Genomic DNA, 72089 nt, shown 5'->3' with positions numbered 1-72089 from the left:
CTGTGGCATGACGTTGCACAGGAGATCCCCTCACAATTTGATAGATCTTGAGATTTTTATTTATTTATTTTTTTTGCAATGAAGCATGGAATAAAATTGCCAAATCAAAATGTGCTAAGTTGGTAGACTCTTACCCAAAAGTGCTATAAGTATTAGTTAAGGGGTGTGCACACTTGTGCAACCCGCTTATTCTTGTTTTCATTCTTTTTTTCTTTTTTCCCCTAAATTGTTTTTATTTGTTTTCATTTGAATTTTTTGTTTGATATATCACATTAAACATGGGAAAAGATCTGACGTGATTTATCTTACTTTCATTTTTTTACACCACAAAAACCTGCTAAGGGGTGTGTAGACTTTTTTATATCCACTTTACGGCTCCCATTATGGCTGAATATCAACCAACACTTTGTTTTCCTGTAACAGAAGGGTCAGTAATTAACCAAGGAATCCTCCATAGTATTATCACTGTGGCGCTAATGGAGAAAGTAAACCTAAAACTGAAGAATATTTGATTTTTCATAAACTTTTTAATTAGCATGGTTAAACAAGCATGTAAACTGTGCAAAAAGTAAACAATGCTATGATATAACAATAGCTAGCTCACTAGGATGCTATTGGATAGCCTATATTCTGTGGTAGCTAGTTAGCTATCCCATTAGCTTTTCTAAACTAAAAAAGTTGCTATATTAGCTTTCTTTCTAATTATGCAATATAGGTGGTTTAAATGATCTTGCTATTTACATGTGAATACTAAAATAGTCTACTTTTATATCTGTGCAGAAACTACAACCATACAACAAAGTGAAATTCAGAGACGTTGTGGATCCTCTGTTCTCACTCTTCCCTGATAAGGAACACTACAATGATGCTGGTCCTGACCGCTGCAGAACCTGTGCTGTGGTGGGCAACTCGGACAACCTGATCGGATCCCATTATGGTCTTTTAATAGATGCTCATGACTTCATTTTCAGGTACTAAAGACGATTACCTACCTAACTAAGCAGCCATCAAAACTCCCATCCACTGACCTAACTACCTATACACACAACCTACCTACTTACACACCCAACCCACTCACCCACTGATCTCCTTACTTACTTACCTACCCATCTACCCAACTCACTCACCCATTTTCCTATCTACCTACCCAGCTACCCACCCATGTACCTACCTACCTACCTACCTACCAAAGCACCCACTGACCTACCCACTCTCATTACTCACCCACTTAAACCCCCCATCTACCTACCTGCCCAACTACCTACCTAACCATTCACCTACCCTCCATATTAGCTACCCACTTACCTACCTTTCCACCCACCTACCTACCAACCCAACCTACCTATCTACCCACCTACCCCCCCAACAACCTACATACTTACCTAAATTTATGTCATTATCTCCACTTTGGTAAATGGACAGACCACTGTTTTTTTTTTGTAAAACCTTGACAAAGTGTGATATTGTGCCACAGGATGAATCAGGGTCCCACTGTAGGCTATGAGAGGGACGTTGGTTTGAAGACAACGCACCGAGCCTTATACCCTGAGAGTGCTATGGACCTGGACAGCTTCACCCATCTAGTGCTGCTGCCATTTAAAGTTTTGGACATGGAGTGGGTCATCAGTATCTTCACCAATAAAAACATTACACGGTGAGGGCACACAACTACTCGGAAGAGAAACTGATCTGTACATCATATGACACTAGCAGTATAGGAGGTTCTTGTTTAGATGTGGTATCTTATTTGTTTTGCTCTTTAGCACATATAAAAATGTGAAACACACAATACAAGCAAACAAAGACAAGGTGAGTAAACATCTTTAATAATAACCCCATTAATGCTCTTCACGTGAAAATCACAGTTGATTCCTTGAATATTTAGAGCTACACAACCCAGAATCGCTGTAATGTATACAGAATATGCTATATACTGTAATGTATAAATAAAGTCATGCTACTCGGATGAATTAAATATTGGGGCAAGCTGATAATTATGTGGGATGGGGGTTAATTGATGATACAATATGCATCTAGAACGATTAATGAAAGCAGCTAATGGTTTATTATGAATAGTGCTGTTTCAATGCATAGTGCCATACTATATTCATATTGTATAAACATCCACAAAAAGATACATTTTCTCCTTACAACATCCTTCCTGGTTCTTGATAAAGGTAATGATCATGAGCCCTGAGTTTATGAGATATGTCTACGAGAGCTGGTTAAGGAAACAAGGGAAATATCCTTCCACTGGCTTCCTCATCCTCATGTTGGCCCTGCACATCTGTGACCAGGTAAAACCACCATTTTGCCATAGTTCTTCTCAATGTTTGTCTTCTCATTAATATTAATAACATTAGTAGTAAGGATAGGGTAGGACTTTAACCCCCAGTGAGCAAACCAAGGATAGAAAAAATTTAGAGGGGAAAAAAATGTTCAGAAGTAATTACCTTACACCTGTCATCAATGAAGTGATTCAGATTAACCCAAAATAAAGACGTAAGATTTTCTTGATATCTTCTTGGTTTTATCCAATTGCCAAAGCCACGGTCAAAAAGTATTGACTAGGAAGGGGGTACAAAAGAATTTCAAAACACTAGATGTGCAAGTCAAGAAAATGGGCACCACAGTGACGTTAGCAAGAACAGAATGTTGCTCCAAAAATTGATGAAGAGGACAAGAAGAACTTCTCAGGAAGTCTTCCAAGAGACCTACAGCAAGATTAAAGGAGCTGCTAGATGTAAGCCTGTTCTCGCAAAAATAAAAAATAATAATAATAATAATAATAAATAAAATAAAAATCCAAGCCCAGATAAATCACCAAAAACCATGTGGCATTATGAATCATGGTCTGATGAGACTAAGATAAAACTTTATGATTATAATTCTAAAAGAGCATTGTATTCAGCTCAAAAACAAGACAGATTTTCACCCAAAGAACACCATACCTACAGTGAAGCATGGTGATGGCAGCATCATGCTTTGGCGCTGCTTCTCTTCAGCTGGGACTGGGGCTATAGGCAAGATAGAGTAATCATGGATAGCTCCAAATACCAAACTGTCTTGGCACAAAACCTGCAGGACTGCTGAAGATGAAGAATACCTTCCAGCATGAAATGCTAATCCAAGTCAAAAAAAAAAAATGGAATGGCTTCAGAAGAAGAAGATCAACATTTTGGAATGGTCCAGTCAGAGTCCAGATTTAAATCCTGTTGAAAACCTGGGGAGAGACTTGAAGAGGACTGGAGATCCCCTTGCAATTTGATCGATCTTGAACATTTTTGCAAGAGAGAGTGGAATAAAATTTGCAGAATCAAGATGTACTACAGTGGTAGACTCTTGCCCAAAAACACTGAGTGCTGAATTACAAGCAAAATCTGCTTTAACAAAGTATTATTTAAGGGTGTGCCAGAGGAAACCACAGAACCCAGAGGAATCCCTAATGGACATTGAGAGAACACGCACAGCAAGTCCACACAGACAGTAACCCAAGCTCAGCATGCGTCAGGTTGTGGACTGTATTCTGCCTTTTGGCCACCAGATGGCGACTCTGAGTACTTTCTATTAGGCTTATCACCTGTTTCTTGTTTAGCCTGTGTATTTAAGTTGCCCTTCCTGTGTTAGTCTTTGCTCAGTCTTTGCCTTGGTCCTTGCTGTATGTAAGCCGTTTTCTTGGATTACTATGCCTTTTGTGAATTATTGAAATTTTTGTGAGTTCTGAGGATTGTGACTAAGAATTTTTGCCTTGGAATTTTTTGGTTCTTATTGCTTTGATTCTCTGCTTTTGGGTCCTCATCCTTTGTGTAGCTCAATCAGTAGAGCATTGGACTTAGAATCTGGGGTTCAATACCTGCTCTGATCGTGACAGGATAAAACCTGGGACTGGAACTGTGAGGTAGCAATACTATACTGCTGTATCACTATGTCACCCTCTTATGCAGCCAGTTGTTTTAAATAAATAAACTTTCTCTATCACAGGTGAATGTTTTTGGATTTGGGGCAAGGAGTGATGGAAGATGGTACCACTACTATGACAAACAATATCGTCAAAATATGGTCTCAAAAGTACACAAAGGGAGCGTTGAATACAACTTCATGCTGGAACTTGAAAAGAGAAATAAAATTAAAATATATAAAGGATGGTAAAATGACCCATTCGTATCAGATGGTTAAAGATTTCAGGAGACAGATCCCTCTATGGTTCTAATCCTCTCTGCGTAGATGTTGCACTGACTCAGGCCAACTCTTTAGATTTAATAGCAATACAACTGTAATGCTTTGCAGGTTTTCCCTATATATTATAAATCCCCATTCAATCATGATCAGTATATATGATATTGATGGAAATTAGGTGCCAGCGTTTAGAGATACTGTATCTTTCCGATGGTGAGTTTTGAAGACGCTTTTGTCAACATCAAGGTCTGAGATTATAATGTGCATCAGTTCCACTCATTGATCAGCTGATGGTATTGCTGAGTAATGAACCTTTGCATGTTGTTCAGAAGAAGACTCCAAGTCATCAGCTTATTATAAATCCCATAACGTGCCTGGTGCAGCTATACCTAAAATACAGAAAAGAGGGAACGTTTCATCTGATGCGCCTAAGTTACATTTTTTCATTTGATTTTTTTTTTTTCATTCAAAATAAATCAACTTTTGACAGGTAATATACTGTATATAGGTGTGCATTTTGTATTAAATGATCTTTGTACTGTAGATATACAATTACTAACTGTTGTTATGCACAATTTGTGTAATGTTTTATGTATTTAAACAGTGTATTAAATCCTTTTTCTTGGGGGGAAATGATTACATGATGCAGCAGGACCTGGGTATTTTTAATACTTAATTACTCTACTTAATTGGAGGTCTAGAAAAGGTTTTCTCGCTAAGACATAGCAGTAACTGGATGACTGTATACATCTCAATGGCATGTGGTGAGCAACAGGTTCATTGTTTAAAGATCTAGTGGTTTTAAGGACAGAGCATACGGGTCATTCTACTAACTGTTCCTCACTAATGCTCCTCAGTAAACACTGTTTAACATTTTAGAGCTACGAGCCTAATTTGCTCTGAAAAGCAGTATAGTCGTCTTTCGTTATTGTATTTATTGTAATCACATGCTTTGTTGATTTGTGAAATAAATTTGGAATTAAAAATGGAATTTTCTCTTGAACAGTATGTATGTGTATACATGGGCCACCATGAATTTCAAATAACAACATACACACCAATCGGTATAACACACATTTAGGATCATGAAAGCAGGATCCACACCTGATTCTACCTGTTTAATTATGTGATCTTGGCTTTCAGTAGACTAAATTCAACTTGACATTGCTGGAGTATAGACGCCCAAGCTGGGTTAAAAATTATATTTCAAACACTACACTCTGCCACTAGAATTATATGAAAGGTAATATTTATTACTGCCAAGAATAACAAGAAAGCAGTTATATTTCCTTCAGGCACATCGGTTTTCAAAAAGAAAAGCGTCTATTATGTAGCAATAATTTTCTGTTCATAAAACAGAACAAAACATTCTACTGATTGAAAATACTGAATCTGTACCTCTTTTATCATTTATTTCACCTTGATGACATTAGTGTCTGGTTAAAAAGGTAAAAGAAAATCATGTTTAGAAAAAGGAGTATTATAATTCAGAACAAGTACATGCACAAAAACCTGGCAGTTATTGCTACTGCCTGAGCGCAAAACTGCGTTCACGCAATAGTTTTATAGTGGGAGACGAGTGTCCTGGCACTTCATAAATGACAGTTTGTAAGAATTGCCATATCGATGCACACTGTTTTGGGTAATCAATGTCAAACACATGGAAAGTTTTGAAGCAAAAATCTACTCCCAGCAGTGTTTTCTGTCCCAGTGCTTCTACACTGAATATGGCAAAGCCTTGAAAGCACTGACTGTTGTCTCCAAGCACCAGGACAAATTAAAATGGTCTCCTGGGCTCAGTGCAAGTCCTGAAACATACTCGTTCCAACCTGAAAAGACGACTGAGTTTCAGTGCGTAATTAAAACCACACGAATGAAACTTTAAGTAAATGTCTTTAGGAGCAGTAAAAGCAGTACGCATCTGACTCAGTGTGGCGTGTAAATGTTTAAACTCTTTGATTTTTTTTTTTGAAAAGGCAAGATTAACTAAATACCCCCACCATGTACCTTTCATATGTAACACCAATGTACGGTTTTAGTACTATGCAAAAGTCTTAGGCACATGCAAAGAAATGCTGTAGAGCAAAGATGCCTTCAAAAATAATGAAACTAAATGTTTCTACATTTAAAAAATACTATAAAGAGCAGTAAACAGTAATAAATGAAACAAAGTCAATATTTGGTGTGACAATCCTTCACTTTTAAAATAAAGCAGTACCTGAGGTGCAGTGTGTGCAGTTTTATAAGGAAATGAGCTGGAAGTGTTACTGAGCATCTTGCAGAAGCAGCCACAGTTCTTCTGGAGACTTTGACTGTCGACTCGCTTCTTATTTCTGCAGCGAAACCCAGCAGCCTTCATTCTGTTTTTATCTGAAAAGTGTCTCTTATGGAATCTGCTGCTTTCTTTACTGACATACAAACATTTTTCTGTAACGTTTCATTTTGTGCTGGAAAACTAATGTTTGGAATTTGAAGTGTTTTTGAACTGAATCAATAATGTAGAAGTCAGAAAATAAACATCTATAACAAAGTTTGTACTAAAAAAAATAGGGTGCCAAGACTTTTGCACAGTACTGTGTGTGTGTATATATATATATATATATAATGTATAAATAAGCAAAAAACAACTGTATTTTATAAAAGGATATGGATATTATATGAAAATTATATGGATAGATGTTTTTAAACATGTAGTTTGTTCAACAAATCACCTTTTGTCTAGCATGGAACCAAGAGACCAGAAGATAGAGTATTGTGACATGATGCCAAGGAACAAACTTTCTGATTTGGTCTACAGTAAAAGCGGCATAACAAGGACCAATAATAATCTTTGTTGGAGAGACTATGCCAGGCAATATGCAGAGGGGATGTAACACAATGAATACAACATGACAACATACAATCAATCGACACAATCTCATCAATTCAATTCAATTTTATTTGTATAGTGCTTTTAACAATGGACATTGCAGCTGTACTTATAAAGCAGAAATATATAAATTCCAGATATAAATTTTAAATGTATAAATTAATCCCTAATGAGTGAGCCAGAGGTGATGGTGGTGAGGAAAAACTCCCTGTGATCATATGAGAAAGAAACCTTGCCAGGAACCAGACTCAAAAGGGAACCCATCCTCATCTGGGTGACACCGGATAGTGCCATTATAAATAATTTCCCTCTATAACTGTGTACTATATAGTCAAAAAGTACAATTTTGTAGCCAGGAACTCATGAGCTTACGAGTGCATAACTGTTCGTAGCAATTGCAGTGGAGAAAATGCAGCTCAAGGGAAAGTCACATGAACTCCAGTGTACAGCCAGGGCATTTTATTTACAGTTACATGACATTTAATTGCAATGTGTTGTTCTCATACAAACTTTTAAATAATAATAGTAATAATAATAATAATTGTAGTTATGCTAAAAAAATGCCCATTTATATTTACTAAGAGTGTCAGAGAGAGAGAGAGAGAGAGAGAGAGAATATATTCAGAGGAGCAGTTCATTTGTGTAACTGTACATACCTTAAAATTTGGGAAATAAAGATTTGATATTCCACTCTGATTCACTCTGACGTTTAACAAAATCCTCCATCACTGCACACTCAAAGTAAAATTAAATATATTATACCAAAAATCTTTAATAAAACAAGACAACATATTGAGTATAATATGAGAAAGTGAACACAGGTGAAAAGTAAATGATCCTAGCTCTTTAGTCTTTCGGCTGTTATGTGCTTTACCTTCACAGCCTGATGCACTCTAAGTAGCGAAAGTGTTTCACATCCACCGTATGAGTTTCTTAGCAAGCAGACTTGAAATGAACCATAAAAGCTACTATTTTTGAACAGTTGACAAGTAACATTAGCACACTGTGGTCAGTTATAAATTCAGTTTCTACTTGCTCAGTTGTTAATGGGGGATCATATGTCATACAGTAAATGAAGACAGATGCTACAGAAATTGAGGAGTAAACCTAATCTTTATTATTAGTAATAATAATAATAATAATAATAATAATAAAGTCAAGTGGTTTTTATTGTCATTCCTCCATATAGCTAGTATACATCAGAATGAAATTTTGTTTCTCCAGGACCATGGTGCAACACAAAACAGTACACAAGACTACATAAAGTGCAAATACACAACAGTGTGAGAAAATGACATTATATACACAGAACACAGACAAGCTGTACCTTTATTGAAACACAAGATAATAAATAAACAGGACACAAAATACACAGAACGTGGGCTGTCAACTGAAAACTATTCAGTGGTATTTAGTCATGCTGGGTTAGGTGTTTGACTAGCCCCGGTGAGCACTGGGGAGCAGCAGAGTGTTGAGTAATCTGACTGCCTCAGGGAAGAAACTGTTGTGGAGTCTGCTGGTGGTGGCACGGATGCTCCTGGACCTTCTGCCGGATGGCGGGAGGGTGAAGAGTCCATGAGAGGGGTGAGAGGGGTCGTTGGAAACACTAGTGGCTTTGTGGATGCAGCAGTTATTGTAAGAGACATTGATGGTGGGTAGCGAGACCAGATGATTTCTTCAGCACAGGGATGATGGTGGTCGTCTTGGCGGACACAGGGACAACTGCTTGGTTCAGGGAGATGTTGAAGATGTCTGTGAGGATATCTGGAAGGTGATCAGCACATTCCCTGAGCACCCGGCCCGGTATGTTTTCAGGACCTGCAGTTTTCCGTGGGTTAACTCTGGACAGAGTTTTCCTGATGTCTACTGCAGATAGACGAAGTACTTGGTTAGTGGGAGTTGGGGTGGTCTTCCCCACTGGCATGTTGTTCTGTGCTTGAAACCATGCGTAGAAATCATTCAGTGTATCTGGGAGTGAGGTGTCACCATCACAGACAAGTGGTGTAGCTTTGTAGTCTGTGATGTCCTGAATGGCTTGCTACATGCGTATTTAGGAAGTGGCTGTGGATTCTTAATGCGTAGTTGCGCTTCGCCTCTTTGATAGCCCGGGACAGATTGGCCCGTGCTGTGTGGAGGGCTGTCTTGTTGTCAGACCTGAAGGCAGTGTCTCGGGTTTTCAGCAGATGGTCTTGTAGGAAGTCACATCATCTATGCACTTGCTGATGTAGCCAGTCACTGATGCTGTGTATTTCTCCAAGTCTGTGGTGTGGTGGTATGTAGCAGCCTCTCTGAACACATTCTAGTCCAAGTTCTCGGTTTGGCACATTTTAGGAGTGGTCTTTATGCTGGGATTAGCATAACATGAGATGTGGTCTGAGCAGCCAAGGCGGGGGTGGGATGCAGTAAGCACACTGAATGGTTGTGTAAAAAAGGTCTAAAGTGTTTGTACCACGGGTTGCGAAATCAACGTGCTTGTGGAGTTTTGACAGCACTGATTCGCGTGGTTAAAGTCTCCGGCAACAATGAAAAATCCGTCAGGGTGTGCTGATGTAAGTTACTGATAGCCCTGTGGAGTTCACTTAGTCCTTCCCTTGCATTAGCGCCAGGTGGAATGTACAGCGTGACAATGAGTGGGAAACCCTAAGGGCACACACAACAGCATTCCTGCACCATTCGTTGTTTGTGTAAACACACAAACCACCACCGAGAGGCTCACCAGACATTGCTGCTATCCTGTCTGCGCGATGTGCAGTTATTATTATTAGCCAATAATAATAATAATAATGATAATAATAATAATAATAATAATAATAATAATAATGGCTAGTAAGCCATTACTCCCAAGGACAAAGTGTTGGTATGGTTACAGTGTGCATGTCGCGTAAGCATGTTTTTTTTCCATTTTAGCACAAAAGTAGGTCCAGGGAGTGCTTTTGTAAGAATGGAAAAGCAGCCTAACGTGCCTAAAACATGACTCAATATCATACATGTGTATATTTTCATACCCAGAGTGATGAATATCAATTCAAATGAATTTGACTCCAGTGCTAGCCACTAACCTAAGATAATGTTACAGAGAAAAGATAATGTTACGAGGTAATTTAACTAGCTAGAAGTAACACTAATAATTTAAAATGAGTTAAATTCAATTATGTTAACATTATCCAAATATTAATGTTCATAAACTCGAAGATTGTTGCCATTTACCTTTAAACTATGCTATGAACTTTGGCCAAGTCCATTATTTAGTGTCAACACAGTTGTGTTATATGAAGGCAAACAGTCAATCAGGGCTTTACAAATAAACAAACCGCCGGTGTAGGTCGCACAGCTAGAGAAGGCCAACCAATTTTACAGCCCACATCTGAAGTTATAAAGAGGCTTAGTAATTGAGTTCACAAGAAAATCTCCTCCTGTGGTGCTGTTATAGTAAAATAATGAGTGATGGGGTGGAGTGATGGAGCAGAGTTACTGTTAACCACCAGTGACTGTATGAGTGGACAGCATGGTGCCATTTACTGCCACTGTGTGATTTTGAAGCTTGTTTGGGGTCGAAGCGGGAGTCACCATCTTGTGAAAATTGGAGCCAGGGCATGCGCAGTAGATACGCCCAGGTGGACAGTGGGTCCGTCTCTCGCCCTGCCCATATTACTGCACTTGTGTGTGTATCATATGACCTGAATTTCAACTTCAACTCAACATCAGCAACTCCAAGTGATAAGTACAACATTATTAATTGATATGTAAAATGCTCGTATAATAGGTGCAGCTATATTGACTTTACAGGAAAAGATTTTGGAGATTTGAGTCATGACGGATGATGGACTGAGCTACCTAGCTGACATTATCCATTATTTTTAATCAAAATAATGTAAGGATAAGTAGCTAATGGAAGGTACTGAAAATACAGTATACTGGTGAACAGCAGTCCACATTTACACTCAACACAACCTGCATTTGAGGGACAAATTGCAGCTCTCCGTGATGTTCATCGAGCTCTGACACCTGAAGTAAGGTACAAATCTGAATGGAGAAGTGCGCACTTTAATGCCCCGCTCGTTCTGTCAGTGCAGTTCATTTAACGAGCACTGATTGGCTAATCTTAATAAACTTAAGGTCATACAGTGAATAGTAAATTGTTATGAAATTGAGCTAGTGATAGCTGGCTTGGTTTGTGCCATCACTTTGTGCACTCATGTCGGTTTGCTAGTTATAACGTCAGTACAATGATCTAGCTTGGACATGAAAATAAGAAACATATCGGAAAAACTGCAAAGAATTCACCGTCTGTTAGAAAAGTTTACTGCAGACCAGGACATGGCTTTGCTACAGAACTGTCCAGAGCTTCAGGTGTGTGTCGGAAAGTGTACGCGTTTTCAGGAGACTTGACTGTCATGTCCAAAACTCGAGATCACCTCATCAACCACGCCCTTTTATTTAACAACAGATAATTCTCTATAAAACATTTATTATAAGGAAAATACTGGAGAGATATCAAGTAGAACTGAATTTGTAAATTCGACAGAACATTATTCTCGAAAATAATTTCTGGAGGCGGAACTTAAAATGGAAGATTGCCATCTGTCCCATTCACTAACATGGGAAATTTTAACTTGACTTCTGAATCCCACTCATGATGTCCACTCATATATACAGTCATTGTTAAAAACCTGAAGATTAACTTTCATTAAACAGTTATGGAAGGAGTCTCCAGTGTCAACTCTTTGTAGCAGTCAGAGGTAAAGCTGTAACTTTAAGTTTTCTGACAGATTTTAGGACAGAGGATCTGCTTTTTTTTTCCAAGATAAAGTGAAGCAATGAGTGTTTATACCTGCTGTAACGTAAGGGGTAACAGGAACGTGTTTTGTGGACTTTCCACAACATTAATATACACTATAATGAATTTCCTGGTTACAAAATTGCACTTTCTGTCCATGTAGAACACAGTTATAGAAGAGATTTATTTATAATGGCACTATCCGGTGTCACCCAGGTGAGGATGAGTTCCCTTTTGAGTCTGGTTCCTCTCAAGGTTTCTTCCTCATGATGTCTCAGGGAGTTTTTCCTCACCACCGTCACCTCTGGCTCGCTCATTAGGGATTAATTTATACATTTAAAATTTACATCCTGAATTTATTTATTTCTGTAAAGCTGCTCTGTGACAATGTCCATTGTTAAAAGCGCTATACAAATAACAATTGAATTGAACTGAATTGAATAAAACACTCTGTGGATGTGTTAAAGGAAAATAACAGCAAGTCTGCTTCCTCACACCACCATAAGTTCTGTCATATTTTACTCACATGAGGTGCTTTTATTTCTTACATAATATTCCTGATAATATATAAAATATTTACAGAAACACCTTCAGACAGCCTGTACATGCACACATGCGGGTGTGTGTGTGTGTGTGTGTGTGTGTGTGTGTGTTATCTTTAACCGCTGGTTGCTCTTCAACGACAGACAATATTTGAGAGGAATGCAGACAGACAGCTTTCTGAAATCTTTCAGTTAGCATCTCTCCTCCTGTCATCCTCTCCTCTCCTATGCTCTCCACTCCTCTTCTCCTGCTCTTCTCTCCACCTCTCCTCTCTTCTCCTCTCCTCCTCTCTTGTCCACTCCTGCTCTTTTCCCCACCTCTCCTCTCCATTCCTGCTCTTCTCTCCACCTCTGCCCTCCTCTCCATTCCTGCTCTTCTCTCCACCTCTGCCCTCCTCTCCATTCCTGCTCTTCTCTCCACCTCTGCCCTCCTCTCCATTTCTGCTCTTCTCTCCACCTCTGCCCTCCTCTCCATTCCTGCTCTTCTCTCCACCTCTGCCCTCCTCTCCATTCCTGCTCTTCTCTCCACCTCTGCCCTCCTCTCCATTCCTGCTCTTCTCTCCACCTCTGCCCTCCTCTCCATTCCTGCTCTTCTCTCCACCTCTGCCCTCCTCTCCATTCCTGCTCTTCTCTCCACCTCTGCCCTCCTCTCCATTTCTGCTCTTTTCTCCGCCTCTCCTGTCCCACCCTGAGCTCAGGATTCACCGCAACTCTGTTTTTCCCCTTTAGGTTTGACCCCGACAGCATTCTGATTGGGCCTGTAAAGGTTTTAGAGGCGTGGTATCTATAGTGTAAAGTGGCAGAACACCTGAATAAGTCCTGAAGAAGAGCATGTGTCAGGTGCACAGGTAGAGACTGGATAACACATGAATTAATATATTTAATGGAAAATCATCACATCATTTAATGGACACATCAGAGCAATATTCCACAGAGGTCTAGTTTATTTATGGTAGATATTTTATTTTAATTATTTGATTTTTTTTTAATTTTTTTTTTTTTTTATCATTAACGATGCGTTGCCTCCGGAGGATGAAATTGAAGATTTGTGTCATTCACGCTGCTATGTGGATGGTCTTCCTGCTTGTGTTCGTCCGAGTCGATTTCAGATTCGGTTTGAAGGATTTTTTCGATGTCAGTCCACCGAAGATTTGCGCGTGCATGAGCTGCGTGATGGAACCGCAGGAGGATCAATGGTTCATGGAGCGCTACGACAGCCAGGTGCCAAAACTTATGAGCAGGGCCAACAGCAATATCAGCATGCTCACAAATAAATGGTGGATGGTAAGTGAGTTTTTGTTTGTTGGTTTGTTTAGACTTTAAAAATGCATTATTCCCTAATGTCTTTATTAGTACATTTTATTTCAACTCCACATTTTATTAGAGTATATTTAATATCAATCCAAACAGCAAGAACAAGTGGAGAACTTTCACATAATTTATTTTATTTCATTTGACATATTTGTTTTATGATTTCTATTGTTTTCAGTATTGAATTAATGACTGTCTCTCTCACTTGTAAATTACAGGGTTTCATTATTTCACTACAGGGTTTCCTTTCACTGAACTGATTTTACAGGTTTTACTCGTTCGCTTCTTCTCTTTTCCTACATATTATTATTATTATTATTATTATTATTACGAATTTATAATACAGCACCATTCAGACATTTGACATTCAGCTCAACCTGTTTTAGAGAGTGAAGTAAAAAAAGAAACCAAAAAAAAAGCAGTGACATAATGAAAAAATCAAACAATCTAACAATAACAAACAAGAAAAAATAATCTAAAATATTTTATAAAAATTACAAAAAGTAAAAAATGTATAATTATTAAAATGGTAATGTAAAAGTAACATGGTAGTAAAAGTAAGGAAAATAATAAAAACTGCTTAAAAGCTAACTTTTTTTTAAGAGATACACTTGTAGATGGCCAAAAGTTTGTGAACATATGTCACAAATATGTCCCCAAACTGTTATTTAAAAAAAAAAAAAAAAAAAAAAAGACTTAGGCTTAGTGTTCACCCTGCAGAAATTAAGAGTTTAAAAGACATCTTAGTCTTGGAGTGTACATGTTGAACTTTCTTTTTTTTCAAAGTTTTATTAAAAGTATTTTGTCAGTTTTTTTGAATTGTGGGATTTTATTGAACAATTGAACAGATTATAAATTCACCAAAAATAATAACAAAAAAGTGATCCAAGTGTGAAACAAACAATAAATCAAGTTGAGGTGTTTGTCTCTTTTTTGTCTTTGCCCGGGGAGAAATAACTTTGTAAGACTTTGAGCAAGAGGAATTTGACCAAGGGAGGGTGTAGTTGATTACTTGTCAGTGAAAAAGGAATTACGGCTGTAAGAAAAAAACAGATTCTTCTGCATTCCATTCAATGATAAACCGGATAACCTGCTAGAATGATGCAAGGTGTGGCATGAGCATGCAGGTTCATTTAAACAGCGGACAAAAGTCAGAGATTATTGCACCAATAAGTAACCCCTGAGTGCTCCTTAATGCCCCTCTTTGTTGTTACACTCGCTGTTCCATGAGAATATCTCGCTAGGAATAACGTTATGAAACAGCTTTAAAATTAAAGTGAAACACTTGGGGGAAAAAAAGGTGTAAATGTTGGATTTTTTTTATAAATTGCATCAGATGGTGCTTATTTTCAGCACAGAGTTTGTAAACAGTGCTGACGCAATGCTTTCTAACAAATATAGCATTGCTAGTTTGTAACCTACATTTAATAGTAGCTAGCTAACTAGCCAACAACACATGTGGGTATTTATCAAGTATTTGTAGTGTGCAGGACCATATCAAAGGTATTTACTTTTCCTAATAAACATAAGTTTTATACACCACAGTAACTTAATATAAACACTAGTATTTTAATTAAACAGACTTGACTCCCTTGCCTCAGTATGGACTGAGCATGAAAAAAGTCCTGACCTTTTGATTCGATTATAATTGTACATCATTTGATTACTGAAAAATGATTCTTGACTGAATGATTACAACAGAAATATAACCTATAATTTATAACCTATAATAATAACCTAAAAATAACGTAATATACACGCGAAAAAGGATGTGCATTTGTCATGTAGCGCGATTGGAGACGGATGCAAGTGCAGTTAAAAGCGTTTTATTAAAGGGCAGGCTGACAGATCCAAAATGTGAATCAAAATCAAAAACAGGAAACAGTTAGAGGTCAGGTGATCTGCAAGCAGCAATGTCAAGGGGATATCCAAAAACACAAAAACAAAAGATAGAATGAGAACAAGAATAAACGTAGCATGCATGGAAACAAAAGGCTTAGTCAAGACAGGCAGCAAAACCCTGAACATTACTTCACCAAGAGCAAAGACGCACAAAGGTTTAAATATGCAAACTAATCAAAGGGAAAACTAGGAACAGATGTGAATGATAAGGACACGTGAGAGATACAACCAGTGACAATACAAGGGAAGAGATAAGACATGAACCAAAACAAAACACACAGGGTCAGGCGGTGGAGCTGGAACAGGCGTGCCAGTGTCATGAGGTGGAAACAAGCATGAGCAGGACTTAGGTGGCCACATCATTGGCCTCGGGCAGGAGCAGAACTTGGGAGGCCACATTGTCAGCTTCAGGCAGGAGCAAGTCGTAGGAGGCTGTACTGTCGGGCTCTGGAGGGAGCTCTGCAGGGGAGGCCGCCACATAGGCCTCTAACTGGAGCTTGGCAGGGGAGTCCTCCTTGTCGGCCTCTGGAGAGAGCTCTGCAATGGAGGCTGCCCAGTGAGCCTATGGATGGAGCTTGGCTGGACTGGCCACCCCGTCGGCCACTGGCTGGAGATTGTTTGGAGAGACCCCCCGTCCCCGTCCCCCCGTTGACCTCTGGCTGGAGTTCGGCTGGGGAGGCTGCCCTGTCAGCGTCTTCGTCTCCAGCCGTCCACTCCTCATAGTATTTCGTGAATAGCGAAGTGGGTTCGGCCGACAGGCAGGCCCTCCCCAAATAATTTTCAAGGTTGGGGTTAAACTCGGGACACCTGAACACCTTTCTTAATAAGCTGACAAACTTTGCCACATTGCAAAGACCTCTGGTTCCCATGGCAATGAGGATCCCCGAACACTGGCGGGCTCAGCCGGCAAGCCAGGACAGCAAGAACCTTAGATATTGCTTCTCGTTGGGCTTGGGGTTTGACAGGCTCTCAAAATAAATTTGGCACTGCAGCTGGTTGCATTCCAGGTAAACTGCAAAGCCATCGAAGGGTACTGGGGGATAAATGAAAGTCCATTGACAAAAATGGATCGAGTCGAGTTCCGGCATCCTGGCTTGACCCACCTCTCGCTTTCCCACTGCATCCATGTAGGGCAAGTGGAGATGGATGCAAGTGCAGTTAAAGGCATTTTATTAAAGGGCATGCAGACAGATCCAAAAACACAAAACCAAAAGACAGAACGAGATTAAGAACAAACGTTGGATGTGCGGAAACAAAAGGCTTAGTAAGGGCAGGCAGCAAAACGCTGAACATTACTTCACCAAGAGCAAAGACACATGAAGCTTTAAATATACAAACTAAACAAACTAATCAGCATTCTGAATGGGGGAAAATCCCTGACAGCATTTTTTTGTTTGTTTTTGAGGTAGGACTGGCTAAAACATTGATTTCAGCCTTTCGTCAATGAATAAAAGTTAGAAATACATTCCTGTCCAAAAGAATTGGAAAGGCAAGGCCAATTCTTTTGTTTTTGTTATACACTGAAGACATTTGGCTTTGAGATCAAAAGTGGAGGTAGTGTCATGGCTTGGGCTTGCATGACTGGAATGGGCTCACTAGTCTTTGTTGATTATGGAACTCATGATGGTAGCAACAGAATGAATTCAGACGTCTACAGAAACTGTCTGCCAAGTTACACAGAAATGCATCCAATCTAATTGGGAGGAACTAGCAAGACAATGACACAAAACACACTGCCAACACAACAGAAGTAGAAGGTCATAGACTGTCAATCACCAGAACTTAACCCAATTGAGCAGCATTTCATCTATTGAAGAGGAGACTGAAGGGAGAAACTCCCCAAAAAAAACAACAACTGAAAGAAGCTGTGCTACAATCCTGAAAAAGCAAAAGCATCTAGTTGTAAATATCAGAAAATGAAAGCTGAATTAGCCTATGCTAATTACACAGACAATCAGACTTAATCTAGCTAGCATATTAGAATCATTACTGGGAACTTTAGTATCATAATTATTTTATGTAAAGCATTTGGCAGTACTGTGCTGAGGGGCATTCGTTTGTTTTCTTTTAGCTTTATATCGCCATCTTCACTTTTATTTGCATTTATGTTGTGCACTCATGTTATTCATGTGAGCAATAACCCACTGTGTGTGGTGCTGTTGTAGTAAAATTATCAGTGACGGGGTGGTTTGATGAAATGAAGTTGATATTCTCACCATAAGTTATGTTATCCATTTACAGTTACATGTAATGCTGCTTTCAACCTTCAGCATTGCACCAAATCAGCTTCTTCTTTCCGTTGATAAGGTGACTCTCAAAGCTGCAAATCAACATTTTTTAAAGAGTAGCAGGAAAACACAAAGACACTTTATTGTGCTGTCCATTTTTTAGATTCTCAAAGATAAAGGAACATGTGATGTGAAATAATTTTTGTAGCACTTTCTGCTGTTTCTATGAACTGTTATAGAACAACTGGTGGCAAAATTAACAAAGTCTTATCTTTATAACAAAGTTGTGATCAATTCGCAGTTGAAAGGGCAAGAGACATAGCTAGGCAAAGGTCTGGAAGTGTTTAGCCTGTATGATTTTTTTTCCCTCCTGACGCTTATCGCTTCACTAACTGAATGAGTGTATCATCCCATGTGCATATCAGATTTTAAAACGAAAGACAGAAAAACAAGAAAGCAACTTTCTTTTTCTTTAAATATATATATATATATATGTATATATATATATATATATATATATATATATATATATATATATATAATATGAATTGGAATTGTGGACACATGTAATCCAAAATTAATTCTGAATTATAAAATACTTCACATTATTCTTTGACACCTGAAAAGCACCAAAACCAGTTACACCGTTTCTGTTATTCCTGTATATAGTCTGCAATCTCTGGAATTTTACTCGTTTTCATTTCCACTGAGTTATAAAAAAATAGTATTGCTAAACTGTCTGTACAGGTTTGGATTCATTCCAGCAAATCTGCAAAGAAAACACTGAGCTCTTACTAATGGTTTGTGTGTGTGTGTGTGCGTGTGTGTGTGTGTGTGCGTGTGTATGCGTGCACTACATGAACAATAATGGAGGAAGATAACCACTGGGGAAGAGAAAAACACAGTTAACCAATCAGCCAGAGAAAGACACATGTACTATTTCAGACAGAGACATAAATATATAAATATCTACAAAGTATGTAGATCTGTGTTAAAGCAATTCTAATAAACTGGATAAATAGAGCACTTATACAAGTCTAAAGAACAGGTCTATATGTCAATGTTATGTTTTGAGATCGATTTAAACACCATTACATAAAATTTAATAGATTTTGTACAACCCTTGTGTCAAACCAAACATGCGCTCATGACTTAAATGTGACAAAATAATCGCAGCTAAAATGTGACTGGATTTAATTAAAAGAAAATTTTAGTTCCCCGAATTAAAGCTGATTTTATAGTTTAGGTTTTAACATAGACTATTACCATACTGTTTTATATTATAACAGCATTCTAATAAACACTATTGACTATTCAAATAACCACGGGGGAAGAGTTCTCTTTAGTAATAGAGATGACTTGAATGTGAATTTACATGTTTTATTCACTATGATCTACTGTTTTATATCTGGACAGAGGCTCCAAGCATTCCAAACAGTGAATCTCAGTGAAATCGTGGATCCTCTGTTCTCACTGTTCCGTGATGAGGAACACTACAATGACTCTAGTCCTGACCGCTGCAGAACCTGTGCTGTTGTCGGCAACTCGGCCAACCTGATCAGATCCCATTATGGTGCTATAATAGACAATCATGACTTTGTTTTCAGGTAAAATAATCATCTATTTATCTAATTTACATACCTATCTATATATCCATCCATACAAATTTAATGTATCCATACCACAGAGGTTCCTCAGAACAAGAGCTTGCAAATAAGTTGTTAAGGTGTTGGCTTTATGTAAGGACTAAAACATCAACGGCATGATGTTACATAACTGACACTGGGGTTGCATTGTTTATGGAAGGAGCTTAGTTTACTGCCTATATGGAGTTTCACATTTTTCAAAAGCATGCTCGTGGGTGGACTGGCTACTCTAAATTGAATGCTGAATGTTGGCGTTAATGTGTGTGTATGCATGGTGCCCTACATCCGTGCGGTATTTCCATCTCACTACCAGTATTCCCAGGACAGCCTCTGGGTCCACTGCAGCTCTGACCAAGATAAAGGCCTTACTAAAGATGAATGAGTGATTATCAGGACTCATAGTTGGCATTATAAATAGGATGTAGCTGGGATGTAGTTGGCATTATCAACAGGATCCATCCTCAGGAACCTCTTTACCCTGGTCAAGGCTGCAGTAAATCCAAGCCAGTCCCGGGAACACTGGGTGTGATGCAGGAACACATCCTGGATTGGTCACCAGGCCATCAATACAGTAACTTCCAATAATGTAAAATGAAAAATTGCTGATAACATATAACTAGGAAGTATAGTAGTACAATCATAAATGATAACAAATACAATGTAATAATATAAAGCGGTGTAAATGGAGATAATAATTCCTAAAGAAACGGAAGACCTCTCAGTAATAACTCTCAAATACTTCAGATTTACTAAATTAAGAATAACTCTAGATGTAATAGTGACATGTAAATGATATGGCTATCACAGTTTCAAGTAATGTTATATCTGGGTCTTATTACACTCTGGAGCTTTGTGTAACAGCCTGATCATAGCGTATTAGGGGATTACACTATACCTACCATATTTGATGTGACTTAACCTTCAGTTCCTTTAGAGGTCCTGTCCATGTCTCTGTACATTTGCATGAAATCTTGTCTAACCTCTGCCACAGGATGAATCGTGCTCCAACTAAAGGCTATGAGAGGGACGTTGGGGACAAGACCACGCATAGAGCAATTTATCCCGAGAGCGCTGTAGACCTGGAAAACTCCACCCATCTAGTGCTGCTGCCTTTTAAAGTTTTGGATCTGCAGTGGCTCATTAGTGCTTTCACCACCAAAAACATTACACGGTGAGAGCACATGGACATCTCGTGAAGCTAGAAGTAGACAACTGGTGTTTTTTTTCTTATAAATCACATTCAAATTGTCTTTGAGTTTGTCATGTTTTATTTTCCTTATTGTTTTTAGTACATATAGTCAAGTGAAACCTACAATAAAAGCAAACAAAGACAAGGTGAGTAACACACTCTTCAATGTTAACTCTATAACACTATAATACAGTGTCCATAAAGGTTGCACTCAATTCACTTAGATACTTGTGGGTTGCTTGGTAACTCCTTCTCCACCAATCGTGACTACAGTGGGGTGATAGATTGCGCATCTCAATAAGTAAGGAATAAAACACTCCATCTCGTAATGTTACAGGAAAATAATGAACGATGGGGTGGTGTGCAACATGAGCAGAGTTACTTTTGATCTGTTTCCCCAAAGTTGATTATTTTCCTATAATAGCATGTCACACAGTGTTTTATTCCTCTTATACCACAGCAATATTTTATTTATGACATATCATACTTTTTATCCATTTATACTTCAAGTCAATTCAATTCAATTTTATTTGTATAGCACTTTTAACAACGGACATTGTCATAAAGCAGCTTTACAGAAATATATCAATTCAGTTGTAAATTTTAAATGTATAAATTTATTCCTAATGAGCAAGCCAGAGGCGAGGGTGGTGAGGAAATGAGATGATATGAGGAAGAAACCTTGAGAGGAACTTCTATAACTACATGATCCAAAAGTGCAATTGTGTAACCAGGAAATTCATTACAGTTTTCACATAAAGTCTGGTTTGTTGAAGTTATCTGTGAAGGTATCTGTTAGTTGATCAGTGAACTGTTCATGGGAATTGCAGCTCAAAGCCATCTTCATGGTTTCGAAGTGGTACCATCCACAGTAATCTCATGTATCTTTAAGCTGTCTGTGTTGGAGGTCATCCAACCAGAAGTAGGGCATCAGGATGGATCAGGCAGGTCCAGAGAGCAGATGTTGTCACGATCTCAGTGATATCTCAGGAGTAGCATGTGTAGCTCGACAGAGAGATAGATAGATAGAGATAGAGATAGAGACAGATAGACAGAAAGAGAGAGATTGTTAGGTATGTTAATTGCCATGTAATGTTAATGACAGTGTACACTGTGTGCAGAGTGCATGCAGGGACTCCAGCAATACTCGCTATGCCAGTATAACTAAAATGGAGAATGTTACAAAGCACTGACATTAATGACTCCTTCCACAAAATGTTGCACACGTCTTCTCAGAGAAAACTTCACCATGTCAGTGGTTACCCACATATTTCAAATCTGTTTATGTGAAGCGTCCTCCATACAAGTCCCTGTGAATGAGCTGTTACTATAGACTACTGTTACTATAATGTAGTATAGTGAATGATTCGCAAGTCCCTGTGAAGGAACTGTAACTATAATGTATTAGAAAGAACGCAATCATCAGAAAGTGATAATTAGCTTTAAGTAGTGAAAAGCCTCGCCTCCTTTACTGGGAATGACAGGCTCTATCTGGGACTGTTCTGCTGTAGCAATAGTGCTAGACTTGTGTCAGTTACACCCCAACTCTACTAGATCATGTGACCCTTCAAAAAAAGATTACTTTGATCGGATCTACCTAGATTAAAGCGTTCTTCCACGTTGTTTTTAAAGGTGATGATCATTAATCCTGAGTTTATGAGATATGTCTACGAAAGCTGGTTGAAGAAACAAGGGAAATATCCATCCACTGGCTTCATCATGCTCATGTTGGCCCTGCACATCTGTGACCAGGTGAAAACACTATCGTTATAAGTAAAATGACCTTCGTATGGTAAATTTCTGCTCAGTGCAACTTGTAAAGGAATTGTAGCATTGTTGTAGTACATTCAAGGGTTGTATTGGGCCATGGTTAAAAAAATTAAGAAACTATGTTGTGCACGTCACGATATTTCATCCACGTTGTATCCTGGCCTCGCACCCAGTGTTCCCATAGGTTCAGTAATGTACTGTTGCATCTGTTGCATGGTAAATATTGCAGCAAATAAATTCTCAGTCCGAGCACCAAGAATTTCAATCATCTGACAAGTTCTATATAGAAAATATTAACCAACAATTTACAATTCACACTTACCCAGTTAATACACACAGAAAAATCGGGTTTTTAAGGGGTTAGGGTAATTATGTGTTCCTAGCTTTAAAAAAGTACTTTTTCTGATAGGAAAACACACTACTGTAGAGTTCTACATAGAATCTTTAAGGTTTCTTCTAGAGAGACAATTGATGAACCTTTAAATGATCTAATATTTTATTATTATATTATTTATTATTTCTCCCAATCTGGTCGTTTGCCACTTCCCATCCATTAGCACATCTTTCCACATCTTTCCACACTGAATTCTTCGATTGGGAATTCTTCACTTTTTTCATTTCTGTACATTTCTGTTCATTTTCATAAAGCACAATTTAAGTGTTAACAGGTCAGAGTTGCTGTTTTATAAAAAAATACCATTTCTTGCGTAAAACTGATGTCCGACGACAAATATTTCATCAAAATGCATATTTTAATCTAATTTATTGTGCTTATTTCTCTCTTGCACTCCATCACGCATGCACGCACATCTTTAAAGTTTAACAACGACTCGGTTGCTGCTATGACAACTTGTCTTGCAAAATGGAAATTTGCACAAATATGGCTTTTAATTCAGAATATTTACAGATAAGAGTAAAATGTAATACTATCTCACAACTTTTAATAATTTATGTCCACATTATCTTGTGAATACCTGCTGAGAGCGCAATGAAGTGTGCGTTTACAAAGCACATAAAATAATGAACCGCTTCATTACACTCAAGCAGTCACATGTAAAGGGATTTTCCAATGTCCGTATTACTAAATGTTTGTGCCCATTATTAGGCTTTTTTTTTTCTTTTTTTGTGGATATTTTGTGTTTTCTCAAAATCACGACATTAAACGTGCAGTTAACAACTTATTAGACACTATCAAAGAATGATGTTAATTCTATGTTAAATATATAATGTAATAATCTCTAAGCCTAGGCATATTTAAAGATCGATTCAAGACTAATCATTGCCGAGTTAAAGTGGCCAAGAGCAGTCTGATCTGGCCTGTGGACTTCTATTTTCACTTAAACCAGTTTTCCTAGTAATAGGGAAACTTTGAATCTAAAAAAAAGAACAGAAGTTTCCATTGGCAAGAAAGGAGGAAATGGAATTCATTCATATCTACACATGCACACACGAACTGACTTTCTACACTAAAAAAAAAAAAGCTCAGTGAATCTACACACTCACCTGAGCTGAGGATCGAACGCAGGTTACTGGCTTTCTACAAGCACATTACCGCTCACTTACCGCTCACTTTACATAATTCAAGCTTATAATTAAAAGCTTATTTAAATTAAGTTTAATTTTGAAATCATGTTTTGATGAGAAATATAATATTTTTATGTAAACCGCACGTAATATTTTTTCTTAAATCTAATCAACAACACATTCCATTTTTTTCCACGTGCTGTGTGTTGAGCTACAGTGTGTTGCTCCATACACCAGCTGGCAGATATAATGTGAAGCAAAACAAGTGAATTTAAATTCTAAGAAGCGGGTTTGCATGGTGCCGCGTGATCACACGTGACGAATCGCCTGAAACCACGTGAAAAAACGTGCATTCTTAAAGGCCACATCTGTAGCTCTCCCTATAGTATGGCAGTGTGCAATTTATATGGAAATATACATACCCGTATATTTATACTACATTTACAGCTAGCAAAATTCCATTTATTCATCTTCAGTAAACACTTTATCCTGGTCAGGGTCAGGGAAGATTCAGAGTCTGTCCCAGGAACACTGCACGCAAGGTGGGAATACACCCTGGATGTGATGCCAGTCTCAAAATTCCAAACTAACTATGAAGATTCATTAGAAATAAGCCACTTCTTATGCAAAATGACAATGCCTTCATTTGTTTACCAAAGGAAAAAAATGATATATAATCATGGGTAAAGACTGTTTTTTCCCATCCTTTAACTGCTGATATCATGTTGTATGATATTGTTATAAACACTGTAAATATGAGACTGTGTTAAGTGGGACTCTTAATGCAGTTGTGGAAATGGCAGGACTTGTTCATTTTGCGAGTGGAGAAAAACTAGCAGGCGGTAGTTAGCATTATCCAGTACACTTTACACTCTTTAGCATATGAAGTAGTCCAATTTCAAATGACCTCTTTAAAACAGAATGATGTGTAGACAATACGTTTGCAGTCTCACTCTTCTCCTCTCTCTCTATCACAGGTGAATGTTTTCGGATTCGGGGCCAGTGCAAATGGACAATGGTACCATTACTTTGACCACTGGCATCATCCGTCCGTTAATGCGGGTGTACACAGAGGGGGAGTTGAATATGACATCATCCTGAAACTTGAGCAGCAACAGAAGATCAAAATGTATAGAGGATGGTGAAAGAGTCAGGTAAATGATCCATTTTTCTTTTGCTATTTGATCAGAATGAACTTTTGCATTGAGGACCTGGTGTTGCATGTTGATAATTAAGTAAATGTAATAGCTCATCTATTAGTTAAAGAAAACTACTAGAGTAGTAGCAGATAAAACTAACAAACTGTGAACAAATGTCCAGTGTGCTATGTCCTTGTTCTAAACAATAATACACTGCTCATTGTATCTGTCGAACCAAAGGCTACTTTGAACAAATGCCATGTTACTTGTGCTTTACCAAAAATGCCAGAGCTATTTAGACCTGGACAAAATAAGAATCCATTAAAATCCTATTTTATTAGATATAAAGCCTGAAATGATGTAGATTGTACTCACATCTTCCATGCAGCTATCTGAACACTAGCGGGGCTAGCTCAGTAGAGACGGTGCTAGCGGCCACTTTTGTGTTTGTGAGTTTGTTGAAATTACTTAAGCACACTTAATTTATCTTCCATTGTATCTAACACAAGACAGCTAGCTGACCTGAGCTAACAAGTTGGCTGAGTCTGAAGTCTTCGAGTGGACTCTTAAAATCAGACCTTTAAGCCGGATTTGAGTCGGCTCTTCCAGTCAGATATTTGAGTTGAGCCTTTGAGTCAGATCTGAGTCAACTCTTTAAGCCAGATATTTGAGTTGAGCCTCTGAATCAGATCTGAGTCACATATTTGAGTTGTGCCTTTGAGTCAGATCTGAGTCATATATTTGAGTTGAGCTTCTGAGTCAGATCTGAGTCAGATCTTTGAGTCAGATATTTGAACTGAGCTTCTGAGTCAGATCTGAGTCAGATATTTGAGTTGAGCCTCTGAATCAGATCTGAGTCAGATATTTGAGTTGAGCCTTAGAGTCAGATCTGAGTCAGAGAGTCAGATATTTGAGTTCAGCCTTTGAGTCAGATGTGAGTCAGATATTTGAGTTGAGGCTTTGAGTCAGATCTGAGTCAGCTGTTTGAGTCAAATATTTGAGCTGAGCCTCTGAGTCAGATCTGAGACAGCTATTTGAGTCAGATATTAGAGTTGAGCCTTTGAGTCAGATCTGAGTCAGTTTTGAATTGGCTCTTTGTGTCTTATCTTTGAGGTGATTCTTTGAGGAGTCTGAATATATAGTGAAGTTAAAGTTATACTCAGAAACAGTTATACTCAAGTAAAGTAGAAATATTCACTAAACTGACTTAAGTATATTCCCAAAGATGGACTGACCCCTCCATGGTTTAAACTTTTAACCTGCTTGTACTACTGATCTCTTTCAATTGTATAGCATTGCAACTGTAACATTTATTTTCCCAATATATCTTAAAACCTGAAGTCTACCTTCTCTTTTTCAAACGATGATCAGTATAAACAGTATTAATGGAAATGGAGCCCTAGTGTCTCGGCCCATGCCTGGGGATCCTCCAGATGTCATGTGTACAATAATGTTTGTGTGTTACAGGTGAAGGATTGATAAAGCCACTAATTCTCTCATTTTTTTCACCCTCCACAGATGATGTTTTTTTTTTAAAAAAAGACACTCTCAACAACACCAAACTCATCATAACATCATTTAAGAGTAAGCATATCATATCAGCTCACTCTTTCATGGCAATGCTGAGTAACAGAGCTTCATTTAAACCACTGTTTTCCTGCTCTAATACACTTGATCTAAGTCATTACCTCATTATCAAACCCTTCAAGATCTGGATCTGGTGGGATGGACACGAAATACTGTATATACTTTAGGAATGTAAACCAGCAACACTTTTACCTTTTCTAGATTTTTATCATGCAAAAAAAGCTAAGCACCGCAAAGATGCACATTGTACAGTAGGCATACAAGTACTGACTGTTGTTATGCCCTACTTATGTAATGTATGAAGGATTTAACCCATGTATTTCTGTAAAATATTATTACTGACTACACAAGGTGTAAAGTGTAGCTATATATATATATATATATATATATACTGTATATATATATAAAAGGACTTATTTGCACATCTGGCCTTATTGCCGGAGCTGATCTCAGCACCTTCTCCAGTTTCGGACAGTTCCAGAGTTATTGGCACCCTTCAATGATTTTATAAAATAAACAGCTGGAGAAGCAGGAACTCGATTAGAACTAAAACCAAAAGGCAAACAAACTACACCCTGTTGACCGATTCAGATGTGCTCGACTTGCAAAGATTCAGTAAACATTGGATTTGCGACATGGTGGCACCTGGACGACTTTATACGTCTCAATGCTATCTAGCGAGGAACAGGTTGAAGTGAAGAGGTGGTGGACTTGTTTATAAAATGTCTTTAATACTAGTTGCTGTGATGATACCATGATATCATGATGCTATGTCAAAATTGTTATTGTTATTGCTATTCCTTTTAATATATCACTCACCTAAAGGAACCCATGACTTTCTGTCTCAGTTTAGTGAGCTCATTCTTCTAAGCTCCATGTGTCCTGCTAGGATTGTGCATCCATGTTGTTAAAAACTGTTCCTTGTCAACTGAATGTCCATGCTCTGCTCATACAGAGTGTCGATTTCCCTATACATTTTAGCATTCACACTCTCAATTTCTCAGAAATCTGTTTCTGGTTTTATGGTTGCATTTTGTGATCACAAACCCATTGAAGATACTTTCAGTCTTCCTGTTACCAAACCAAACAAAAAGAGTTTCTATTTCTTACTGCAATACACAGTAGTTCATCCACTCTTCTTCAGGCTTCTCCTCTCTACTCTAACTAACCTTTCTTGTCCTGATGAAACATCCAAAAATCTTCAGTACCCAAAAGTCACCAAAGCATTGTAGTATTACTTAGTATCGAAAAGCCAAAAAAATTTACATAACAAAATTATGATTAAAACTATGAAAATAGAAAAAGAAAATAAAACAAGTTCTACTTGACTCATTGAGGAATGAAGAGGATGACTGAACCTAAAACTATGTTGCAATTCCTGATTAAAGATTTGAGCAATCACAGGATATACCATCATCAAGAAAATAGTTTGTATTCGATTGCATGAAGAGCAGCACTGCTCTCTCATCCCCGGAGATTAGATGACTTCAGCAAAACATGAAAAACATATCGGATCGGTATAGAACGTATACATTCTTATAGAAAATGAGAAAAGTACATTGCTAAACTTCTGGCTGGGGTGGTACTCTCAAAGGTGCACCTTATATACCATTCATATTTAACGTTCACAAGGAAATGTGGATATAATGTACCTTTAACAAAGATACACTGCATGCTTTTATAGGTAAAACAAACATACTACAAGAACAAAAGTCTGTTTACCTTCATGGTACCACCCTAGGAGCAGTCGTGGCCTAATGGATAGCGAGTCAGACTTGCAACCCGGTTGCAAACCTGAAGGTGAACCTGAAGGTCGTGGGTTCGAGTCTCAGGTCCGGCAGGGATTGTAGGTGGGGGGAGTGAATGACCAGCGCTCTCTCTCTCCCACCCTCAATACCACGACTGAGGTGAGACCCTTGAGCAAGGCACCGAACCCCCAACTGCTCCCCGGGAGCAGCAGCGAAAAAGGCTGCCCACTGCTCCGGGTGTGTGTGTGTGTGTTCACTACTGTGTGTGTGCACTTGGATGGGTTAAATGCAGAGCACAAATTCTGAGTATGGGTCACCCTACTTGGCTACATGTCACTTCACAAAAGGCACCGTATTTCTGTGAATGCACCAAGCCCTATTTATAATATCATCTGCCTCACCCTAAAGAATAAAGAAAATAAATTTTTCCATCAGCCAGTTCAGGTTGGTGCCTGTCTGTAAGAAAACAAGTCAGAGCAGATATTCTGCCTGTTCATCATAGCTTTCTTTCTTGATCAGTGAAACTGACTTTAATCTCTCATTTGTTTGAGCACTGCAATGCTTTTGTCTTCTTCGTTAAAGAAAAAAATGTCTTCGCACAGTCTCTCCTTCTCACAGGTTTATTTATTTCTTTTCTCTCCACACGCAAACTCATAACATGTCGCATGCTTCAGGTTACCTCCCTACTGCTCGTAAAACCTTAACGATCACAACTGTCACATCACGGCTTGATCTCACCTAACCGGTATACCACTGATCCACTTCTGAGATACATATAATTTCATGTTTTAGTATAAATATTAGGTAAGTCTATCTGTGGTTATACTGTTGCATAATGTAAAATTTTAAAAACATGCAAGATTATGAAAAAACATCATTAACAAGTCCATTATCTCAGTAGGATATTATACTATCTAAAACACAATTTTTAGTGGCGCTCTAGTAGAAAGTGCTATAAAAATCAGTGTCTAAAATATAAATATAAACATAAATATAAATATTAATATGAATATTAAATGAATGCAGTCAAGTTAAATAAACCACGACTTAAGTTTTGATTGTTCTCCCCTCATTGTGTAGGAAGGCAGAGAGAAATTTTATTGCCTTTAGACATAAACTGAACTCAAATGAACTGATTATGAGTCTAACAGACAGCACAAGTTGCTGTAACTTCATTAACAGTGTAGCTTCTACACTGTAGCACCTTCTTATGAGATAAAAGCTGCACGCTGGTTTCTTGTGATGTTTAATATCCCATGTAATCCCGACAATGCCACATCTGTGGCCGGGAGCTAAAGGAGCAATATTGCCCGTGTTCTCTGAGTGAGAGAGATGGCATACCTCCGAATGTGTCACGCTGCACTGAGTTTGAAAAAATGTGGTTTGTTGGTTTCATGTGTTTCAGAGGAAGCATGTTAGCCTTCATCCTACGCAGATGGTGACTGTCGTATGATAGGGGTGAGCTGGCTGCGGAGTGGGAATTGGCAGGCGACCAAATTCCATTCTAAATAAATGAGTAATAGCTCTTCTTCTTCCACGTTGTAAAAAGTTCTCCACTTTATATCATGCTATCTAACATGATCCACTCTATAAATTATGAGCCTAAATAAATACTCAAGATCTCAGTACATCAGGCACTCTATCAGTGTCTCAGCATGGACTACATGTCCTTTGGGTCTAATTGAGGTGATGAGAATGACTTCAAGACGAGAGGAAAACGCTCTATCTTCTCCACACAAGGCCACAGAGTGGCGTTATCCTCCATAATGAAGACAGATTCACGTGTCAGGAGAGAGAGTGATGCTTTACATTCATCCTACATCACTGAACTGGGCCATGTCTCAATTCCCCACACATGCTGCTCAGAGAGGAAACCTGAGAGCAAGCTGGAAGGTGTTTATGGGAATAAACGGGAAAAAGAAGAACTTCAGGTTGGATCCTCCGTGTAGCTGTGTAATGAGGAGAAGATAGGCTAGACACGAGAGCAGCACGCCAGCAGCACTGCCTCAGGAAACCTCACAGGATTCCATCTTAATCTGCTGAATGTTTAAAGGAAGCCATCACGCTGCAGTTAGAGAGCGCTGTAGCGCTTCATTCAATCCTCCGATTTCCCCAGTCTTTAAAGAAATGCCTGAAAACTCAGCACTTTCCAACACCACTTGAATATTGATGTTGGAAGATCCTCAGCACTCCTCTGAATGTGCGCGGCTCTTCTGTTACCTTTTGAAATGATGATTGATGATTCATTAATATTATTAAAGTTTTTTTTACTGACTGACAGGACAGACGAATAATCACAGACCCTTTCCTGTAACTTCTCAGCAAATACACGAGTTTATCTCATTTACTCACCACTATGTGCATTCAACAACGTCTTTTAGGTAAGTAATAAATCATTCAATGTTGAGTTACTATTACCACCCTGAAGTCTGTTGTTTTCCTATAACAGCATATCCTGAAGTGTCTTACCTCCCACTGCTACAAAGCGCTGACACTGGAGACTCCTTCCATAAATGTTAAATAAACATCTCCTTATAGAAAACTTCACCATATCAACGATTATACACGTTTTTAATCCGTTTATGTGGAGTGTCTGCATTACAAGTCCCTGTGAATGAGCTGTTACTATACAAACATTAATATAACCTATAAACTGCTATTATAGAAAATTAATCAACACCTTCTGACCAATCAGAATGCAGAATTCAACACCAACAACAATTTTTTTAACAGTTTTAAATCTCGAAGTATATCTTGCTTGCAATGTTCAAAAATGTATTTTCCTGCAGGAAACTGACACATGAACGGTCAGCCATCAAGATCATGATGTTATAATCCCAGGAACGAGAGGAAGCAGAACACAGACGCTAGGGTTGAAGGTCAGGGTTTCACTGAAGGTTAGGGGAGATAGGAGTGTGTGGGGAGGGAGCGTGGTCACGGCCAGGATTTGAACTCGAGGAAGACGTGATCCTGGAATACACACACGGAAATGACAGAGAAAGCAAATAACAAAACTTTGGATATCAAAACACGGAAAGCAACGATCTCGTGATAAGAGGCTGAAGAACCGGGGTTTATACTCCACTGATTTGTGAGCTGATGAGAGACAGGTAAGCTCAATCATCAGGGATAGGCGTGAAGTAGAGCGCTACGCCCAGACACACACACACACACACACACACACACACACACACACACATACACACAGAAACGGGAGGAAGAGAAAACACTGGAAACATGGGGAAGAGGAAAAACAGGAAAACACACAGAAGTCTTGGCCTGGACCATGACACATGAAGCTTGTGGCCAGAAAGGTGTACAGAAGATTCAGATTTTCAGAGGTTGAAGCAACGATTGTACCAAAACGGAGAAAAATACTTAAATATCACAACATTAAGTTTATATGCTTGGTTGAGGTGGAAAGGTGATATGCGATAAAGAATGATCAAAATAGATTTTTTTAAGAAATCATCAATTATTCCTTTAAAAGAAATGTCACAGGTTTCTACTCTATCCGAACATTTCTGCACAATAAAAAGCTTTCTTACACCGTCATGTCCAGACTATTTTCTCACGAACACTGGCTCTCTGTTAGTTGAGGGATTTAATTTCACAACCTTCTGGTCACGGCACAGGAGACATTAGTTCCACGGCATCAGTTACTACGAAATGTATTTATGGTGTAATTCATAATGTTCGTGTTACTCTCAGCTAAGGATCGACACATTGAGAATGGTCTTTATTTGTTCTGGCATTGAGAAAGCCCTAGAGGTCAAAACTTTTGATAAACTACCTGTTATTCTGCTCCACTATAACACGTCATCCCTCAGGGAATGTTTTGAGTTTTCTGAAAGAAATGATGCAGCGTCAAGCTTCTATGAACATGATTGCGGTGTATTCTTCTGTAAAATAGACAGGAGCTGTGTGAATTTGGAAGAGTCTGGCTGTCAGATACGTGTGATAAATGATAAACACCTACCTAGGGGCAACTAATGGAAAAATAAAAACAGATGGGCGAAGAAAGAGATGATAAATATACACATTTTCTGCTTTGATCTAGTTTGAGACAATCCATATCTCTGTGCATCATTATTTAAGCCATCCTAAGGAAGAATCTGGAAGGCCATAAAGCGGCGAATTGAAGTTGATGGAAAGCAGGCGAGTCTAAACTGCCTCACAGAGCAATCAAGCCACGATCAAGAAGGTCCTGGAGCTGAACGAAAGGAGACGGAATTTGGATAGCTGATTCAACGTAGTGGCAAAGACAAATCTGAGCAACGAAAGGTCAATAGCGATGACAGATTAATGCTGAAAGAGTTGCGGTGTAGGGAAAAAGATTAATGCAACTCAAACTAGGCTCAGATCAATGACACCTGATTGGTGCCCAGTCATGTCCTTCTGTTTCGGAGGAGAGAAAAATGGTAAATAAGGCAACACTCCAAGCATTATCTTCACTTTCTCACAGGTTTCTGAATTAATTGAAAGAAAACTATTTGATTTAAAACGGTGGCTGAAAAGACACATCTGAGCAACGGAGAAGGTCGATGAGACCATAAATTAGATAAATTAACTCCAACTGAAGCTGTACATGAGCACTATTTCTTACTTCTACACTGCTGCAGTTATTTCTACTTGTACCCTCTTGCAATATTTTCAAATTACTGGTTGATTCAAACCTTTAGGCTTGGTGGAGACAGATTAAGCTTTATCCCAGATTAATTTATACAAATACATTTACATTTCTTCCCCCTGTTCATCAGCCAGACTTAATTCTTCCTCAAATTCTTCCTATTTTCACAGGAAGAGGCAATCCGACAGGATAGACGACCAATCACAGAGTTTCTTCTGTAACACGTCAGCAAACTGCTTCAAACAAATAGCTTTTACAGACTGGATTTCATGAACTATATATTGCTCTAAAAAGGACTTTTTCTTAACTCTACCTCCTTCCACTGCAGCAGTTATTTCTGTTTGTACGCTCTTGCAAGATTTTCTAATGAAGTTGGTCCAATTTCCCCAAACATAAGGATATAAATGATTTAAAACGAGAGGGTTTTTCTTTGTAACAAACACAACAGACCAACTGAATTTTATTGTTGGTTGGAATCAAATTTGCCTGGAGAGAAAGCAAGTCGCTTAAAATGGAGTTGACTCAGAGCTTTTCTCCTCGACAAGTCATTTAGGTGATCTTTAACTTTGGAAGTGTGAGTCAATAGGAAGTCTCTTTGAAGGAAGTAGTAATTATTAAGTAGCTATGGCTACTTCTCCCTTGATTTTCATTTGTTGTCGCCTGACTCCTCCCACAAGTGTTTTTTGTTTGTTTGTTTGTTTTATTTGTTCAGTCCTACAGGATTCTCAGTTCCGATAAACAACACTAACTCCAAGACATCTCTGGTCTGTGGCTTATGATTGGTGCAACGAAAAAATTGTCAGTGGTGCACTGCTTTCCAACACAACTGCTGCCAAACAGGACAATCAAGCAGCAATCAATTCTGGAGGCTTCTAATGGTTTTAGGTGCAATTTAGCTTCACTTTGTGTGAAAAACTTCACCGATCGCACAAAAAAGCTGGGAAGTTGGCAAAGAAAAAGTGGAGAAATAGGAAGTGATTACATCTTCCCACTTGATGTACTAAACTTTAGGTAATTACCATCTGCCAGTTTTGCTGTAAATGAACACTTTGCCTGTTGCTTTGCGGTTTCTACATAGTGAATGTGGATACTTCTGAACTGCCAACTCAATGTGATTTGTTTTTATGTTTAGGAAAAAGAAAAATGGAATACAGTTTAATTACACACTTGTATATAAAGGAGTTTATTCTGTACACAGCAGCTGGTTCATTACAGTAAAAGCAGTTGGGAATTTAATGGCATGAGCCTGTGAATATCCTCCACACTGGTTACTGAAGCTGACATGAGAGTCAGAACTTTATTCATTTGCATATAATGTTGTTTTGTACTGAACTCTCATTTTCTGAGCTTTTTGATAGCTCTGTGATCATTTCCACTTCATAGCAAAATTTCTATATATAATATATATATATATATATATATATATATATACACGGTACTGTGCAAAAGTCTTAGGCACGTGCGAAGAAATGCTGTAGAGCAAAGATGCCTTAAAAAATAATAAAACTAAATGTTTCTACATTAAAAAAATACTATAAAGAGCAGTAAACAGTAATAAATGAAACAAAGTCAATAAAATCAGTATCTGAGGTGCAGTGTGTGCAGTTTTATAAGGAAATGAGCTGGAAGTGTTACTGAGCATCTTGCAGAAGCAGCCACAGTTCTTCTGGAGACTTTGACTGTCGACTCGCTTCTTATTTCTGCAGCGAAACCCAGCAGCCTTCATTCTGTTTTTATCTGAAAAGTGTCTCTTATGGAATCTGCTGCTTTCTTTACTGACATACAAACATTTTTCTGTAACATTTCATTTTGTTTTTGTACTGAATCAATAATGTAGAAGTCAGAAAATAAACATCTCTAACAAAGTTTGTACTAAAAAAAATAGGGTGCCAAGACTTTTACACAGTTCTGTATATAATTTATATTAAAAATAAAAATAGGAAAAAGTAGAGAAAACAGAGAATAATGTATTATGTGCATATGTCCATCAACAAATCAAGAAAAAAACATAATTTGGTGGCAGAAATATTAAAAAAAAAAAAAAAAAAAGGGAAAGAAATGACAAAGAAAAGAGCAATACAATAGGGAGGAGAATTTTAGACACTGAAATTTACATTGGCTTTTAGAAATCTATTCACACCTAATGCAGAGCGGGTTTAGTAGCCGTGTTCCAGGCCAAGTTTGAGTGATGACCTTCAATGATGTGCATCTAGTCCAGAAACAGAGGGGAAAAGAAGGGTTATGATAAACAGTATACTTTATTACCATCTTGGGGAAAATTCGATTTATGCAAACTCCTGTCTCTGGAAAGGAAAATCCTGTACACTTCACCTGAGTCTCACTGGGAAAACCAATTTCTCCAATCCTGTCTTGACTTTATAATCCATGACCCTGAAGGCAGCAGATCCTGAGCACTAACTCCTGTTACATCACTGATACTTCTCCCTCATTTCCCAGGATGCACTGGGTTAAGAGAGACGCATACCTTTTTTTTTCGCTTTGAGGTAGTTGAGTGAAGGTTAAATCGATAAATGCAAACATAAAATTCTTTTCGTTCCTGAGTTTAATCTGAAGAACAGTGTGTGGAAAGCAGCAGTTTCCTCTGGAGACTGGTTAAAAACACCGGGTTAGTCATGCTGTCAGGTGGAGCGCCGTTCTCCCCGGGGGAAATCAGGACAGAGTTAGATTCACGCCGGATGTGCTTGAGCAAACATAAATGTGACAAACGGCTCCAGGAAGCAGTGGAGCAGCGAAACCGCCGCGAGACGCGCTCCGAATTCTACTCTCAGTCTCCGGTTTCGACTGTAATTTAATCTGTTTGTACCTGTAGTGCATAAATCTGTGTTTTGCAGGTTTTGGTCTTGTGCTGTTGCTGTCACTATTAATCTGAACCACTCTGTGGAAGCAGCAATGGACATTCGCTACTGTTTCTGGGTGGACGAGCTTTAGCTTAGGGCAATTCCTAAGAACATGATAAACGTAGGATTCCTTCAGGGACTCATCCATTCCCGAGCCACTTGAAATATTCCTTCAAGTTTCCAGACAATATTGAATCGTTGATGAAATTTGGCTGTAGTCAAACATTTAAAGCCATTTTCCACCTACTGAGTTCTCAATTCTGATTGGTCAGAAAGAGTTGATTAATTTCCTTTTAAGGCAAATCACAGGTTTATATTAATGCCCTCATTCACTCAACACTTTATGGTTTCTATAGTAACAGCTCATTCACAGGGACCTCCTCTTGTACAGCAGACACTCCATATAAACAGATTAAAGACGTGTGTAATCCTTTTTCTGTAAGGAGATGTTTATTTAACATTTATGGAAGGAGTCTCCAGTGTCAGCGCTTTGTAACAGTCAGAGGTAAAACTGTAACTTTAGTGTTTTCTGACACGTGCGTGACAGAGGAGTTTACGCTTTGCGGTTCTGAGTAACAAGAAAAGCTGTGTTTGTTTTTCTTATGAACTTTGAAAGAGAGAATAAAGAGAGGTTAGTGAGGGACGACTGTTTACAGCTGCTATAACGTAAGTGAGAACAGGAACTAAGTTTTTTCATGGACGTTCCACAACATTAAATGTAACTATAAATGGATAAAAGGTAATAGTAGTGTGTAGTCAATTTGTAGTTCTTTAATGAATGAAAAGGTACAAATTTTGGCAAACTGCTGTGGTATAAGAGGAATAAAACACATGAGGACGTGCTGTTTTAGGAAAATAATCAACGTCGGGGTGGTTTCATCACACAATCCCATCTTTGAGTATTTTCTTATAACAGCATGACACTGAGTGTTTTATTCCTCATGTATTAAAACATCACCTCTGGTATTCCTCATTTAGCTTAGGTACTTCAATGTGTAGCTGATTTATCGTTAGCTAGCTACGCATACAAACTGCTAAGATTGGCAAAGAGTTTCTCCATAAAGTTGTACCTTTGTTTTCTTTAGCTTGAAATAATTAGTACTATATGTTTATAATTCTGTTTTAATATTGGCTTCATTCCTGATACGACTTTGGCAGGCAAAACCTGGGAAAGTGTGCCACCCCTTACCTGATAATATTACGCTTATAATATTGGTTTTCCATTGCTGGATGTTCCTCATCCTCAGCTGTGAGATTTGCAGCAGCTTGATTGCTAAAAATGCTAATCCATGTAGAAGTGGGTTGGACGCACAGAAGCTTATTAGCCAGCCTGATGGTCATTCATCTTTTTTAATAATAGAAATGAGCTAATTATCATCACTGTAGCATGGGCCAGAGAGAGAGTTTGGCTTGGGTTGATTATAGCATCAGCCTTCATCTCAGATTTACACCAGTGTGAAATCACGTAACCAGGCTAGCAGTCTAGTGTTAATAGTGCAGATAAAAATAGCACATCAGCATTTTCCTCTCCTGTGTGTTCGTTTCTCCACATTAGTGCCTTTTAAAGCCTCATTTCCATTAAGGATTTTATTTTGAGGGTTTCATGAGAATGTGTAATGGCGCGTGAATAAGTGTCAGATAAAATAATACAACCGTTCTCTATACGCCGATGGAATTAAAAGGCTGCGGTGTTAATGAATAATTCTCGCTACTTCCTGATGCATGACTGCTAAAAGCCTACCAGTGCACTCTTAACCAAATAAAACCCCACACTGTAAAGAAGCAGCATAAAGCTTTGTCTTACCTCCTGCTCTGGGTTCGCTCTGAATCTTACACTTCCGGGAACATTCGGTTCAAAGAACATTCAATAGGTGAATTTTAGCTGTAGGAGCAACAACATGGAGGTTTCTTGTGTAGTGTGAATGTTGTGAGAGCAACATTGAAATAACACTGCGAAGCACTGGAGATGTGGCCCCACATTAAAATGTTGGTGTAGCTATCGTGTTCTCCTCACATTGCTAACCTGACATGATCATGTAGGTTTCTCCTTTACAACATCAAGAGGATCTGGCCATTTCAAATTCAAAACACTTATGTTTCCTGATCTCCCAAGTTACTATACTCTCTACCTGGCTGCTACTCCAATAACTCCTATGTCCAATTATTGTACTGTCTTGTTGTTTGCACGTGTTTGCACGTGCACTTTATATAGTAATGTGTAGTCTGTTGTAGTTCTGTGTTGTTTTATGTAGCACCATGGTCCTGGAGGAACGTTGTTTCATTTCACTGTGTACTAACTAGCTGTATATGGCTGAAATGACAATTGACCTGGCTTGACTTGAATAAAAGTGGGGCAATAGAAAGTATAAAACTACCTCAATCTCTGTACTCTCCTCTCTAACAGTGTTTTAGATTGATGCTCTTAGATCCTGGCCTACTTGTGTTAGAGTTTCTGGTGACCTTAACACACTTCTATAAGTAGCTCTGAAAAAAAAAAAAAAAAAGCTTTAGATGTAAATTCATGTAAAAGCAAAACATTATTACAACAAGTGTTTTTTTAGAGCAATATTTATGAAATGTCGCAGCGTAACCTTCTTTAAACCTGTGTAATACTTTCTTACCATTGTACTAATGTTCACGTTTAGATGGGAAGCTGCCTATTGCGGTTTCTTTTTGAGCGCTAACTGACCTAAATTATACAAATAAAAACTACTGCCTTTGCAGGGATGGACAAATCCTAATTCCATTAGCTAGCCTGCAGCCAAGTGACAGTTCCAGTTCCATGTTTTGGATGACAGAAACATAATTAAATAGCTCGTGTTTTGGTTATTGTTCTAGTCCTGATTCTGCCCCTGTCTTGTCATTGGTTTGTTAGTGATTATGTTCACCTGTTGCATGTTAGTGCTTGATTAGTTTGTCTATGTAAACCCTGCTGTTTCTTTGTAGCATTGTGTAGCAAGTCCTATCATGATTCATGCCTTGTTTCCTTTGTTTCATTGTACTTCCTGGTTTTGATCTATCTTAGATTGATGTGGATTATGGATTATCAGTGTCTGATGCTGCCTACCTGCTATAATAGACTCTGATTACAGGTGTTGGATTTGCCCAAATAAAACACATTTAACAGTGAGGTGACTGCATGTAGTAAGCAGGATTTGCATCACACTTTATTTTGCTTGGGTTTGTCAGTGTTATCACACACCTGAGTGCTCCTGATTCTGCAAAAACTGTCATCTGTGCACACTGACTTTTCTGCCCAGTAAAAACTGTTCTAGCATCAGCTGGATTGCACATTGATGTGTGTAGTGCAGCAGTTGGCGGGATTAAGAATTAAAAGTTTTAGACCGGACATGAAATCTGCTTGTCCTGGGTGCCTAGGCTACTGATTTGTTCATCCATTTGGATTGAGAGACGTATTTCCATTATTGTCCTACTCTTTAAGCCACCCACAGTTCAAATCTAATAATCATTTTATAGCATTCGTTTTAGCATTAAAAAAAAAAATACTGTATATACCCTACACCCACGGATGATATTGCAGAAACTCCAGCACTTCTAAGTCCCACAGCGATGCAAATTTCAGTGAATTAAAAAAAAAAATAAAAAATTACAGGACTATGAAAGGAACATTGTGAACTCCTCTGCACCATATGGAGTTTTATACCTTGTCATTTACTTTCTTTCTATCTTTTTCCAGTTTAACTGGGCCATATGTAACCCCAGCCCGAATATATTATCCAGACAAAGTATATGCTTTATAGCCGGGGCCTGGGTAAGTATTTGATGTAGGTTCCTGTTTAACTTCTCTATCTATCTATCTATCTATCTATCTATCTATCTATCTATCTATATTCCTGTCAGTAGCAATAAATACTACAAAACCAAACCAGTGTCTTTCGTGAGTTTTTGTATAGAAATGTATATTTCTCTCAATCCAACTAGTGCTTAATAATAAACAAAACAAAATAAAGAAAGAAGTAAATTTAGAAAAGATCACTCTGACAATATGAAGAATATAAATTTTCCCACAAGTTAAAAGTTACAGAAAAGGGACGACGTAAGCCATCAAAATGATGTCACTGAAAATACAGTGCTCTTATATCTAAACAACTCAACCATGAATTGGAAACTCATTAACATGATAATATAATCAGTAATACAGATTAGAAATTAAAGACAAATCAGATACAAAATAATTCAGTAGTAAAATAAACTAGTGGCAAAGTAACTCGAACACTCACACTCCCATTCACTCCCAAACCCCTCGTAGCAGGCCTGATTGTGGAAATGTGGCATGTCCCGCTGTATGATGCAACCTCAGCGAAGTGTGTAGCTTTAGATCCTTAGCCCTATTGCAACAGAGGAACTCGGGGCTTTTCTAGTCACCCAGAGCGCTATCTGCTGTGTGGCTTTCTCTCCCTCATTGCCAGAGGAACTCCGTCGTCCAGAGCGCTATCTGGTTCTCCACACTCTGAATTCATGGTGAATAACTCTGTACAGAAATCAATCAGACTCAGTTCTCAGCTATTGGCTAATTGCCACCAATTCACAGGGAGTTGAACTCATAGAATGTAGTCCTCGCCAATTATCGCGCAAAACTTACAAATAATGTCCTTATTTGTGTAACCAAAGTCACAGATCCTGAAATTGACAATTACTCTGACTTTTAAAATGGATTATTGTTTAGAAAACCCATATACTACACACACACACACACACACACATATATATATATATATATATATATATAATACTATTACTATTACTATTACTATAATTACTATGACTTTTAAAATGGATTATTGTTTAGAAAACCCATATACTATATATATATATATATATATATATACCTGGAATAGAACTGTAAAACAACTGTAAAACAACAATAAACAATTATATAGATATTTGAAAATAAACCACATGTGTAAGACATTGTATATAAATGAAATTAATAGTGTAAGTAAACATATTGAAATATATTTGTCTTACACCTTCTCACCAGTCTCATCGTTTTCACCAGGCTACACATATTTTTCCTTTTTGTTTTCCCTGCACATTTTTTACATCCTATCTCAGCTAATCAGCTCATAATGAAGCTCTTCATAATGAAGTATTAGGTGTGTTAGAGCAGAGAATGAGTCAAATGGGGTAGATGTTGAACCAACGGGTTCTGGTTTATTAGGAATTGAACGTGCTGTGATTATTTGTGTCCAGACTATTTAATTGTTTCAGACAATTAAATTTGTGATTATTGCTCTAGGGGAAATAATTGATCTGTAGAGAGATGTGAACATGCTGAGTCAGTTTAAGTCATTAAGTACATTCATTAAAAAAAATCCCTCTTCAGTTGTGTAAATATTACAGCAGAAAAAAAAAACATGAGAAAATTTATCTATACATTCGAACCATCTTTTTGTCACAGGCTGTTTTTCACAGGTTGTCAACGAGGTGAGTGTATTTTGAGTTGAGCTGAATTGGGGTCAGCTCTCTGAGTCATTTTGAATCATTTTTTTGAGATGTCCCTTTAAGTCAGCTCTTTGAGTCTGTTCTATTTATTGTCTTTGAGCTGTTTCTTTGAGTCGTCTGTGAATCAGTTCTTTGAGTCATCTCTGAGATGGCTTTTTGAGTTGTCTTTGAATCACCTCTTTGAGTCGGCTCTTTGAGTCATCTTTGAGTTGACTCTTTTAGCCTTTTTGAGTCGGTTCTTTGAATCAGCTCTTTGAGTTGGCACTTTCAGTTGTTTTGAGTCAGCTGTTTAAATTGTCTCTTTGAGTCATTTTTGAGCTGGCTCTTTGATTTGTCTTTGAGTCGGTTTGAATCACCTCACTGAGTTTTTGTGATGGTGCTTTGAGTCGTTTTGAGTCCATTTTTTAAATCTGCTCTCTGAGTCATTTTGAATCATTTCTTTGAGATGTCCCTTTAAGTCGGCTCTTTGAATCAGCTCTTTGAGTCTGTTCTATGAGTTGTCTTTGAGCTGTTTCTTTGAGTCATCTGTGAATCGGTTCTTTGAGTCATCTCTGAGATGGCTTTTTGTGTTGTCTTTGAATCACCTCTTTGAGTTGGCTCTTTGAGTCATCTTTGAGTTGGCTCTTTGAGTCATCTTTGAGTTGACTCTTTTAGCCTTTTTGAGTCGGTTCTTTGAATCAGCTCTTTGAGTTGGCGCTTTCGGTTGTTTTGAGTCAGCTGTTTAAATTGTCTCTTTGAGTCATTTTTGAGCTGGCTCTTTGATTTGTCTTTTCAGTTGTTTTGAATCACCTCACTGAGTTTTTGTGATGGTGCTTTGAGTCGTTTTGAGTCCATTTTTTAAATCTGCTCTTTGAGTTGTTTTGAGTCAGGTGTTTAAGTCGACTTTGAGTCAGCTCTTTGAGTCATTTTGAGTCGACTCTTTTAGTTGCCACTTCGGGTCGTTTTTGAGTCATCTTTAAGTCAATTTATTTTTTGCAAAAATAGGCAATGGCATTATTCTTCCAGTGTACTTTAATAAAAACAAAAAAACTCAGCATCTGTCTGACTCTGTGTGCATAAGGCAGCATGAGAGGGAGGATTCGCTGCAGTGCCACTTGTTGAAGATGATCTGTATGTAGTCAGTGTATTAGCAAAAGTGATTGTTTATGGGGATAAATAAATCTTAACAATAACATTAATTCAGGAATTGCTACTGTATTTGTCACCACATTGCGCCTTTCGGATTGAACAATTATTGAAATAGATTTTATAAAATGCGATGCATGTAATGTTATTTTGTTCATTAGAAGGTAAAGTAGTATTTCAGGAAACAATTTTCATTAATGGTTAGAGAAAGAAGAACAATCACTGGTCATAATATCCCAATTTAGAAAAAAAAATGGCAGTGAGATGTTTGGCAGCTGAAAGAATCGACTCAGTTTTCTTCCAGCTAGCAACATGGTGAGTCCTTTAATAAAATTGTCTACATGAAACACATTTTGATATCATGATGATGACGCACTAATATCCGAAAGCCACCATCTTCGGTTTTCAACTTACAGTGAAGAATCATACTAAGTGAAACAAAAACACAGGTGGCATTGTGGCATTTCAGAGCTCATGCAGTAAAAGGTTAAATCTGGATCATTTAACTTGCAAGAGGAATTTAAACACACCCTCAGCATGGCAGCGTCGAGGAATCCAAAGGTCAGTGCTGGATAATTTAGCGGTGAGTACACAGACACTGACCAATCGAACCTGAAATTAAAACCCTCACTCTTTTTTTTTGCCTGGTGAATGGAAGGGATGAGTTTTTTTTTCCTGCACAAACCACATGATTAAGGTATAAATCCTCTCGCCAGTGCAACCCTGCCAAGTTTTTAATTCCCATGAGAGAGAAAAATTAAAGGACTTTATAGGAGGTCGTCCATTAAGTAAATTGCATTGGTTTAATTTCTCAGTGGAGGAAGTGGGAAGGTTATTAGCCGAGAGCTGGAAATAGCATCAGAGGGTCAGAAATATACTGGGAAACACACTGAGAAGCAAAAATGAGTCAACCATGCAGAAAGCAAGACCACCGAACCACTGACAGGACGAGAAGCTACATACTGATGAACTGAAGATGCATTACTGAGAGATAGAGGGCCGATTGGATGGCTGATGAGATACAGGAGTCTCATTTCTCTTCTGGACACACGAGAATTGCGAGTCCCTGACCATAAATATCTAAGTAGTGTGTGACGAAGGGGAGTTACTATTACCACCCCGAAATGTATTATTAACCTATAACAACACATCTTAAAACTCATTTATTCCTCTTATACCACAGTAATGTAGTAACCAGTGACTACAATTTTTAATTCATTATAGAACTGCACAGCATACTGTTTATCCATTTATAGTTACATTTATTTGTACAGGTTGTGGAACGTCTGTGAAACAAGTTCGTTCCTGTTCTCACTTACGTTATAGCAGCTATAAACAGTCGTTCCCTCACCAGCCTCTCTTTTTTCTCTCTCCCCTGAACAGAGAGCTTGTCATGTTACAGAGAAACCGCAAAGCGTTAACCGCTCTGTCCTGAAGATGTCGGAAAACTTATTGACTATTACGAAGCGCGGACACTGGAGACTCCTTTCACGTCAGGAATTTAACATTTAACTTACATGTCTTGGGACTCCACTTTTAGAAAAAAGGTTAATTGGATAATTATGGGATCTTAGCTTCCTAAAAGGTTCTACTGTGAACACGTTTCGATAGGAAAACACTTAATTGCAGGGTTCAACATAAAACCTTTAAGGTAGAGGTTTAGCCTTTAGAGGGACGAACTGAAGAACCGTAAAGAGGTCTACATTTTCTAAGAGTGTATGAATGAACTGGGTGAGTGTGTGGTACAAACTGTTGGTCATTTTCAGCTTCTTAATGCCTAAAACCTGTAAGGCATTTAAGGGTTCTTAACCTCCTACTTCCTTTCACCATGTAAGTCTAAAACATAAAGGGTTAATGACGGCACCTATTTCTGTTCAGTTCTTTTACGCATTTATTTAGATGAACAGTTACATGATGTTTGCTCTGATGCTCTGAGCCGGTGGTAAACCTGGTGAATGTTTTTAAATTGAATCACTGCATGATGGTGTTGATTTCTTCATTGGTATCAGTTCCATGATCGCGTTATTTCTCTAAAACAATCGTGATGTGATGAATCACTCGGGTCTTGCCCTCCAGCATGTGATGCGCTACAGCACACTGACCTCATCTGAGTCTTTTTCCCGGGTCACCACATCTCCATGCTATCTGCCAAGGAGGTTGTTGCCATGACAACACTGCCATCACTGTGTATGTGTGTGTGCGTGTAGCTAAAGGTACATATTGCAATATGGTGTGTGTTTAATATAGTTTAATATTAACTAGAATTAACCACTTAATAATCTGAATGTTTGCTTTGGTAGATAATCGGTTTTAATTTTAATGCATATTGTCACTAGCTTATAGGGAAATTCTGTTGCCATTTTAGCCACAGATTTTTTCTTTTTTTGGACACTTGCCTTTTTTTCAACCATTAGAGCAAGTTTTACCTGTAATCCTACAAGAAGCTTAGAAAGACAGGCAGAATGTGAGCGCCTTTAAAAACCATCATCGTCTTCTTTTTTTGTCACAGTGGAGCTTTCAAAATGATTTAAAAATCTGTTCAATGTTTCAGAAAAGCGCTGAGCAAAGTCAATCGCTTTTTCCTTCGTGAGCAGGGGACGAGTGAGAAAAACAAACATGGAGCACATAGTCTGGTTGGTCTGTAAATATAAGGAGGACAAGGTTTAATGAAGAACATAATCTAGTCTAATAATAAATGAATTAAATAGCATGTTGGTATTTGACAAAATAAAAGTATCATTGTTGGTATGGTGAAGTTTTCTGTAATGAGATGTTTATGTAACATTTATGGAAGGAGTCTCCAGTGTCAGTCCTACAGTCAGAGGTAATGTAATATGTTGTTCATTAATAAATTTATAAAATCGTTCGCTTTGGTAAATTGCTTGGGGATGTGTTTTTACAGGAAAATAATTAGTTTTAGGGTGGTTATTGTAACTGCGCTTCATCGTTGATTATTTCACTATAACAGCACAACACATTGTGTTTTATTCCTTACATAATCCCTATCAGACTCAGTAAGCGTTATTAATGAATGATTTTTATCTCCTGTGTCTCAGGAGGACATTTTGACCTTTTAGTTCTGTTCACATCATTGCAGATTTTCTTTTACATGTTATAGCAAATCAACTATAACAATTAATGATCATAACATCACTAATGCACCCCAGTCAGGATTATTATAAAGTGTATTGATTATTATATAAGTGTATTGAGCCCCAAAGTCACGCTTCATGCTCAGGGATCTTCCTGAAGTCAGGAGATATAGGACGCTTTTATGATCATCCTTTCTGCTTCAGAGTAGTGATGAGCCTGGATACGAATGCATGATTCAGAATGAGTTTATTATGTGTTATTAACAGATATGAATCGGAGGTGCTGTTTGTTGTTTGTTGGTTGTGGTTGTGGAGCTCCAGACACAAGCTTGAGCAGTGGATTTCTCCTGGCCTTGATCTTCCATGTGTGATGCTTGTGATTGAGTGGATTGAGTTCAGCGGTGTGCATGCTGTCTTTATTAATGGCAGAGAAGTTTGCTCTGCTCTGCTAGTTTAGCTCTCTGTTTGTGTTGTTTGTGCTGGTATTCTGAGCAGTCTCAGCACTTCTTAAAGCAATAGGGAGACGTTTTAAAAAGGAAATGTTAAACTGAACTGATATTTGCACAAGCTGCACATTAAGCAGTGCTGAGAATGACAGCGCAAACAACACAAACAGACAGCTAAAGATTTGATATGACACTTTGCTATTTGACAATATCACTGAATCTGCTACAAAACAATACATGTCTTAAGGCAATGATTCGGTATTGGATGATACCACTGAATCCGATATGATACAATTACAATTCCTAAGCCAGCAATTTGATATAATTGATGTGTAATGATTCAATACCACTGAATCTGATACAATAAAATATGATTTTTTTCATAAGACAAGGATTCAATATTTGATTATACCACTATACAATCTGCTACAATACGATACGATTTAAATTCTTAAGGCAATAATTCGATATATTTGACAATACCACTGAATCTACTACAATGTGATAAGATTTTGAGTTTTATTAATTCTAACATGTAACCTTTCGATATTTGAGGATACCACTGAATCTGATACGATATGATTTTGATTCCTAAGGTGACATTTCTGTATTTGACGAAACCTCTGAATCTGCTACAACGTGATAAGATTTAAATTTTTAAAACAACCATTCGATATTTGACGATACAACTCATTTGGTTCACGTAAAATTTAACAAATTTATTTTTAAAAATCTAGTTTAGGCCACGCCTACTTCTGGATTGAATCTGCATATAGATACAGATACAGATAGTGCCACTGCACTACATCCCTATTCATTTTACCTCATTACTCTGAGGATGTACGATGACCCTAAACATCATCTCAGAAAATAAATCCGATTTCGTTTTATTTTTTTCATCATAAATAAGATTCTAAAGGTGAATATAGATGCAGTGTTGTGAGATAAGAGCACTCGGCATCGTGCCTGTCGCTGGTATTGAGTGGTGCTGATGTGACTGAAGGAGCAGCACAGGAACCTCATTTTACCTGAAATCCTCCATAAACTGAACGCATCAGCGCTCTCCGCCTTCACTTTACATATTCCATTTTCCCTCCTGTCAGACTTTGTTTGTTTTTAATCTCTCTGGTTATTCAGCTCTGACGCTCACACACACGCACACAAAGACACACACACACACACACACACACACACGTCCTCAGAAGGTGTAACACATTTAATTAATTTTATTTCCACCTGAGATCAAATGTTACAGTTTAGTTCCTTATCATTCTGATTTTTTTCCTTCCTCATGTCAGACACACACTTCCTGTCAGATATCATGTGACATACCACAAATAAGCATGTGTGTGTGTGTGTGTGCGTGTGTATTGTGTGTGTGTGAGCGCTCCTGGGAGTGGGAGTGTGCTCCTGTGTGTGTGTGTGTGTGTGTGTGTGTTTGAGAGTGCTTGTCATGGTCTCATCCTTTGAGAAAATGGAATGAATATAGCAGGTGGCTGACACACTGAGGAAATAAAGTTAAAGATAAATGCGATTTTAACCGCATGGTTTGAAGCACAGTGCACACACACACACACACACACACACACACAGACCCATGGGCACTCACACATACCCAGGAGCTCTCTCTCTCTCACACACACAAACACACACACACACACACACACACACACACACAGACCCAGGAGCAATCACACATACCCAGGAGTGCTCACACACACACACACACACACACACACACACACACAGACCCAGGGGCACTCACACATACCTAGGAGTGCTCACACACACACACACACACACACACACAGACCCAGGGGCACTCACACATACCTAGGAGCGCTCTCTCTCTCTCTCTTTCTCTTTCTCTCTCTCACACACACACACACACACACACACACACACAGACCCAGGAGTGCTCACACACACACACACACTCTAACATGAAAGGATTTGTGCTAGTGTGTGTGTGTGTGTGTGTGTGTGTGTGTGTGTGGTGGTCTTTATTCTGGACCTGTTCTTGATCACTGACACTAACATCAGCTTTAAAGAAGGAATAATGCAAGCTGTTTGTTCACCCCAGGACACAATAACAAAGAACTTTGTTAGCAAAAGTAACCAAAGTACTGATATGATTACGTTACTCTCATGAGAATCACTGCGTAGAATCAACATCTGAAAAGAATAAAAACAAAAAATAGATAAATGTGTATGAAATTCTATAAATACACAGTAGAGGCTTGTCCATAGAGGCAGTATTTATATCAGCTGTTTAACAAATATTAAGACATAAAGTCTTCATTTTAAATTCTGTTGAAATATTAATTACTTTTTTTGAGTGACCAACGATTTTAAAAGATTTTAGGAGATTCCACTGATTTGCTCAGATTTCTAGATACGTCCTCGTACTGCAGCTTGCTCACTCCAGTATTTAGAGAAATAGTTATTATTGCGCTGGTCAAAAATGGGACCTGCAACAAGCACTAATAGATGCCCACTGAGGCAGGACTCATGCTGCCCCGCGCTGGGGGAGGAACAATGGACAGGATCGCAAATGACAGAGTTGCCAGGGTCATGTTTTTATGACAAATTGGACTAGTTTAAAACTATTTCACACTGCCAAGGTCTTGTTTTATGGCAAATAATATGAATTAAATGTAATACATTTCTGCAAACAAAGACAAAGTGTAAGGGCAAACAGTGTGTCTGTGACATACAGAATCATTTCTATTGTAAGATATATTGCAGAAACGTGGAGAGGGAGAGGGAGATTATGGAGTGGACAATGTCAAACCTTGTGTCCCCACGCAAAGACTGAGAAAAAAAAAAAAAACATGCCTCCGTTTTCTAGTGCCTGAACTTTAGGGCTAGTTTCAGGACTTTTCTGTGGATTTTGAGATGCAGTTGACCAGGAAATTTTGCTGAACCTGGCAACCTGGTTTAATGATATCAGATCTTTGGGAAACACACTTTCTGTATTGAAAACAGTTAAACAAATGTACAGCTAAAACCACTCAATGAGCTGCTAGACTGTACCAGCACAGTAACTCTCTCTCTCTCACTACGAAAGTCCAGAAAGGCCATGTCTTTTTTTTTCCTTATGATCTTTTTAACTTATTTTTCTCATACGAAGATATGCATTATTCAGGATACTTACATAACATCACGGATGAGTACTTCCTTTTTTACTTTAATCAGGGACTGCCTTAACAGAAAATAGTCGATATAGTGGTAAAGTTGTAGCCTTACAACTCTGTGGTACTGGGTTTGATCCTGAACTCGGGTAACTGTGTAGAGTTAAATTATGTTTTTTGCCAAATTTCCACTTTGGGATCAATAAAGTATATCTGTCTATTTAATTATCTATCTAGCCTTATGTTTGTCAGTGCTAGACCAAATTAGTGTCAGTCACTTAAGAAGGCAACTAAATAATCTGCAACTATACCGTGGTGGATGCCATAGTGATCCTGAATGGGTGACTCTGTCTTTCACTCACTATATGAATAAAACACTCTTTCCCAGGGTCTTGAATGGCCACTCTCACCCATGTGTGTTCACGCTACGCTTCTGGTCATTACCACATCACACCACTCAGCCTACCTACTCAGCAGTCATTACACATTTCCCTTCACCACTGTGTGTGTGTGTGTGTGTGTGTGTTTGTGTGACCTCCATCTGTTTTACAGAGTCACATAAACACCTTGATTTATTTAGATCCAGATTAACGAGCACTAATTTGCATGTGTGGTCCAATAAATTGCGCTAGAATAATTATGTGAGGAGAAGACAGTCGCGTTGCAGTAATGCAGAATGGGAATAATGTCAAGTGCAAAGTCGAGAAAGGAAACAATTTTTAAATATAAAATTTTTTAAAAATGTAATATTTTTGCGCTTGCTAATTGTTCTCAATAGCTGAGACGACTCGCAGAGAGTAAAACCAAGACTCAAATGTAACGGTTACATTTATAACTAGTGAGAAATGCATTAAAAAATTTTTATACAATATGAACTTAAAATGGGTGTGTATTATGTTAAATAGGTATATGTGAATAAAAAGGCTCTGATTAAGTTCTGTTCCCTTGCAGAAAAAAAAATCCCATACACTTCATATGCGATCACATGAAAAACATGTGAAGGTGCATTTCAACATGTTATGCCCTGAAATTGCATGTGTGACATCATGTGAATAATATGTGATAAAATTAATATAGATGAATAGTAGATGAATCGTGCGTAAAGAATCACATGTGAAAACATTAACCATGTGTAAAAGAAACAGATGAAAAAAAATGATTCATGTCTAAAGAATCATATATGAAAATAAATGAATCATGGGTAAAAGAAACAGATGTGGAAAAATTAATCAGATATAATCAAATAATAAATAAATTAAATCATCTGTAAAGAATTACATGTGAAAATATGTGAAACTGCTGAACTGCTGGAGGTCCAGGTGGTGCTCCGGAAACAATGTGGGGCTTTGGAGATAATTAGAGTCGTTTTGAGGGCAAGGCTTGCCTGTGGTATCCATCCCACTCTTTTGATCTGAAGCTAGGACTGTTAAATATTAGATCTCTTACATCTAAAGCGCTTACTGTTAATGAAAATATTACTGATCAGGAGTTTAATGTACTGTGTTTAACAGAAAAGTGGATTAAACCAAATGAGCTTGTAGCATCAAATGAAGTTAGTCTTCCTGGATACAGTTACATACATCAGCCCCGTCTAACTGGCAGAGGACGAGGTGTTGCAGTTATTTATAATGATAATCTAGGCATCACACCTAAACCTAGTCATGAAGTCAACGTGTTTGAAGTTCTTTATACCAACATAACATACGTAGCCACTAAAAACAAGTCTACCCAGACGATTCTGCTAATTATTATTTACAGACCACTCAGGGCCATATTCGGAATTCCTATGTGAATTTGCAGATTTCATCACAAGCCTGGTTGTTTCTTTAGACAAAGCATTAATTGTTGGAGACTTTAATATTCATTTTGATAATCCAGAAGACTCTCTGAGAACAGCAGTTGTGTCCAGTCTTGATTCAGTAGGGGTTAATCAGAATATAACAGGACCCACTCATAGTGGTGGCCACAGTCTTGATCTTATACTAACATTCGGATTAAATATAGAAAATATAGTCTCATTTCCACAGTCTGAAGTTATCTCAGATCATTATCTCATCTCATATATGCTCATATGTGCACCTTGCCACGCTACTGCGTCAAAAGTACAAGTCAGCTACTACACAGAGATTTATCAATAATCTCCCAGAGTTATCGACTATGACTGGATCATCGTCTGACCCCACAGAACTTGATCAGGCAACTGAATGCTTAGAGTCAACATTCTGCTACAAGCTAGATAAGGTAGCTCCTCTTAAAAGAAAACTAATTAAAGAGAAAAAGCTAGCACCCTGGTATAAGGATCACACATGCACCTTAAAACAGACCACACAAAAATTAGAATGTAAATGGCATCAAACTAAACTGGTAGCATTTCAAACAGCATGGAAGGAGAGCCTCCTGAGCTATAGCAAAGCCATTAGTGCTGCTAGATCAACATACCTCTCCACTGTATTACAAGATAACAAAAGTAGTCCTAGATTCTTTTTTAATACTGTAGCAAAATTAACTAGAAATAAGACCACCACAGAAACATGCACACAATCATTATATAGCAGTGAAGACTTCATGAATTTTTTAAATGGCAGAATTGAAAATATCAGGCAACACATTCAGACTATAAATTAGACCAGACGATTATAAACCCAGACAATTTGATGACTAACCCTGTAGATAATAATATAACTATATCAGATAAGTGATTAGAATGTTTTATTCCCTTTCGAGAGACCGAACTAATTTCAAACTAATTCCATCAACTTGTGTACTAGATCCCTTACCTATGTTTCTTCAAACAGATAATAGCAGAAACAATTGAACCTCTTCTAAAAATAATTAATTCTTCCCTTAGCATTGGTTAGGTTCCTAAATCTTTTAAATTAGCAGTTATCAAGCCCTTACTTAAAAAACCTGACCTTGACCCCTGTCAGCTGTCTAATTATAGACCAATATCAAATCTCCCCTTTATCTCCAAGGTCCTAGAAAAGGTTGTAGCACAGCAGCTATGCTCATACTTACATAGGAATAACATTCATGAAATGTATCAGTCAGGATTTAGGCCTCATCATAGCACAGAGACAGCGCTGGTTAAAATGGTAAATGACTTACTACTGGTCATTATCAGTTTGTAAACGTAAATGGTGACTTCTCTTCTCATGCTAAGGTAAAGTTTGGTGTCCCGCAAGGCTCTGGTTTAGGCCCACTGCTCTTTTCTTTATATATGCTACCTCTGGGCAAAATTATTTCGTAAGCGTGGTATTAGCTTCCACTGTTACGCTGATGACACATAGTTGTATGTTTCAGCAAAGCCAGATGACAGACACCAGCTTAATAAAGTTGAGGAATGTGTAAAGAACATTAGAAACTGGATGCTTATTAACTTTCTCTTACTTAATTCTGACAAGACAGAAGTACTTGTACTAGGACCACATGCAGCTAGAAGTAAGCTTTCTGATTACATAATAACTCTGGATGGCCTTTCTGTTTCATCATCTGCAGCAGTAAAAGACCTTGGTGTGATTATCGACTCAGTCTTTCTTTTGAAGCTCATGTAGATAATATTACTAGGGTAGCTTTCTTTCATCTCAGAAAAATTAGTTCATGCTTTTGTTACCTCTAGGTTGGATTATTGTAATGCCTTACTGTCTGGATGCTCCAGTAGATGCATAAACAAGCTCCAGTTAGTCCAGAATGCAGCAGCAAGAATCCTTACTATAACCAGAAGATATGACCACATCATCCCTATCTTATCCACACTGCATTGGCTCCCAATCAAATTTCCTATTGATTATAAAATACTATTATTGACCTATAGAGCTGAATGGTCTCGCGCCTCAGTACCTGAGCGAACTTTTGGTCTTTTATGATCTGCCACGCCTACTTAGATCAAAAGGTGCAGGCTATTTGTTGGTACCTCGAATAGTGCGTGCTACAGCTGGGGGTAGAGCTTTCTCTTACAAAGTCCAGTTATGGAACAGCCTTCCAGTTAGTGTTCGGGGCTCAGACACAGTCTCAGTGTTTAAGTCTAGGCTGAAAACATATTTGTTTAGTCAAGCCTTTTGTGAATAGTTTTCTTAGGTACAGGGGCAGGTCTGGAGGGTTCACAGGCATAGAGTGTTGTGGTGAACTGGGATGTTTGGATGCTGTCGCCCCAAACACAACCCCAACTGTGCACACAATATACATTGTCCTTAACCATTACATGACAATAAGCATACCTAATAATCTATGTTTCTCTCTCTCTATCTTTCTCTGTTGAGCTACACATGCTTCTCCTGAGTTACCAGTGATCCCAACTCCTTCTGCTCGCCAGACCTGCCTGATCCAGCCTGATGCCCTACTTCTGGTTGGAGTTCTCATCTCGTGGAAACCACTCACTGCTGAGGATAGCCCCATATGGACAGCCTAAAGATACATGAGATTACTATGGATGTTACCACTTAGAAAACATGAAGATGACTTTGGTCTGCTATGATAGCTTTACGACTGGAATTGCCACAAACAGTTTTGCTCTCAAGTCTCCATCAGTGAACATTTTGAAAACTTCAACAAAATACACTTCACGTGAAAATTATTTCCTGGTTATACAACTGCACTTTTGACCATGTAGTACACAGTTATAGAAAAGAATTATTTATAATCGTATTATCCGGTGTCTCCCAGATTAGGATGGGTTCCCTTTTGAGTCTGGTTCCTCTCAAGGTTTCTTCCTCATGTCGTCTCAGGTTTTTCCTTGCCACCGTCACCTCTGGCTTTCTCATTAGGGATAAATTTATAAATGTATACATTTAAAATTTATATCCTGAATTTATATTTTTCTGTAAAGCTGCTTTGTGACAATGACTATTGTTAAAAGTGCTATACAAATAAAATTGAATTAAATTGAAAATATATGAATCATATGTAAAGAATCACCTGAAAATAAAATAATCATGTTTAAAAATCCGAGTTCATTAAGGGCAGCTCCTTCTTCTTGTTCTTATTTGTTCTCCTTGCTTTCATTTTACATACCATGATGGGGATTTTCTTTGTTTGTCATTCAGGAGCCTCCTGCTGATGTTTAATCTGCTGTAAGGATCATTAGCGTCCTCAGGGGAACACTGGAGCTGATAGAGGGCGTGATGTGAATGCTGATCCATTCCCCTCTTTTCTCCACTGATTCCTGATGATCATTCAGAGTATAAAAATGACCTGATCCCATCATCCAGTAAAGATGTATTAAAAGATTTATCGCACATTACCCGGATTAGTTTCAAATAAATGGATCAATACAGATACGACACTCAAAACATAACACACACAAACACACACACATCACAACACACAGCTCAGAAAATTATTCTATACACACAATAGCTTAAAAAGTTTAGTTTAGAACAAATTAAATAGAGCAACAAAGAGGCCAAGGGACTGACAGGTACAGAGGCCACACCTCTTTCAATCTGATTTACAGGTACAGAGGCCACACCTCTTTCAATCTGATTTACAGGTACAGAGGCCACGCCTCCTTCACTCAGACTGGCAGGTACAGAGGCCGCGCCTCCTTCACTCAGATTGGCAGGTATAGAGGCCACACCTCCTTCATTCGGACTGACAGGTACAGAGGCCACGCCTCTTTCACTCAGACTGACAGGTACAGAGGCCACACCTCCTTCACTCAGACTGACAGGTACAGAGGCCACACCTCCTTCACTCAGATTGGCAGGTATAGAGGCCACACCTCCTTCATTCGGACTGACAGGTACAGAGGCCACGCCTCTTTCACTCAGACTGACAGGTACAGAGGCCACACCTCCTTCACTCAGATTGGCAGGTACATAGGCCACACCTCCTTCACTCAGATTGGCAGGTATAGAGGCCACACCTCCTTCATTCGGACTGACAGGTACAGAGGCCACACCTCCTTCACACAGACTGACAGGTACAGAGGCCACGCCTCTTTCACTCAGACTGACAGGTACAGAGGGCACACCTCCTTCACTGAGACTAACACAGAAGACACACCTCCTTTATTAAGACTCCTTCGCTGACTATCCTGCACTTCCACTTTTCCTGGGTACTTGCTGAGGTGTCGTGTGTTTTACAGCTCCTGCATGTATCACCGTGTCCTTTTCAATACAATGTGAATTCTGTATTGCTATATCCACCTTACAGAAAACTCACTCATTAACATGCTGTAGAAACCGCTTCGGTTTCTCCCCGATGTCTCAGCATTTCATTTCATTACCACACGCTGGGGTTAAAAGGAAAAGCTCAGATGTGCAGGAGAGAGATGCACACAAAATCCCACATGCTCTGAGGAAAAGAGTTAGCCACCTGCTGACTGAATCTTCTCCTCCACTTCAACATTTCCTCCACACAATGAATAAAAATCTGCCTGAAAAAAAAATCACTTGTTTGCCTCATCCTCACTTCTGGTACTCAGAAATAAACTAATCTAATCTGAAGAAAGAAAGTTAATCTAGCGAGTGAATGCTAATCTGAAAAGAGAACGCTAATTTAAGAAAGAAAGCTAACCTATGAGAGAAAGATAATCTAACACCTGAAAGTTAATCTAGTGCCTGAAAGCTAATCTAAAGAGAGAAAGCTAATCTAAAGAAAGAAAGCTAATCTAGTGAGTGAAAGCTAATCTAAAGAGAGAAAGCTAATCTAGTGAGTGAAAGCTAATCTAAAGAAAGAATGCTAATCTAAAGAGAGAAAGCTAATCTAGTGAGTGAAAGCTAATCTAAAAAGAGAAAGCTAATCTAAAGAAAGAATGCTAATCTAAAGAGAGAAAGCTAATCTAACAAGTGAAAGCTAATCTAGCAAGAAAGCTAACCTAGCACTAAACAATGCTATTCTCTCTGACTAACTAAAATGACTGAAAATAATGTTAATGCCTGTGTTTAGTAAGTTTGCTTTTTACTGGTTTTGAACAGATAAATCCAAGTGGCTGCTCTTTTTAATGGTATGTATGCATTCTTTCAATGTTGATTTCATTAATCTAAAATGCTCCAGATGCAGCGTAATCATGTTTGGCGGTAACCATGACGATGAGAATATGTAACGGTGTTAGCTAGGCCGAGCTTTACATGGTACTACTGCACTGCTGAATAAAACTAAAGAAACATGAACAACACAGATTTATGCAGAACGAAGTCATTTGTAGTAGATAGATACAGAAATAACGTAACCATAGCAACAATTGTATGATGTTAGCCTGTTAATATGTGTAAGGGGGCGGGGCTAGAAAGCTAACTAACTAAAATGACTGTGAGTTTGAGGAGCACAAACATGACCAGCTGATATCAGAGCGCTAGTGTAGTGAGCTGGTGTATTATATTCCGCTAACTGAAATTACACCACACACACACACACACACACACACACCAAATTATCATTCACCATACAGTGATATTAAACAAGACAAGATAAAATGTTATTTTTACACTAAAGCTGTAAGGTAAGTGAAAACAGGAGATACCTTGTTTCACAGACATGAAATGTAACTATAAACGGATAAAAAAGAATGATGTCATTCATTAATAAAAAATATATATAATCACTGGAAAACTGCTGTGGTATAAGAAGAATAAAACACTTCAGGAAAATAATCTACTTCACGGTGGTAACAGTAACTCTGCTTCATCACACCACGCTGCTGTTGATGATTTTCCTATAACAGCACAACACGGAGTGATTTATTCTTTACTTATCTTATTTCCATGCTTTGCACCAATCCGATCCTTCCCGACCCATGTGCGGAAAAAAAACAAACAAGTTCTATCAACAAGAGCACGTTCTCTCTCCATAAATGATCATCATTTTACATTATTGTAAATGTTTTATGTTTAAATCTGGCTTTTATTTTCTGAGTTTTTTAAATTATCCCCTGTCACAATCCACACGTCTCAGACATCTGCTGTGAGTGATGTGATAAATACGACAGATCAAATCAGCTTTTAGAATGCTTTTGTGGACAACAGCGATAAAAAAAACATCTATAGTCTACATCATGTGTGTGTGTGTGTGTGTGTGTGTGTGTTTATAATGAAACACTGGAAGAATGTGGCTCATAATTGCCTTGAGGTGTGTTTACATTGTATGATCTGTCAATCACGCTGACATTAAATAGTGGAATTAAAATTAAAATCCACCCCAAATTGACGGAAGCTCCTTCAGGGCAAAATGAAAGTGACAGATGTTTAATAAATAAAGCCAAGACGAGACAAGACAATAATTAATTGTTGACAAAATGCAGCCACAAATTTCTTAATGACGGGGATGAGTCATGCACTTTAAAAATGCGAACACTTCCGTGTTTTCTCTGCTTTAACACAATGACAACGTGCTGGTATGTGTGTGTTTGAGTGTGTTTGAGTGTGTGTGTGCGGCTCATTTTGTGTGAAAGTTGGTTGAAATCTGAGGGAATTTTTCTTTTTATTCCTATTTTCCATCCATTTTAGCCACAAATTACTTTTCCATTGAAGAAAATTGTAGAAGAGTAATTAATTATTGATTTAATTAATTGAATTAAGTAATGATAGGTAGTGCATGGGGTGAAGCAGGTTGCTTTGGCTATTCCATCCTGAGCTTGAGTTACTGTCTGTGTGGAGTTTCACATGCTGTCCCCATGTCCACGTGGGTTTCCTCCGGGTTCTCCGGTTTCCTCCCACCTTCCCAAAACATGGCAGTAGGTGGACTGGTGACTCTGAACTGCTTCTCTTTGTGAATGAGTGTGTGTGTGTGTGTGTGTGTGTGTGTGTGTGTGTGTGTGTGTGTGTGCATGGTGCCCTGTGATGGTCTGGTGGTCCATGGTCCATCCCACCTCACACCCAGAGATTCCCGGGAAAGACTCCGGATCCACCTCCACCCTGAGCAGGATAAAGAGCTTACTGAAAATGAATGAATGAATTTGCATAAATTGTAATCATTTCTTTTTTTTTTCTGTGTAATTTTTTTGTTAATAAATGCCTATGCACAGTGTCTGCACTTATCGAAAGTTAGTTTAAGGCTGTTTTTTAGGAAAATGGATATAATCCACTTCAAATTACTACAATTTAACACACAATTTTCCTGAATTCTTTAGCTTTTTAGACTATTTTCTGTTCTCAGTGTAGTATGACTCATAAATCTTTACAAACATTATACACAAAATCACAAATTAATTTTTAAAAAGTGTCCAATGAACATTAAAAACTTGTCATTTTGCTGTTTTGTTTGTTTGTTTGTTTGTATTTAATAAATTTTTTATACCACAATCAGCTGCATCATGCAGCAGACCTACACTGATCATTTCTGAACACGTCAAGAACATTGCTGCTTTAATTAAATTAAATTATATATGCAGTATGTTTCCTATAATGTCAGTCATCAACATTATATTTATTAGACCTGTATGTTAACAGATTTGTTCATAAACACACTGGAACATTTTTCTTCTTTTCAGGTACAATATTTTTTCCATTTTTGGTCATAGTTTTCCTACACATGGACAATCCATAACAGGTTTTGTAAATGCATGAAAGGGTTAAATAACTATAAGGTAAATGAAATAAGATAAGATATAAAACCTTCTAAACGTACAGTGTATTTGTTCGTCTGTGAGAGATCAAGGCCTGGTTTTGTTTCATACTCTGTTATATTACATTAAATTAAAATGTTATATTATATTAAAATGTCATTACTTAAAAATTTTCCATTAAACCGTCACCATTTTCACTCTGAAAACTGAAAGTGCCACATTTGCATATGCTTTATATTTCTAAATCTCTGACTCCTGACCTGATCTGTTCCTTTTATCACATGACTTCAGCGCTTGTAAACACAACAGAATCACTTATTACCCGAATCGGTGTTGTAGTTATCAGATTATTCTGTACAGATACACACACTGAGTGATGAAGAAACTGAAACTGTTTGCACTCGTCTGTAAAAATCAGACCTTCTCACACCTGTCTCTCTTTTATTTTATAGTGAAGTAGCAGTACAAGCCTCCAGATCAGAGGAATAATACTGTTTCCTCTGTGGCATCTCTGAGTGTCAGAAGTGCAGATGATGCAAATGAGATTTTTATTCAGTGAGTGGAAGAAATACTGAAGTGGAGGAGATTCAGGCAGCAGGTGGCTAACCCTTCCTTAGATATCAGGGCTTTTTAAGGCGTTTGAGGATTTAGCACACTTTCCTTCACGTCTGAGCTTTTCCTTTTTACTCTGGCGTGTGGTAACGAACTGAGATGCTGAGATATCGACGAGAAACTCGGGCTGTTTCAGCAGCATGTTAATGAGCTAGTTTTTTTCCGTAGGGTTACTATAGCGATAAAGATTTCACACCGTGTCGTCAAGGATGCAGTCAGCCTGCTGTTTTGATAAACATGACCAGTTTTTAGTTTAATTTCCAAACTAAGGAGAATAAGATTTGTAATGACAACGCATATTTACCTCACCACGATACACTTACCTGGAGTATAGATTGTAGCTTTGTTTTCTGGTGTTTATAACGTTTTTATGTCTCGCAGATAACGACGTCTTGTTTTCCTGCAAGTCAGGGACGAGGAACATGTGGAGAAGTTTAATTACTTACTCCACATTTATTCTCGAGAGGTCGTTATAACGTAACTGGTAGCGATGTTACCGAGAAACCGCAAAGTGTAAACTCCTCTGTCCTGAAGATATCAGAACACACTAACGTTACAGCTTTGCCTCTGACTGTTACAGAGTGCTGACACTGGAGACTCCTTCCATAAATGAAAGAGGAAAACTTCACCATATCAACAATTACACATGCTTTTAATCAGTGTTTTGTGAGTTAAATAAACAGAACAGTTAACTATGTTTATATACAGTACACAATATTGAGACCTTCAGTGTTCATGATTTTAATATTATATGATTCTCCATTTGTAAATATATTTGTCAGTGGAGTTTGGATTGGATTTATTAAATAATAATAATAATAATAATAATAATAATAATAATAGTAATGAACTTTGTAAAAGCAGTTGTATTCAGACTTTAATTGCCTCCTGTTTCATTGTGCACAGCTCCATTTTCTCTTGAGGTTCAACACACATTAGCACAAACACACACAAAAACACACACACACACACACACGTCTGTTCCTGCTGTCTCATAGAAACACACAAGGCCATTAGCATGTGAAACTTTCCCCTTGAAATGCCTACTTCGCCCTTGACAGAGCTAATTAAGGGATTTATTAATTAGCAGTGCTGAGTTGCAGATCGTTTGCACCGCTGGGGTTTTCACACTCGAGCCCTGGAGCGGCTGCGCCCTCGCCATTTAATAATTAGCAAAACAGAACAAAAGTTGAAGTTACAGCAGGGGCCCCAATTAGCGCTTTAGCCTGCATGCACTCAGGCAGCTTATTTACCAAGTTTTCCAAACGGATTTTCTATAAGGATTCTGATCAGATAGGAAGCAGTGGCTTTGTGAATAAATGCGGAGAGGAGTGTACTCACTGATTCAGAGACACTGCTGCTTTTTATAGAAGAGAGTCTGTGATAGATTTTTAAAGAACGACTTCTTGTAGAGTTAATTAGTAAAGACAATATTTGGAGTCGTTACACTGGGCCTCGTTTATCAAACTGGATACAAACAAATTTATTCGTAAATCGATATGTGGTATTCACTGTGAATAGTTAGTATTCTACATTTCGCTCCTGAGTGTGTGTGAATTTCCATATAAGGAGACTCGCTGATGCGAACCTCGACTGATCTGCAGTTTTTACACACCAATGTAATGAATATTTTGTGAAAATCAGTGATTTCATATTAACGATTTGAAATGAAGTGAGTCCAAAGCAAATTAAAACAAAATTAAAATAAATGACTTGCTGTTAGAAAAACGTCATCATTTTGTCATTTCTTTATTTGGATGTGGCCCCAATTTTTACTGTAGGCGTGGCTAAATGTAAACCAGATGTGCCGTGAAAGTGCCTGATAATTGTCATTTACCAACATGTGAAAATCAGCCCTAGTTTTATGAACTTGGCAAGAATTTTTAGCTCAATTTGGCCACGAAAACATTTTCACACAACTGTGCTAAAAGACTGATAAATGAGGCCCAATGTGTGTAAATGTTTTTGTGGCCAATCTGAACTAAAAATTCCCACCACATGCACAAAAGTTTGTAATTTTCTTCATGAATATGTGGATAAATACGAATCAGCTGTAAATTACCACGTGCATTCATGTCACGCATTTACATTTAACCACGCCCACAACAAGTAAATGTCATAGACAGCTGAAAATGACAAAAAGATGACTAAACGGTGAAAAAGCTTGTCCTAAGTGGGGTGTGCACTAAATATTCCAGTAATGCAGCTCAGCCACTACAGCGCATCGACGACCATCGACGACCATAGACGACCATAGATAGCCATTACTTTTGTCCTAATTGAATAGCTAGTCTTATTTGTTTTAATTCATGGATTTGTTTCATTCATTAATGTGAACCAAGTGAATTTTGCAAAATGTCCAATAAATTTGTGTGTAATTAAAATAAATAAGTGATTTAAACAGCGTGATTTGTATCTAAAAATCACAGCAAGTCACTGACGATTATTTTGAGATTTAAAGCCACCAGTTGAGGTTCACATCAGTGAGTCTCCTTATATGAAAATTTCCACAAACTCAGGAGCGATACCAACAATTTTCCCAGCGTAATAAATGAAGCCTCACTGTGTAAATGTTTCTTAATGAAGAAATAATACTTAACTGGTCGTTCAAATGATTACAAGCAGCATCTTAATTACAGCCACCACTCATTCTGACAGGATGAAGCTTTACTCAGACACAAAACACACACACAAACACACACACACACACACACACACACAGGTCGCCTTGAGTTTGCCAAGTAAGACGTGTTTCTGGATTAACAATAATTATTTTGTTGTTCCTGGAATAACATTTTTATTAGTGACTTCAGTGAGTTCCAAGAAACCAGCGATCCATTTTAAAATTACCTCCAATACGACCCCATCCTTCAAGTGGTCAGTCGCTTGCTGCACCACCACATCTCCATGCAACCAAATATATTTATTAAGTGAAAAAACAAGTAACTGCAACTTATATCCATCTTATATGCCAGAGCGTAGAATCGGAGCGGCAGCATTTTTGACACTAAGTGCCATTTTTATTTTTATTTCAGTAATCATTGTGCCACATTACCGAACCCCATTTGTGTTGCAGTAGATTCCCGTGCCCTGATTTACAAAGTATTGTTCTGAGAGCAAAAAGTAAAACCGTGCATGACTTCTGCAGCACTGACGTGACAGTAGGTGAGACTGCTCTACTCAAATGACCCCCACAGCACGACTCTCAGGACAGCGGAGCAGAGCCGTTGACTTGCGTGACCCAGTGACAGTGCAGCGCGACCCCATCTGTGGTTTACACAGCGCTCTCTTTCCCGCACTATCAGTGTGTCACTCTGCGAGCTTGAGTTTGGTTGTACTGTTTCCAGATCCGGATGAATTCTGGATTCATCTGGATCTGGAATCTGGATTCTGGACATTATTTATGGATATATTCGCTAATCTTGATTCAGGACCATCATAAATATGATAATCCTGGATGTATCTTTTGAATGTTGATCCAGGACTTTCGATGCCATGTTGATCCTGAATCACTGTCTCCATGTTGATCCTGGACCATCATCACTGTGTTAGTCCCGGGTAGATGTAAATGTGGGTAGTAAGGTGATGTAGATGTTGATCCAGTACTATCAATGCCATGTCAGTTCTGAACCCTTATAACCGTTTTAATCCTGAGTCGCTAATGTTGATCCTGGACCATCATAACTACACTGAGCGACTGACTGACCTTTGCTCCTTATAATCTGCTGATATTTATTCGGAATAATATGTTTCAATTAGTATTTTTCTATATGCTCATCACTGATAGATTAGTTTATATTTCTCCTGAGAAACATTGTCACTATATACAATTTGTCACCACCGAGTACACCTTCGTCATCATATAAAAAAAGACGTATCATAATCAAATTTTAATCCTTTATGTGATATAATCTGAAACGTGATATTATGGTGCCAGTAGATAAAAACTGCATTTTTTTGTGTGTTCATTTCAGAAATATTCTGTATTTCTGCATAATGGAGGAGTTTATCAGATGGACAGTGGAAAACGAAGAAAAGAAAAAAGAAACATAAAACTCAATGTGCACATTTTTAAACCCAAAGACCAAGAAGAGAAATATACCACAGAAATAATTAAGAAGCAACAGAAAAAAATTCAGGAACACAAATTCTTCCAGTTTAAAAGACAAACAAAGGGGATATTATATGTTCCATTGCAGAAGATTGTAATGGTAATGTTAGAGCAAGACGTCACAGAGCTGTAGGATGTAAAGCATATATCTTTTTTAAAATAAGAAATGACAAGAAAGAAAAGGACACAAAGTTGTTGTGTAGAGAATATAGGATCAACACAAAGGGCTTGATCTTTCTGAATTCTGATGCAGATTCAGAATTGTGGATCAGGTCAAGAAGTGGATCGTTTTAGGATGTCATCCTCCCAGACTAAGGAGTGATCAAGAAAACCAGGAGAAACTAGTTAGCATTCCTGAGAGTACTCTGTTACCCCAGAAGACATTCATAATATCCGTACTGGTGTTGTTCAGAGGAAACACCTTGATAAAGATGACTGTAAGAGTACAGAGAAGCTATTAGCTGGTCCTCTAAAAAAGAATGTAACATTGAATCAGCCTCTGAGTAAGGACCAGGATCTTATAGTTGTTCTCCAAAGTGAGTGCATGAGAAAAGACTTTCAAGAACATGAGAGGATTATTGTGTTTTTTGAGGCCACACGCTGTGTGAATCAATATTCCTTTCGACTTTTCACATTGCTTGTGAGATTCCTGTGGCATAATAACAAGCAGCGAAAGTCAAGAAACACTTCAGATTGCATTCCAGAAACTCTGACCTGGGTTTCCTGAGCCAACAAGGTAATTTATCTGAAGTTGGTTGTTGTTGTTGTTCTGTACTTAGTGAAAAATCACTGTCACCATGTTGATCCTGTTCCATCATAGCAATATTGAACAAAGTAAGCTGTTCAAACTTTACTTTCACTTTAAAGATGATTCATGGTCAGTGAAATAAATGCCTTGAATGAAATCTTCCCAGAATCTGATGTTCTTCTCTGAACATTTTTTTTCCCATCAGTTTAACTATGATTAATTGATTGATTAAACTTACTCCTAGGAGGACTGTAAATGCATTAGAGGACATGTTCTCTCCCACTATTCTGCGGTTAACTTCTTCTTTTGTGACAATATAATGTGTCTTTCTCTGGCCAGTGAGGGCTAAGTGTCCAAAAGCCTTGATGGCACCAGTGTCCTCAATGGAAAGCCCTCATTGTTACCTGACCAACTGTCTCATTTTCACCACCTACATCTTCGCCTGTGTGAAATGATTTTGGTTGTCTTTCATCCCTGCTGTCTTCTATGGCTTGCTCTGCTCCCTTGTCTGAAGTATCACTTGCCTTGCGTTTTTTTTACCTACTGATTGGTCTATTTTTACTTCAAGTCTGTCTTTTTTGTATGTTGCCTTTCTGTCTTCTCTGTGTTGGTCCTTGTCAACATCAGGGTTTCTCCTTGTGCTTTCTTCTGTCTGTATAACTTCTCCTCTTAATACATGCTGAAACATCTTATTTCCTTCTCCACCTGCTATTTAAAGCATTACCGTAAACATAATGAATGATATTCATGTAACATGGAGCTACACAGCAGTTAGCACATCTTCTCCTTTTACCCTGTATGTTTACTAACTAAGCGTTCATTGGAATTGATATTACATTCTCACACATTAGACAGATGCTGCAAGGCGTTTGCTGGCATCTCATATGACTGTGTGCACTGCATTCCAGACAACATACCTATTAACAAAACAATGCTTCCACATTAACTGGTTTTCTGGTATTTATTAAGCACACTGTACACTTCATTGCCCTATCTGCAAATAAATTTAAAAAAACTCGTACATCAGTCAATTTTAATGATGTTTCTAATATAATTGTATAGATAACATAATTAATAAGTAATTTTTGTAATTCTGAGCACCTAATGAAGAAGACAGCCTGTGGCAGAGCTGTGGGCTCAGTTGAGAAATGCACATTTGGTAATCTTCCACAAAAACCTTTTCCGTCAAGCAGGGCCTGAGGATTTTTAAAAAATATCTTGTCATTGGTGAATAAAGAAAATTACAACCCACAGCTAAAAAAAGATAACAATATGAGGATGTTTAAAAGTAAAATTCTAACATAATAATAATAATAATAATAATAATAATAATAATAATAATAATAATAATAAAGAACAAAAGCTGTGGAGAACATCAAGTCCATGTCATGATGCATCCTTTAGCTGCTGCAAAAGAACTATAAAACAAAGCTTAAAATTACACTGAGTATAAAATTATGTTTCCAGTCTCATTCTAAAGTCCTTCATATGTTATATATATATACATTATATGGACAAAAGTATTGGGACACCTGATCATTACACTCATATGTGCTTGTTGAACATCTCAATCCAGATTTAGCCCAAGCTTTGCTGTCATAATAAGCTCCACTCTTCTGGGAAGCTTTCCGCTAGATGTTGGAGCGTGGCTGTGGGGATTTGTGTTCATTCAGCTACAAGAGCATTAGTGAGATCAGGCGCTGATGTTGGGATGTCGAGGAGGTCTGGGGTTCAGTCGGTGTTCCAGTTCATCCCAAAGGTGTTCAGTGGGGTTGAGGTCAGGGCTCTGTGCAGGACACTCGAGTTCTTCCACTCCAACCTTCACACACCATGTCTTCATGGAGCTCGCTTTGTGCTCAGGGGGACTGTCATGCTGAAATGGATTTGGACTAGACCCTTTAGCTCCAGTGAAGGAGTGAAGGGAAACTGTAATGCTACAGCATACAAAGACTCTATACACTTGTGTGCTTCCAACTTTGTGGCAACAGTTTGGGGAGGAACCACATATGGGTGTGATGGTCAGGTGTCCACAAACCTTTGACCATATAGTGTATATATATATATATATATATATATATATATATATATATATATTTCCCTTTCCTGATTTCTTCATTTGTTGCACATTTCTCCCACTGAATAGTTTCATATCAACCAAAATTTCATATTAGCCCTCACTTGAATACAATCTAAATGATGTACCAGGACCTGAAAAGAACTTCATTCTCAAAGGCCTAACAATCTGTCCTGCCTACTAATCATTTCTCTGAAGAATCTGAAACCATTCAGTGCTTCAAGTAGGCAATAATACAGAATATCAATAAGGGGGCAAATACTTTTTCATGGCACTGCACTTGGTAAAATTAAAAATGCAAAATCATAAAACTGAAATGATGGCAGTTTATTAAAACATGACCCCATCTTCCATCTTATTAATTGTAAAACCACTACCTCTAGTTCTTCATTATTTCCTTTCTCCTCTCTTTCGTCTCTCCTAATGAATGTGACTTGTTTTTTTTTTTGGAAGGTCACAGTACTGTAAAATAAAACGATGATTAGTGCAGTTATCTCCTATTAATCCTCATGTGTCATTTCTATATTGTACAGTGTACAAGATCACTGAGCTCCTAGTGTGGCAAGTCTCTGTGTTTGTATTTTCAGTGGTTAACGATGTGTGTGTGTGTGTGTGTGTGTGTGTGTATGATTTATTGCACCTTGCAAAAATAGCGGCTTTTTGCTCTCAGTGATCCTGATAATGTCTTTGTCGTTATACACGCTGGAAGTTCTTGAAGAGAAACGGAGAGAAAGCTTCATTACCCCCCCAAAAAAAACAAGGGTATTACAAGGGTTAATAACAATTAATTAATTTCATACCTTGCACACAAGAAACTATAGTGCATCTATAACCTATTGATAAGATTTAGTTAGAGCTGGAAAAAAAATTCTAAAATGCATCATTAATTAAAAAATACACTGATGAGCTTATCACATCTGGTACGCAGTCTGGCTCAAAAAGTGCTTTTAAATGAGCAGCTGAGATGCTATAAGGCCCAATATTTCCAAGCAAGGACATCCAAGGATGATCTTTTTTTCTTTTCTTTTTTTTCCCTGCACAAATTCTAAAACGTATGTACCAGTATATTATATCAGACAATGAATGTCTACCCTTACCAGTCATGCTGAATCTTAAGTTACATGCTAGAAAAACAAGAAGAATTAAGTGAGCATTTGGACACACATACACTGCATATATTGAAAATACACATTTAGAAAGCAATCCGAAGCTGAACACTTAGCCAGGATACTGTTCATGTTTACAGTATTACACAGTACAGTGGGACGAGCATGGCATTGTTAGTCCTGGATCAACATTAGCAAATCTACCCAGGACTAACACAGTTATGATGATCCAGGATCAACATGGAGACAGTGGTTCAGGATCAACATGGCATTGATAGTCCTGGATCAACAATCGAAAGATATATCCATGTCCTGGCTGGACATGCATATGTGAAAATGTATAAACAAGTCTAAAGAGAGAGTAACATCCCTTTCAAAATCAGCTTTCTATGCTCTAACGAGTTTTATCCCACAGCGCTGTTGAATTCTGGACTCTGATTGGTCAGAAAGTGTTGATTAGTTTTCTATAACAGCAGCTCTGACAGTAACGTAGCTGCAGATCACAGGTTTATATTAATGCGCTCGTTCTAACAGGTTATCGTTTCTATAGTAACAGCTCATTCACTTGTACAACAGATGCTCCACAAGAGCAAATTTAAAAATTATTGTTGATATGATGAAGTTTTCTGTAAGAAGAAATGTATTTAACATTTATGGAAGGAGTCTCTAGTGTCAGTGCTTTATAAGAGTCAGAGGTAAAGCTGTAACGACGTCTTCGGAAAACAGAGGAGTTTACGCTTCTTTACGGTTTCTCTGTAACATGACAAGCTGTGTTTTTAGTCTATCTTCTATAAAGAGAAAAAAGAGTGTTTATAGCTGCTATAAGGTAAGTGAGAACAGGAACTAACTTGGTTCTTGAGCGTTCCACAACATTAAACGTAACCGTAATCAGATAAAAAGTAAGATGTGTCATTCTTTAATAAATAAAAATTGTAATCATTGGCAAATCACTGTGGAATTGTGTTTCCTCCTGAAGACATTTAGTTCTGTGTCCTTCATGAACTCAGAACCTCAGTTAAAAAAAAAAACAACAAAGCCAGAGAGAGATGTCTTTTGAGAGGGAGATGAATAATAAAGAACAAAGGCGGAAGTTTTAAGCGGATGCCACTCAGTGTCAGGATGCAGTGCTTGTGAATCCTTGATTTGCTCAAAGTCATCTCAGTTTTCTCACACACACACACACACACACACACACACACACGCTGAGGGACACATCAGTGCTCCTACAGAGACGCCTCGCCTGCCTTCATGTTTGTGAATTATCACCCGATGCTTCCCGCCGGCAAAAAAAGCAGAATAAAAATCTCCCCAATTTCCCACACGACAGGAAGAAAAGATGCTGGAGGCGTGTTTGTGAAATTCAGAAATTCAAACATGCGTGCTTCATGTTTCAGATTCAATTTCCCGAAGAGTGGAGCGAAAAAAATAAATAAAAGGTAAAAAAGAGCCTGAAGAGAAACTCCAGCACCAGAGCATTGAGGCGTTACAGGAGAAGACTCAGTGCTGTTATGTTTGCACAATTACTGAAAGGGGGGTGCCAATAATTGTGACACAAGTAGTTTGAGTTGACACTGCTTTCAGGAAAAAATAAAAAATTTAAATAATCTTCAAATCACTTGAGACCTTTTAACATTACCCTGATGTCTGACTGTTTGTCATTCTCAGCACAGCGTGTCTCTGGTGTATCTTTACAAACTGCATACACAGAGTCACTCATTAAAATCTAAATACTTTATGTGAGATAAACCTTATTTTTTAATAAATAAAATTTTTCACCTACTAAATCAGCTCTATTTTTATAAATATAGTTCTCTATTTTTGTAATTTCAGTCATCAGTATGAAATATTTCTCTTTTTTATATTTTTAGCTCTTTTTAATAAGATTTTTGATGCGTGGGTTTCGTACACATGGACAGACCATGTCTTTTTTAATATAAACGATATTTAGAAAAAGTCCAAATTTAAATGACATGAAATGTTAAGTAATAAAAACCATCTAAATTTGTTTTTAAATAATTTCTGCATGAAAGAGTTTTTAAAATTTTTTTAATTAGAATAAATTTACTTCAATTAAAGTTTAGATTTCTCTCATATTTTACATTTGGCTAATTAACCACAAAGACATTTTTTACATAACTTTTTTTTTTTTTTTATCCCATCTTCACCAAGCATACTAATACATCTGGAGCTGACTATATATACAGTCAGCTCCAGAATTATTGGCACCCTTATATACAGTACACACACATCAGTTGGGTTGTATTTAGCTCCTCGTGTGGAGCTCGATTACCTTACACTGGTGTTCATGAAGAAAAGTTGTTTTTTTTATTTTTATTTTTTCTGCTCAAAATTTTAATGCTTAGAATGGCCATCACATCACCCTTTTTATCCATTTCTAGTTGCTTAATGTTGTAGAATATCTAGAAAACAAGTTAGTTCCTGTTCTCCCTTTATAACACACATTATAGCAGCTATAAACAGTCATTCCCTCAGGAGCCTTTCTTTTTTTTCATGCCACAATGCGTAAACTTGGGAGTTTTCATTTCTTTTCGAACCCTAACCCTAACTGTCACTCACACAGCATCATATTAGAAGAACACTAACTGCTACAACAGATGTCCATGAGTGACTAGCGTGTCTCTAATGGACAGGGAAATGAGGAAGGTCATCATTCCTGTACAGACAGAAAGCTCAGTTTATGCTCTGTATGGTGTGGCATCATCATCATCATCATCATCATCATCATCAAAATTTTATGATGATTATGGAGAAACTTTAGGCAGCAGGACCACTCAGGAGCTCCTATTTCCTTTTTATTTTCTCTTGCTTAAAGATGATCATTACTGGACTCAAGGTCAGATTTATGTCTTTGAGTTCCTTGAAGTCTTCTGAACAGCAGAAGTGAGTGACCTCCTTCACTTGGTTCTATCATGCCACCAGCCTTTCACACTATTCACAAAACAACTGCTGCAGTTCCTTTTTCTGAACAAAGCGCATGTTTTCTAAGGAATAATGGTTCTTTTTTCAGCTCTGGTTTGATGGTAGGGCTCATTCTGCTCTCCTCCTCCAACCAATTGCAATGCAATTGTAACAAGTGAAAGCAGGACGCAAGTGTGCAAAATTGGCGTGTGGTTTATTTGTGGAAATCCAACAATCAGTCATAGTCAGAACTGCACACAGGGGTCAGAGAACAGCCAGACAACAACAAACTAGAATAATCCATAATCATCACAGCAACGACACACACACACACACACACACACACACAGGTCTAATCATGGAAGTTAATAGAAACAAGGAAACTGGGAACCCAGACACACATACAATGATCAGGACAAGACAAAGGGACATATAAGGGAATATACTGAAAAACTACTCAAGGGATGAACTTAGAACAGGTGCACACATTAGGTAACAGACCAATGATGGGACGGGATGGAGAGAGGACCAAAACACCAGCACATGGAGGTGTAAACAAAACGTGCCTTATGCTGAGAGAGGAAGATCATGACACTAATAAAACATATTTTCCACACTGTATGACCAACATGGCAGTCACAAAAACCCAGACTGCTTTCACACATACTTGTTTGCTGTTCGGTTTGGTTCCACACTCCACATACGCAATTAAACAAACCAAAAAGTATTAAAAAAAAAAAAAAAAAAGGAATGGCTGCATCTGAAATGACGTACTGTGACAGCACGTACTGCATTCGATTCAGGACCTCCTGCTCAGGCATTGATACGGTACGTACTGATCAGTATATTGTGGACGACCCCACACACCCCTCTCACACACTCTTCACCCTCCTGCCGTCTGGTAAACGGTACCAAAGCATTCAGGCCTCACGACCAGACTGTGCAATAGTTTCTTCCCCCAAGCAATCAGACTCCTCAATACTCAGTAACTGGACTGAAGGAATACACACACACACCAATATACACACACAACTGAGCATCCTCTCTGCAATTTCTTTGCAATTTTTTGCACATGTTTATGCTGCTACAATACTCATTATATTATACTGTACATAGGCTGCTACTCTTATGTTTACACTATTTCAGCTACTTGGCTGAAATGACAATAAACTCCACTTGACTTGACTTGACTTGAGTATATGTGTGTAGTATGAATACGATCCGGACATACTACGTCCGCCATGTTGGCATTGTCATGTGACCTATGACGTCATAGTAACCGCAAGATTAGAGCAACTGTTTTTTTTTCTTGTTTAAACCTGCGACAAGTTAACAATTTACTCAGGTGTTGTTAAAGAATTACGGTTTAACCACAAGGAACAAGGAACAACGTTTAATACCTATAGCACTTACACTTAAAAAGAGCTGATACGCTGCCTTCCGCCATTTTTTACTCAGACAGCTCTTCAGCACGAATCCCGTTGCCTTATGGGATAGCGCAGAGTCCATTGCTTCCATACTGCAGAATCTCAGTGGAAGCAGTAGATCATCTGGGTATTTCTCGCCTACTGTTTTATGAATACTGAGAATTCAGACATACTATAGTGTCCTTTGGAGTACTACTTTTCGCCTACTGTTTAGTAGGGTAGTAGGGATATTTGGACACGGCCAATGTCATGGTAGCACCAATGGGGGCAGAACTACACTACCCATCAGCCCCAGCAAGTCACATGTCTCACTAATCACTCTCACCTGTGTCTCGTTATGCATTGTTAGCACCACTATTTAAGTTCTAGTTTTTCAGCGTCTCACTATAAAGCTTCTGTTGTAATTGTCATTTGTGTGCCATAGTATCAGTTTT

The 72089-nt window shown here is 38.1% G+C and overlaps 2 protein-coding genes across 6 annotated transcripts in view; both read left to right on the top strand.

Annotated features, from left to right (window-relative positions):
* The window catches only part of LOC113523848 (CMP-N-acetylneuraminate-beta-galactosamide-alpha-2,3-sialyltransferase 1), a 10732-nt gene extending 5571 nt beyond the window's left edge, over window positions 1–5161 (top strand). Inside the window, exons 2-6 of one of the 4 annotated variants that reach the window (XM_026909909.3) lie at window positions 781–971; window positions 1475–1654; window positions 1764–1809; window positions 2178–2297; window positions 3982–5161. In XM_026909909.3, coding sequence (XP_026765710.3) covers window positions 781–971; window positions 1475–1654; window positions 1764–1809; window positions 2178–2297; window positions 3982–4149 — 705 coding nt within the window. In that variant the 3' untranslated portion in view covers window positions 4150–5161. Of the gene's footprint in view, window positions 1–780; window positions 972–1474; window positions 1655–1763; window positions 1810–2177; window positions 2298–2771; window positions 3714–3810; window positions 3899–3981 lie in introns of those variants that run through there. The other 3 variants (XR_004578819.2, XR_004578818.2, XR_004578820.2) reach the window with 3 other exon arrangements.
* Window positions 5162–12943: 7782 nt separating this feature from the next.
* Window positions 12944–34253, top strand: LOC113523847 (CMP-N-acetylneuraminate-beta-galactosamide-alpha-2,3-sialyltransferase 1). Of its 2 annotated transcripts, XM_053237204.1 has the most exons (7): window positions 12957–13648; window positions 19222–19412; window positions 20443–20622; window positions 20741–20786; window positions 22273–22392; window positions 24912–25088; window positions 26592–34250. In XM_053237204.1, exons 1-6 carry the CDS (start codon window positions 13379–13381, stop codon window positions 25077–25079), a joined length of 975 nt encoding a protein of 324 aa, XP_053093179.1. In that variant the 5' UTR covers window positions 12957–13378; the 3' UTR covers window positions 25080–25088; window positions 26592–34250. The 2 variants fall into 2 exon arrangements, with proteins under 2 accessions (XP_034163477.2, XP_053093179.1); XM_034307586.2 differs by lacking the exon at window positions 22273–22392 and having other exon boundaries at window positions 12944–13648; window positions 26592–34253.
* Window positions 34254–72089: the final 37836 nt, after the last annotated feature.

Source organism: Pangasianodon hypophthalmus, chromosome 9, assembly GCF_027358585.1.
Source record: "Pangasianodon hypophthalmus isolate fPanHyp1 chromosome 9, fPanHyp1.pri, whole genome shotgun sequence".
Taxonomy (NCBI): Eukaryota; Metazoa; Chordata; class Actinopteri; order Siluriformes; family Pangasiidae; genus Pangasianodon; species Pangasianodon hypophthalmus.
The sequence above is the reverse complement of the archived record's forward strand: the minus strand, read 5'-3'. Positions and strand labels throughout refer to the sequence as shown.

Coding starts and splice junctions, on each gene's coding strand:
- LOC113523847 (XM_053237204.1), top strand. CDS start 13,379: ATGCGTTGCCTCCGGAGGATGAAATTGAAGATTTGTGTCATTCACGCT. Junction 19,413..20,442: donor AATCATGACTTTGTTTTCAG/GTAAAATAATCA, acceptor CCTCTGCCACAG/GATGAATCGTGCTCCAACTA. Junction 20,623..20,740: donor ACCACCAAAAACATTACACG/GTGAGAGCACAT, acceptor TATTGTTTTTAG/TACATATAGTCAAGTGAAAC.